Source organism: Rattus norvegicus, chromosome 5 (genome assembly GCF_036323735.1).
Source record: "Rattus norvegicus strain BN/NHsdMcwi chromosome 5, GRCr8, whole genome shotgun sequence".
In the NCBI taxonomy this organism is placed as follows: Eukaryota; Metazoa; Chordata; class Mammalia; order Rodentia; family Muridae; genus Rattus; species Rattus norvegicus.
Genome location: NC_086023.1, coordinates 148,721,902 through 148,793,990, shown reverse-complemented (window position 1 = coordinate 148,793,990; position 72,089 = coordinate 148,721,902). Strand labels below are relative to the sequence as shown.

Below are 72,089 nucleotides of genomic sequence, written 5' to 3'. Positions count from 1 at the left end.
GAGAATCACCACCCTGCAATTGCAATGGGCCGTTTAGCAGTCACCGTCCCTTCACTGGGTGTCCAACTCAGACCCCAGGGGATGTTGTGGGGAATGCTCAAGTCTCGTGTCTTGGTGGCACCAGCTGTTAGTCTTCTCTGGTCACAAGGTTCACATGCCAGGTCCACTCTGTGTTCCTGGGGGTTTGCTCCGGTCAGCCATGCTGGGACATGTAGCAGTCCCACAGGCAGCCGTAAACAAGCTATGAGCTGGCAGATTTCATCTTCGAGGTTTGCTAGTCCCCATTGTCTTCATGAAGTTTAATAAGTAGCTGAGACACCGGAAAAGGTGACTTGAGGACACTGCTGTCACCCCAGCCCTAGAGAATACTCAGGAAAGAGGGGTACATGCCCAGTGCTTCCTTCCTTTGCCCTCATGTCTAATATAGTCACAGTCCACTACGGTCAGAGAAACTCCTGCTCCAGGTAGCTTCCGCTGGCTCCTCGTCTACTGCCAGGACCAGCACTCAATCAGTTTGCCTTCCTTTGGACCTGCCAGAAAGAAAAGAAAAAGAACAGTCTGCAGATATCCCCTCCTCCCAGCTTCCAGTGGCCAAACAGACCCAGAAGGCCGATGGCAAGGAGCCCTGGAGAACATAGGCGCGAATGAGAACTCTTTGGCACCCAATACTCGCAGCTCACGTTGTCTCCTGAGATGGAGTAAAGACTAGGAAGTTGTAGTGCCCAGCGCCCATCTGTGGCCCAGGATCCCGGAGCTGGCATGTGATGGATCTGATTCCTTCCCAGGATGTCACTTGTAGAGAGCAGCACTCTTTTCCTAGAGTCTGGTGGGAGGGTGTGAACATGCTGAGGATGGCTGTGAACCTCGCTCCTCCCCTGCTTCTTCCTGAAGAAGTGCACAACACCAGAGGAGAAAGGCTCCCAGGAAAAACTCAGGAAAGGGAGAGGGGAGCTGTGGGAGGAAGAGCTGCTTGGATAAAAGACCCGATGACATCATCTGTTGAATTTGCTATTTGGTAAAGCCAGTTTGGGTTGGGTCTCTGCCATTTTTAACCTCAAGGATCCCGACAAACACACTTGAAACTCATCTGCCTGTTGTCAAGACCGGATGAGATAAAGAGACAGGCTTTAAATAGCTCCTGGATATTGGCTTTCTCTCTTTGTGTGAGTTCGCTTCTCTCCACAGTAACCAGAACCCTAGGGGAGCAGCCTGAGGGAGCAAAGGCTTATTTGGGTTCTGGGTTTTGGAGGGCTCAGACCACAATTTGTTGATGCTGTAATGTCTGGGCTTGTGGTTCAGTAGGGCATCTTGGTGACAGGAGACCACGGTCATGGTTGAGTAGCAGCAAGCCTTCAGCAGAGTCTTGGGGTGGGGATGGGTAAACCTCAACACTACTGTTGTTACGTTTTGCTGTCTCATCTGTGTCTGGCCCGTGACACCTACGATTTAGTTTGTTTTGTTTTGTTTTCTGAGACAGGGTTTCTCTGTGTAGTCCTGGCTATCCTGGAACTGGCTCTGTAGACCAGGTTGTCCTCGAATCAGAATCATTACACCCCCAGCACACGTGTCCCCTCCTTCCAGGGACTCTCCCTAATTGACCTTCTTGTCACTGTTTAGTCACTGCCCAGTGTCTGCTACTCATCTTGGGCGCCATGCTTATTCAGTGGTGATTCGGTCGTGGTCTATGAAGATGATGAGCCCTCTGCACCTGACATATCATAGGCATTTGTATCAGTCAGCTCCTGCTGTGTCACAACACAGCCCTGTAAGCAGTGTTTTGAACCAAAACAACTTACTGTCATTGTTGGACCGCAGCTAGGCGGGAAGTCGGCTGCTTTAAGCTGAGCTTGTCTGTGTATGCTGGTTCCCTGCTGCAGGTTTGCTGGGCTTATCTCCTTCCCCTTCACTGCTCTGGTCTGACAGACAGATAATCAAAAGCACTAGAAGGAGGAGGGAGAGGAGAGGAAGGAGAGGGAGGAGGAGTAGTTAGAAGAGGAATGGGGAGCAGTGACAGATGAGTCAGTTTCTGAGGGGAGTGCACAGGGCTGGGTGGCCTGAGAGTCTTTATAGACATGGAATCCATGAAGCTGTACTTCCACCATCCTCCGCCCCCTTCTCCTGCACGGAAAGGGAAGAGGTAGCTGCTTCCCTGGAGTCACTCTCTGCTTTGTCAACTGAAGAGCCCCAGTGAATGAGGACCAGAATTCCCTGTCCCGCCTCCGACTTCCACACACACTCCCTCTACCCTCCGGATCATTATAGATCTCTACCTTCCCAACCAAACCCCAGCCTCTGCCCATTAACCTCTTGCTTGCTGTCCGTTGTCACAAGGGAAAGGGTTCACGAGGGGAGGAGTTCCTTCAGCGGAGGCCTCGGACTCTGCCCTTCCCTGGAGTCCACCCAGAGATCTGTCCTTTGTAAGCATCCTCGAAGCGGCTGCTACCTTCCTGTTCCCTGCCCTGCTGAACTGGCCGGCCCGGCAGCTCCTGACACATGGAAACCCTTCCTTTTCAAGTGTTCATTCTTTTCTTCTCCTGCTCCCTGTGGGATTTCCTCACACCACTGAAGTAAGAGGGAGCTCAAACTTAGAAGACAGCTCTCAAACTCTAGGGCCCGAGTCATAGGTCACTGGTTCCTGGGAAGTGCCCAGTGCCGCGAGGAGCCTCAGCTGCCCACATACACAGCCCTCTGTGGGGATCCAACTTGCTGCCTTTTCTCTTCTCTTCCCTGTACTTGGTCACTCGAGCTTTCTGGACTCAGCTCCCCCAAACCTTCTAGAACTCACGTTCTTGTCCGGCACTGTACCAGGTCCCCTGACTTTAAGACAAATGTCCCGGGCTAGGGAAACAGCTCAGTTGGTACAATGATCGCCTGACTTCACGAAGCCCAGAGTCTGTTCATCAGCACAACATAAAACCAAGGACGGCAGTGCACGCCAGCTCTCCCAGTGCCAAGAAGCTGATGGCCAGAAGACCATATGCTCAACATCATCCTTAGCTCTACAGCCAGTTTAAGTTTGAGGTTAGCTCAGAGAGTCATAAGACCCTGTCTCAAAAACAAAACAAAACAAAAAACAAAACAAATGCCCTTCCCACCTGCTGTTGTGTGCTACAGTACTCTGATGTCTATTAGAAACATTTCACCAGGGAGTTTTAATTAGTACAGATCTGAACTCAGAGGTACCCAATTACAGACTCCTGTGTCCTAGGAGAAAGTATGCACCAGGGACATTTGCCCATGAATTTCATGAAGTCATTGTTTTTGATAACTGAGTAGTTCTCCACTGTATAATTGTACCACATTTTCTGTATCCATTCCTCTGTTGAAGGGCATCTGGATTCTTTCCAGCTTCTGGCTATTATAAATAAGGCTACTATGAACACAGTGGGACATGTGTCTTTGTTATATGTTGGAGCATCTTTTGGGTATATGCCCAGGAGAGGTATAGCTGAGTCCTCAGGTAGTGCAATGTCCAATTTTCTGAGGAACCTCCAGACTGATTTCCAGAGTGGTTGTACCAGTTTGCAATCTCACCAACAATGGAGGAGTGTTCCTCTTTCTCCACATCCTCGCCAGCATCTGTTGTCACCTGAGTTTTTGGTCTTAGCCATTTTGACTGGTGTGAGGTGGAAAAGTTGTTTTGATTTGCATTTCCCTGATGACTAAGGATATTGAACATTTCTTAAGGTACTTCTCAGCTATTTGATATTCCTCAGCTGAGAATTCTTTGTTTAGCTCTGTACCCCATTTTTAATAGGGTTATTTGGCTCTTTGGAGTCTAACTTCTTGAGTTCTTTATATATTTTGGATGTTAGCCCTGTATCAGATGTAGGATGGATAAAGATCTTTTCCCAAGCTGTTGATTTCCATTTTGTCCTAATGACAGTGTCCTTTGCCTTACAGAAGCTTTGGAGTTTTCTGAGGTCCCATTTATCAATTCTTGATCTTAGAGCATAAGCCATTGGTGTTTTCTTCAGGAAAATTCCCCCAGTGCCCATGTGTTTTAGACTCTTCCTCACTTTTTCTTCTATTAATTTGAGTGTATCTGGTTTTATGTAGATGTTCCTGTTGGAGGAATTAGAGAAAGGATTGAAGGAGCTAAAGGGGTGTGCAACCCCATAAGAGCAACAACACCAACCAACCACAGCTCCCAGGGACTAAACCACCACCCAAAGACTACACATGGACAGACCCATGACTCCAGCTGCATATGTAGAAGAGGATGGCTTTGTTGGGCACCAATGGGAGGAGAAGCCCTTGGTCTTGCCAAGGCTGGACCCCCCAGTGTATGGGAATGTCAGGGGGGAGGTGGGAAGGAGGGGTGGTTGGGGAGGGGGAACACCCTTATAAAAGAAGGGGAGTGGGATGGGATGGGGGATTATGGCCGGGAAACCAGGAAAGGGAATAACATTTGAAATGTAAATAAAATATCCAATAATTAAAAAAAAAGAAAAAAGTGGAAATAGAGGTTGTATAGGTTGTCTATTGATAAAGGAAAATACTCCCGAGAAATGAAGTGGGCTAATGATTTAAAGAAAGGCACGTGTTGCAAAGTGCTAGGCCACAAAGGTGTTGGGGTATGGGTAGGAGAGGTGTCATAACCACTGATAGGTTATTAGTACAGCGCCTGCCTCTCTCATGCTGAGGGAGTTTCTTGAGCATGCTCAATTGGTTTATGAAGCAAGGAGAGGCAAGGGCTTCCAGTCTTTACCTTCAGGCTTCTTTCCTATGCCTATGTTGTCGTAACTTCTTCAGGTTCCATTATCCTGCTCCCTGATCAGAACCAGGCTCTGGAAGATGAACGGTGAGTTTCCATCCCCATGTACCTGCTAGCCAGAGCATGATGTCAGCAAAGGGAAGGTAGTTATGTTTACCTACTTGGAGCCCGAAGACCTGAAAGAACAACTTGAAAGAGGAGAATCGACCCAGGTTTATGGTTCCAGAGGTTCGGGCCTTGCTAGGCCTCATGTGCTTGAGCGGAACACCATGGTTCATGTGCAGAGGTGTGTGCTATGATGTGAAATAGCTGCTTCACACCACAGCAAACAGGACACACAGACAGGAGAGAGACTGAGAGGACGTGCACCATCAAAGGGACAATCATCCAGTGACCTAATCCTCCAGCTGGACTGTGTCCCTTGAGTTCCCTAAGCCATTCCAAACAGTGCCACCATCTGGGGACCAAGTGACCAACACGTGAGCCTGTGGGACATTTCATTTTCAAGCTATAATAGGCATGAGGAGTTGAGACAGCCATTGAGTGAGACAGTGAAGGTGTGGATGAAGAAATGAATGAGTGAATGAATGAATGATAAGCTGCCTTTCTAGAGAGTATCATCTGGCTAGTCTAATGGCCCCCAGCTCCACCAATGGCAGACTCCTCCTACAGCACCCAAATGCCTGCTGCCTGTCCATCCCACCCAGCCTCAGAACCTTCTCTCTGTTGTCACCTTCTACCACCTGTGACATCAACTTCCCCCACCAAAACACAGTCTTGGGCTCGGCAGGAGTCTTCAACTGCCAGGCAGTAAAGTGAAGGCACAGAGTAGATGCTAAGCAGTGAAATCGAATGCCATCCTGAGAAAGAGCAACTCCAGAAAGAGAGAGGTGACCTAGCTGGGCTCCCGAGATCACTCACCACGTGGACAACTGCCTGCCCACAGCCCTCATGACCAGCTCTGCAGAAAGCGATCATAGATGCCTCGGTCCATGGAGCCTGCATTCTTGGTTTGGGTTTCCTGCCCATGAATTCCAATATTGGCTGCTTGGAAGCTTCTGGAGTCATGAAGATTTTGTCTGGCTTTGATTTCCTGTAATGGAACCAGGGAGTACTTGAAACATACCCAGAATGCTCTGCAGATGTGAACTTGGTACTTGGTCCAGCAGGTGATTGCTTTCTGGAGGGGAATAGGTCTGTAGGAATAGATGTGAGGACCAGGCCTACAGGTATAGATGTGATGACCATGCCTACAAGTATAGATTCAATGACCGGGCCTACAGGTATAGATACAATGACCAGACCTACAGGTATAGATACAATGACCAGGCCTACAGGTATAGATTCAATGACCAGGCCTACAGGTATAGATTCGATGACCACGCCTACAGGTATAGATTCAATGACTGGGCCTACAGGTATAGATACAATGACCAGACCTATAGAAATAGATGTGATGACCAGGGCTACAGGTATAGATTCAATGACCGGGCCTACAGGTATAGATACAATGATCAGACCTATAGGAATAGATGCGATAACCAGGCCTACAGGTATAGATTCAATGACCAGGCCTACAGGTATAGATTCAATGATCAGGCCTATAGGAGTAGCCATGATGACCAGGCCTACAGGTATAGATACAATGACTGGGCCTACAGGTATAGATACAATGATCAGACTTATAGGAGTAGATGTAATGACCAGGCCTACAGGTATAGATTCAATGACCAGGGCTACAGGTATAGATTCGATGACCAGGCCTACAGGTATAGATTCAATGACCAGGCCTACAGGTATAGATACAATGACCAGACCTATAGAAATAGATGTGATGACCAGGGCTACAGGTATAGATTCAATGACCGGGCCTACAGGTATAGATACAATGATCAGACCTATAGGAGTAGCTGTGATGACCAGGCCTACAGGTATAGATACAATGACTGGGCCTACAGGTATAAATACAATGATTAGACTTATAGGAGTAGATGTGATGACCGGGCCTACAGGTATAGATTCAATGACCGGGCCTACAGGTATAGATTCAATGACCAGGCCTACAGGTATAGATTCAATGACTGGGCCTACAGGTATAGATTCAATGACCGGGCCTACAGGTATAGATACAATGACCAGACCTATAGGAGTAGATGTGATGACCAGGCCTACAGGTATAGATGTGATGACCAGGCCTACAGGTATAGATGTGATGACCAGGCCTACAGGTATAGATGTGATGACCAGGCCTACAGGTATAGATACAATGACCGGGCCTACAGGTATAGATACAATGACCGGGCCTACAGGTATAGATGTGATGACCATGCCTCTGTGTATAGACAGGATGATGAGTTCATAGCTCTGAGCCTGAATCTAAATGGTTCCCACTCCCTGTGGCTTTGCTGAACAGCAGGGCAGGGGAACACAGTTGAAAGGCACAAAAGCCATCCAAACCCAGGATCTAGAGCAGGTAGGGCCACATGTGAATCTGTGTGGCACAGGGCTTTGGTGCTGCCCGTTCCAAGTTGCTTTTCCTCTGTGGCTCATCCCCCCACTCGTGCATGGATTCCGGTGGTCTCTAAAGCTTTTACCTCCAAAATAGTCTACCTTCCTGTCTATAGGATGTTCTGTTTGCTCTAATGCTGCAAGTGTCAGTTAACTCATACGAAATGGAACCAAATCACCATGATTTGCACACTCGGGAGGTGACCTGGAAGAGACTCAACCGAGTTGAGATGCCAGCAGGAGTCAAGGACTGATGCCTTTGCTTGGCAGACAGCAAGGGAAGGGGGCTTCAGGAGGACCTGTGATGTCCAGAGCCCCTGGAATCCTCTTTGGAGAATGGGATGGGGGCTTCCAAGGGGCTTCCCAACCCCCTTCTTGGGCATAGCAAAGTTAGTGAAACGTGGCTCTCAGGCACCTGTTGAAAGGGGTCTCAGTTCTGGGTTGTGGGAAAAGAGACCAGGAGGAAGGAAGGCTCCTCTCTGTGATGAAAAATGCCAAAGACATGTACTGCGAGTCCTCCACCTGGAAACATCTAGAATCAAATGTCAGACTCCAGGGACAAGTAATTGATGAAAACTCTTCTCTAACGCTCAGTTTCCCCATCCACAAAACAGAATGAAAATGTCCCTTGTCTGATGAGGAGGACAGTGGCAGTGGGTCTGGTGCCCCACCTGGCCCAAGTTGTATCTCGAAGTAGCTAAATCAGGTTATGGTGGTGCATTCCTGTAATACCAGCACTTGGGAGGCAGAGGCAGGCAGGTCTCAGTGGGTTCAGGGTTAGCTTGGTTAACCTGGAGTTAACATGGTTGCCCTGGAGTTAACATGGTTGCCCTGGAGTTAACATGGTTGTCCTGGAGTTAACATGGTTGTCCTGGAGTTAACTTAGTCTGAAGTTAACATGGTTGTCCTGGAATTCCAGGATAACCAGAGCTACCTAGTGAGACCTAGTTTTAAAGTCCAAACAAAACAGAAGACAAAAGCAAACTTCATCTTGTAGGTCTATCCCTAAGAAAGTTGAATGGGGAGTTAAGAGTGGGTTGCTGTCCCGTTTGTGGGAAAGTGGGTGCAAAGGTAAGAAGTACGGAGGAGGGGGCTGTCTGTCACTCACCATGGCTGTGAGAGACTCCCCAGTAAGATACACATTCAATTTCACATATGGCTCATGAGTCAAATGACTTCCTGCAAATCCCACCTACAAGGTATAGAAAAGCCTGAACTCATCCGCTTCTACCTGACAAAGCAAGTGTTGGCGTGCTTTAAATGAAAGATCTGTGTGTACCTGTGCATGTACACACATGCCACAGCACATGTGTGGTCAGAGGACCTGTTCTTATCCTCTACCTTGTCTTGAAGACATGGCACATTTGTTCTTTTTCTTCTGTGTGGGTACAGCGGGCTAGTGAGTTCCTAAGGATTCTCTTGGCTCTGCCTCTCATCTCCCTGCAGGGGAACTGGGATTATAGATGCATACTACAGTGTCTGGCTTTTGCGTGTATTCTAGGGGTTCACACCCAGCTCCTCACATTTGCTCAGCAGCCTCCTTTATCCAACATGGAACCATCCGCCCAGCCCAATTTTGACATGTGTACCATTCAGAAGGAAGGAGGTAAGTGCAAGCCAAATTGCCTTGCCAGTGAATCTTGATGTGGCTCTGGGTAAGACCCTCCCACTTCCCGAGTCCCTTTTTCCCCACCTCTTAGGAGTTTTATACTGCAGTGATACAATGCTATGACCCAAAGCAACTTAGGAGCTAGGGGTTTTTATCAACTTACAATTCCTGGAAGCAGTTTACCACTGAGAGATGTCAGGGCAGGGACTCAAGTCAGGAACTGATTCAGAGGCCATGGAGGAACACCACTAACTTCACTTGTTTCTCATGACTCGCTCAATCTGCTCTCTTATAAAACCCAGGGCCACCAGCTCAGGGGTGGCACCACCCACAGTGACCTGGGCCCTTCTCCCACCAATCATCAATCAAGAAAATGCTTCACAGTCTTCTCCAAAGGCCAATCCGGTGGGGACATTTTCTCAGTTGCGATCCCATCTCCCGAGTGACTCTAGCTTATGTAAGTTGGCATGAATCACACCAGCGCACCCATCTGTAGGACAGACATGGCGTGTATGATAGCCTTTCCTACTCGCACAGCATTGGCTCTCTAGGCTCAGCTTCTGCTGTTAAGTCTCCAGGCCATTTCTCATGTGAGTCTCATCTCCGTCTCCCTCCTCCTCCTTTCTGTAGTACTCCTCACAGCACCACCCAAGGCTTCCAGCATGCAGGCTGGCAGCAAGCACTCTTCCCTGGTGAGCCTTGGCCACTGCCCTGCCAGGAGCATCTGACTACTCTCAGGGCAGCCAATTATAGGCTGTTGTCATGGAAACCCTCCGACTCTCCAGATATATTTTTGTCCCCCAACAACTCCGTTGAAGATTAGATACCCTACAATCAACTGTGCATATTCTAGTATACATTCAATAATAAAAACGAATCCCCCAGACAGAGTAGTGAACCATCTATCATGCCCAACGTTGCCTCGGATCCTCTCTTTCATCTGTCCCATCTGTTACCTTACCCACCAGCCACCCTGAGTAACAGCAATATACTTTCCGTCTCAGTAAATGAGGCTGTATTTCCTAGAGCTGAGATCCTGTGGAATACGCCCTATCCAGCTTCATTCACTCAGTACCACAATCTTGGGGTTTATCCACACACCATGCACATCCGATCCCTTGTGGATTTTATCCTGGAGAGTATTTCGTGCCACTGATATGGCTATTGATGTGATGTCTGGATGAATGTTTGGACTCCTCCGGATATTTTGTTTATTGTTTTTATTATTGCCAACAAGGCTGCTCTGACCATGTGTGCACAGCTCTCTCCATGACATAGTTTCTGATTGTCGGCGGGTGATACTCAAGTGTGGATTCACTCGATGACTCGGCCCATTAATGTTTAACCTCAAAACGAAGGCATCGTTTTATGTCTTCATGAGAAATGTGTAAGAATTCTGGTTTTATTTTCATACCTTCAGCAATACTTGATATGATATAGCTTTTTAATTTTAATGAGATAGGTAACATTTTAGTATATCATTATTTTGGCTTTCTCTCTTTCTCTATTTCTTCTCTCTTTCTTTTTCTATTTCTTCTCTCTTTCTCTATTTCTTCTCTCTTTCTCTATTTCTTTTTTCTTTCTTTCTTTCTTTCTTTCTTTCTTTCTTTCTTTCTTTCTTTCATTTTTCTGAGACAGGGTATCACTTTTGTAGCCCAGACTCACTTTAAACTCATTATGTAGCCCAGGCTGGCCTTAAAATTGCCCTCCTATTGCCTCTACCTCTTAAGCAGCTGGGATTTCTGGCACATGCCATGCCAAGCACATTGTGGCTTAGATCTCTCTCTCTCTCTCTCTCTCTCTCTCTCTCTCTCTCTCTCTCTCTCTCTCTTTCTGTGTGTGTGTGTTTCCACATGCGCCTGTGTGTGTGTGTGTCTCTGTGTGTGTGCCTGTGTGATTATGTGTGTATGCATCTCTGTGGGTGGAAATATCTCTCTCTCTCTCTCTCTCTCTGTGTGTGTGTGTGTGTGTGTGTGTGTGTGTGTGTGTAGTAAATACACATCTTTAGGAGACATATAATTTGAAAATACCCAATTTGCAAATATTTCAAGCTCTGTCTTTACTCTCTGATTAAAAGCATCTTTCTAAAGCAAAGGTTTTATTTTGATGCAGCCCAATTTCTCAGTCTGTTGCCTTACAAAATGTGCTTTTGATATTGTGTCTAAAGAAGTTTGCCTCATCACCATCAGAGATATTTGCCATGCGCTCTTGCATTAAAAATAACTTTCATTTATTCTTTGATATGTTTATACACTTAAACAGCATATCTTGGCCATATCCACCTCCAGTCCCCATCTGACTTCTCAAGGACACGCCCCAATACATCTCCTGCCGCTCTCGGGCTCTCTTAGTTTGTGAGTTAGTTTTTGTTTTGTGGTAGCCCACTGATATTGGCTGACCTTTAGTGCTGGATATTGGCTGACCTTGTTGGTCTTCTGTGGGTCACCATAGCTGCAGTAAGCTAGCTTGATCATGATTTCAGTGACTGGAAGACATCGACTCACAGAGCTCCTTCCCTTCCTTGCACTTACATTCTTTCCACAATCTCTTCCTCTATGTGCCCTGAGTCTTGGGGCAGTTTGATCGCTGCCCCCACTCAGGCCTGAGAACAGACACTTATTCTTAGCTCTTTGGGGAATGTCTGAGTATTTTTTTTTTTTTTTTTTTTTTTTTTTGCAGAGCTGGGAACCGAACCCAGGGCCTTGCGCTTCCTAGGCAAGCACTCTACCACTGAGCTAAATCCCCAACCCCGGAATGTCTGAGTATTAACTTCTGCCCGATGCTGAGAAAGTTTCTCTGGCCAAAGTTGTGGGCAACACTAACCTCACAAACAAAATCAGGAGGTGGTTTCACAAGGCCACCATTTATCAGTAGTAGGTTATCTCAAGGTCTGTGACCTCCTCAGACATGCCCTCTTGGTCAGGTGTTTTTCTGTTTAAGACAAGATCTCCTTCTAGCCTTGGAGTTTACTATGTAGCCAGACTAGTTTCAAATTTGCAACAATTCTCTTGCCACAGTTTCACACACGGTGAGAGCCCAGTCTGGAGTTACAGGGTCCGGCTCTTGGGCCGCCTTCTAAAGTTGATTGTTTCAGGGATGGAAACAAAGTCCATCTTTGTTTGCACAGGGACCTTCAGTTGTCCCAGAAGCATCTGTCGCAAATTTATTCTCCTTCAAGTCAAATCTTATATTTTCTTGCCAAAAATGGGAAGCTTGTGAGCCCAGGGTAGGGATTCAGTAAAAAAAAAAAAAAAAGGTTTGCCATTAAACCTGAAGACCCAAGTTCAATCCCCAGAACCAGATGGAAAGAAGTTGTCTTCAGATCTCCACATGCAGACTGCAATATACATTCTTATATTCTCTATCTATCTATCTATCTATCTATCTATCTATCTATCTAACTAACTATCTATCTATCTATCTCTTTCTCTTCTCTTCCCTGCCGACAGACAGATGGACAGACGGACAGACGGACAGACAGACAGACAGACAGACAGACAGATGTGAAAAAGAAACAACCCAGTGTCTGCAGAGATTTGTGTCTGTTTCTGATCCTGATGGACTTCACGCTGCCATAATTCTTGAAGTTCTTGGAGTGTTAGAATCGCTTATTATCATTTCCCACCTCATCCCTCTACTTAAAAGCTGACTTGTTACTCTGGGTCTTCTACATTTATACGTGAACTAGAATGAATGTGATAATTACCAAGCAAACTGAAATGTTATTAGGATTGCAGCAAATCTACAGAACAATCAGTATTTTGTGTTATGCCATATGTGGGAGCTGGGCCTCTTTTATGGTAATCTTTTACGGTAAGAATCTTACATTTTAATGCCACTTGCATATAGTTCTCGATATTCTGTGCCTTGAGAATCTCATAGAGTGAATATGTCTTCATTTATACTATGGAGTCCATCTATTTCTATACAAATCTTGGTATGAGCAAATATATGCCCCCCTGCCCTCCCTTTCTCTCTCTCCATTTCCTTCTCCTTTTCCTTCTCCCTCTTCCTCTCTCCAAATTGATTTAATGGTTTTCTTGTCATATTTCACTCATTAGAGTGTCCCAGTACCATATTGAATAGAAGCAAGGAAAGACCCTACCACACCTGGGCTGTTGTAGTTTGAATAGATATGCTTCCCCATAGACTCATGTGTGTGAATGGTTGGTCCATAGGAAGTGTGTCACTGTAGGGGCGGGCTTTGGGGGACTCCTATGTTCAAGCTATGCCCAGTATGACACAGTCTCCTTCTATAGTCTGCCAATCAAAAAGTAGTAATGTTGGCTCCTCTGGCACTATGTCTGCCTGGACACTGATAATTATCCCACCATGATAATAATGGACTGAACCTCTGAAACTGTAAGCCAGCCCCAATGAAATTGTGATTTTGGTTTTTGTTTTGTTTTGTTTTAATAAGAGTTGCCATGATCACGGTATCTCTCCACAACAATAAAGCCCCAAAGACACAGGCTTCTTCATATTTTAGGGGTAAGGAATTAACTTTTACAACGGTACTGTGGCAGCTACAGTGTTCTGGTAGCCGTTACTGTGCTGAGGAACTTTACCTCTGTTCGTAATTTACATATGCCTTTATCAGGAAAAGTTGGTCCTTCTCTAACATTGTTTTTTTTTCCCCCAACATCAGTTGACCATTTTTTCCTTCTATTTGTCAACACAATGAACTGTACTGATGGATCAATCTTATGTGAAGTTGTTCCTGACCCTGGTGCAAGTCCCATTTACCCATGATGCCTCTGGTCCCACTTACCCATGATGCCTTCATGCTGTATTGACAGGCTCATTTGACAAGTTCCACTTACCCATAATGCCTGCTGTCTCACTTACCCATGATGCCTCCGGTTCCACTTACCCGTGATACCTCCGGTCCCACTTACCCGTGATGCCTTCGTGCTGTACTGACGGGCTCTTTTGACTTAGAATTTTGTGTCTGTTCAAGTGAACTAGGATGCCAGAGAGGCAGCGGCTACTAGGGCTGAGCTGGGAAGTGCTTCTTTTGCCCTATAGAAAGCGAAGGCTGAACTGACATGAGTCCTGCCTGAATGGATTGTCAGAACTCTCAAGTAAGGCACGCTAGCCTCACTTTTTCTTTGGAGGGAACACTTTTAACTGCGAGATTTATTTGACAGATTCGCACCTATCCACCTTCTACATTTCTTCCTGAGGAAGCTCTCGGAGTTTAAGTCTTTCAAGGAACAAGTCCATTTCTTCCGACTTGTCAAACACATCGCCATAAAGCTGTTCCACACTTCCCCTTGTTATCCTTTTAATATCAGTAGAATCCACGCCGCCCCTCTCGTTTCTGTTACGTGTAATTCGTATCTTTCCCTGATCGGTCTGACTCAAGGTTTATCAATTTTATTGATTGCCTCCTAGAGCTAGTTTTGGACTTTATTGCTTCTCTATGATTTTCCCCCCTGTTTTCGCAGCATCGATTTTCACTCTGGTCTTTATTATTTCCTTCCTTCCTGTATTGTGAGTTTCATTTACTTTTCTCATTCTGGTTTCGTGAGATTGAATCTGAGACCATTGATCTGAGGCCTCTCTCCTTTTCTATTATACACCATTAGTGCTGCTGACAGGAGCTGAAGCATTGGAGGGGTGGACTCTTTTAGCTTTTGATACGTTCTTTTTTAACTTTGATTCCATGATTCCTAATTCCCCTTTTGATTTCCCCTGTGACCTGTGGGTTATTGAAAACTACGCTTTTCTGCTTTTGACTAATTAGTGATTTTTCCAGACTCCTTTCCGTGATTAATTTCTGCTTCGATTCCATGGTGCTCAGAGAGTATGCTATCCGCGGTGGACAGAATGAGGAGGAGCCCCAGAGACTGGCTGTGGCCACGGACCTTCACTAGAGATAGACTCTGCACAAGCCGAGATCTTTAGTGTGAGAACCTTGCTGCAAAACCTCTCCTGCAGCTGCAACCCCAGAGCTGTTCCCAGAAAGACCCATGTCTGTTCTTGTTAGCATCTCACAGGTCCCTGGTCCAGGGGTCAGAGGAGAACCATGTAGCCCGCACACCAGTGACTCAGCAAAAAAAAAAAAACAAACCCTGCTGACATCTTCTTTGCGCTAGGACTACCCTGGTCACCAAGGTCACTAGATATGGCCTCTGTCTCTGGAAAGCTCACATCATAAAAACTAGTGGATGAAGCACGGATCAGGGCCCCAAGAGTGGGTATGGGTCACACCAATGTCCACAGTTCTGCTATGAGGTGAGGTGGGGCTGTAACGGGGCCCAGGTTACTGATGCCCAGGACACCAAGTGCCAGGCTGGGGTTAGGGGAAGGGGATGCATTCTGCTGGGGGGGGGGAAGATCTCACTTTTAGGAAAAAATTGAATGGAGTGGAATTGGCAGAGGCTCCTTGCCCAACCTTCCTATCTAGCCCCCAGCATCCCATTAGAGCTGTCTTTCTTCAGTGCTTTCTACTCTCTTCTTGAGAAAATGTTCAGGAAAACTCCCGATCTGCCATGGCAGAGATGAAATATTGCCCTCCCTGCCTTCAGAGCCCTCTCTCTACTCCTTCTCCTTAAGGAAAACAGTCATCTGGGTTCGCTCAGCTTGTCCCTCTAACGGGAACACGGACATCATAGGATTGTCCACAAGGAGGGGGATGCAAAGCAAGCCAGGACCTCGCAGAATAAATTCCTCTGCACAATGAAGACCGTGGGGGCAGGAGGTAGAGGAGGAAAGCTAGGCTTGCGGACTGCTGGACGAGTCTGGAAGTTTTGTTCCTGGCTCAGCCTATAGCTTTGGCACGGAGGGCCGGTCAGCAAGTAATGGAGCCTAGCCATCAAACTATTCTTTAAGAAGCATGAGGTCTGGGCTGGGGAGATGGCTCAGCAGTTCAGAGTGCTTGCTGCTGTTTCAAAGGACCTGGGTTTGGTTTTCTGCACCCACATCAGGTGGCGCACGACAGTCTGTAACTCCAGTCCCGGGAGGAAATATGACTGTGAGACACATAATACACATTACAGACGTACAAACAAAATGCCAGTACACACTCACAATTGTTAATCTAAGAGCAAAGGACCCTGTGGTGAGGCTGGCAAGGTGGCTCAGTGGGTGGTGCCTGCAGCCAAGCCTGACTACCTGAGTTTGATTCCTGAGTCCCATAAAGGGGAAGAAGAGAGCTGAGTCCTGAAACTTGTCCTCTGACCTCCATGTTTGTACGGACAACACACAAATGCACACACACACACACAACTTTAATTAATTAATTAATTAATGTGCACACAATTGATTAATTAAAATTAAGTGTGTGGTCAACGAGTTTACCAGAAAACCAGAGAGCAAGGAACTCAGGGGAAACAAGAGTAGTGGGAGCAGTTAAACACATCTTGAATCTGGCAAAGGCATTCAAGTCCTTCAACCTCCCCCTGATGAAGTCCTTGGTTGTCAATAAAATATACTAAGGTAATTATCTGAGCTGTCTTTAAAGTAATGTTAGAACTGCCCCATCCCACACCCCATCCTCAGATGACAGCCATGTGTATGACAGTCACCAGAGTTCACTGGTGACTTTACCTTAGGGCAACACAAAAGTCACCCCACATACAAGGCAAATACTTAAGATTAATCAGGACCCATGAGTGATGCAGGAACAAGCCCGCTGGAAGCAGGTCGATACTGCCAGCACCTCATGTCCATCTGAGGTGGGGGTAAAGGGACAGATTCCTGCCCCAGAGAACCTTCGTTCCTACCCTTCTCCTTTGAGACAACTGTGGGTATTTCCCCCTAGTATATGCCCTCCCTTGTTCCAGAGCGTAAGAACAAACATTTTGGGCTGGAGAGATGGCTCAGTGGTTAAGAGCACTGGCTGTCCTTCCAGAGGACCAGGGTTCAAAATCCAGCATCCACATGGTAGCTTACAGATGTCTGTAGCTCCAGTCTCAGGGGATCTAATGTCCTGTTCTTGTCTCCTGGTATACTACATACATGCATACAAAATACTCATATGCGTAAAATAAATAAATCCTTTTAAAATATTAAGAAGAACAAGGTCTTGCTTCTGAGGACTACAGCTGTGTCTGACTTCTCTCTAGGGAATATAGGGACCCCCAGGGTCACGAGCGTTTTTTTATGACCAAGATGAGCATTTAGAAGCAGGCCACCTGAACTTGCCTCAGGCCTGACTGAGCTGTCATCTGGAAGGTTGGTCTGCAAGCCTTTGAGTCCTGATATCTCCTCCCCAGGATCACAGTCCCACCCACACTGCTCTCTCTTAGTCTGCCTGCCTCTTTAAACCGACCCTTAAAATTATTTCAGTAAACTCACTTTCCGAGTGCAAAAGACAAACTTCACCCTGATAGAGAAACTTGGGGTGCAAGCAACTGGGTTTGATCTCTGGGGCAGTAGGAGTTAGACTACCAGCATCTCAAGCAAGACTCTCCTTGTATAAAAAGGTTCAAGACCTCCAGCTGGAAAAACCCCTCCACAGTAGGCAGTCGGGGAATTTCACTTTCTGCTTGAATCTATGTTTCCCAAGACTTCGTTCTGCAGACCTCTGTTAGCATCTTGTGCTAAATTGCCTAGACAAGGGATCAAGCTCATCATTTCAAACCTTATTAGCTCACCTCTCCCTGAGATGCGCTCTCTCTGACAGAAACCCCAGTGTTGGCTACTGGCCAATCCCATATCTTGATTTTTTTTTTTCTTCCCTGTGGCCTGAGGAGCCCTTCCCGAGCAAAACCTCACCTATGGAAAGCCTTCAGTCAAAGGCTTCACTCCTTTAATTCACGTCTACACAAACCAGAGCACGCTCTGTGTCCCATACCTATGATTTTTCTGGACCAATATCCCCACCTCACCCTTCTTTCCTCTTAGTTTTAAGACAAATTCTGGAAGGCTCGTTTCTCATTATAGACCAAGTCTTAATCCAGCATTGGAATGAAAAGAATAAATGAACCTCAGGGGCCACCACAGACACCACCACCACCCAGTGTACCTGCCCACCGCTGTACTGGAACAGCCAGTGCTCAGGACCTGGGGTCTATCCAGAGTTTGCCTGGAAGCCAGCCTTTAGATAAGAAAGGCTGCACGCTTTGCTGATGGTTTAACTTTTTACTAAGGGATGCTTATTTCTCTCTGGGGCTATGAGGGTTTGTGGCCCATGAGCAACACCTGTGCTTTCCTGGCTCGTTTCTTTGTGCCAATCAATATGGCAGAGTCAGACACCCAAGGGACCCAGGGTCTCCTTTGCCACCGTCTTAGCTACCCCATTCCTTACTTTGGTAAAGGGAACTACACTCCTTTTAACTGTAGCTGACAGATTTCTGCCTAAGTTTGCAGGAACAGTGTTACATTTGTTTCTTTCCTTTGTTACAAGTTTAGCTTCACCAGTTCCCAGGCCTGAAATTCTTAATGACCAAGGTTAGAAGTACATTCTTCCCTGGGCCCACTGGCCCTGGGATATGATTGATACAAAATGGGAACCACAAACATCTACCCAGAGAGTGCCTTGTGGGGTGGTTATTGACGAAATGAAGTGAGTTTATAGACGATGGGTTAACAAAATAATATTTCGAAGTAATGTCCCTTGGCCCCAATATATGTGAGGGATCGAAGGCAATGAGCTTTGAATGGGACATTACTCCAGAATATTGAAGAGAACCATAAGACATTCGGGCTTTTAGGACACTTTTTTCAACAACTAAGATGAAAGAAAAAAATCGTATTTGTGTGGTCACTCGTTCTGACCTCAAACACACAGAGGGAAATATTTCAGATGGTCTTTTTAACACCTCACCCTATGTACTGCTATCCCCTTCTTCTTCCCTGGGTATCTCTGCTTCTTAGGATTCCTCTCCTCTCAGCCCTCGCCTACATCTTCTAACTCATCCCTATAAGCCTCAGCCGAGAAGTTAACTGCAGAGGCTGAATTGCTCCCAACTGGAGAGGTGGCAGGGGCCAAAGAAATCACCCACATAGAGGCATCCTCACCTCTTATTGACCTGGCACAATGCAGAGGGAGTTGGATGTTTTTCAAGAAGCCCTGATAGCTTCGGGGATGAATTCCTGAAGAAGCCTATTTGTTTTGAACCCAGGGAGTGCAATAGCAGTATTGATCCATCACTGTCTCTGTGGCTGAGAAGAAAAGGAGAGCTAACTAATGAACCGGTAACAGATGTTCCCAACGGTAGTGCTTGGTGGACCTTAGTGACACTGTGTGCGGCCCCGACAGTGAGACACACAAGCAAAGGATGCTCCATTTGGTGACTCGAGGCAGCAGGAATGAGAAGACGCCTGGTTTAGGAAGTAAGTCAGGAGGAGAGAAGGATCTGACTATACTATTAAATCAGCCATTGTAGGATTTCCTACACAGTCCCAAATATGTGGGAGGGTCTTCACCACTGTGCATTTCAATACCCAGGCAGCCCCAAGTATTTGAAAGGAGTGTGTGTGTGTGTGTGTGTGTGTGTGTGTGTGTGTGTGTGTGTATCGAGAGACAGAGAGAGAGAGAGAGAGAGAGAGAGAGAGAGAGAGAGAGAGAGAGAGACCGATGTTAGTGATCAGCTGGCTTCCAATATGCACTAGCAGAATAAATGTTCCTTTTCCATGAGAAGAATGTTGGCACAGGGAGGAGAGATTAAGACCAGACCAGACTGAAATCCAACAGTGCAAGCGCTAAACCCCATAGCATGGTGTCAGGCATCAGGGGCTCTTGGCAACATCTCCTGGGCTCTAACAGGTATGCCATAGTTCTGCCCTGAAGCTCCTCTATTGCTTTGGGCCCCTACCTCGTGCTCATGCCTTTTCTTGGTGAATGTCCTGTGTGTCCAACATCCTGAGATCTCCATGGTGACTTCAGCTTTTTCCTTTACAGCTTCACGCAATGGTCTCTAGGGAGCCCCTTGGAGGGAATCCAGCCCTGTCGCAGATCACTTGGCCTTAGAGCTTTCTGCAACCTTGGTGAGCGTTCCTATCACTTTCCCACTCTCATATTTGTATATTTACAAAAGCAGAGATGTGGATGGCACCAAGTTTGCCTGGTCTTCTTGGACCACGGCTGCAGCAGCCTCTCTGTGCTCTGGTGGTTAAATCCGGGAAAGGATCTCTCGAGCATTTGCTTCCCAGCAAAACACCCTGGAGGTTTTAACTTTCCAGCCACAATGCCTTCAAAAGAATTTTTGTTGTTGTTGGGGTTTTGTTTTTCTTTGTGTGTGTGTGTGTGTGTGTGTGTGTGTGTGTGTGTGTGTGTGTGTGTGTGTGTGTGTTTAATGACTGGTTTTACACCTGGAACCTCCAGACATTGCCCTGAAAGTGTCTTTCCTCCTGTTCTGATCCAGAATGTGAAATTTCTCCTTAATTCCACTTACATCTTTAACAGTGACAGCCACTTGATCCAAACCTGTTCCGTCTTCAAAATTAAGCTGGTTTGAGCTTTTTTTCCCCAACCAAACCACACATTTTTCACATCCTTCTGGTCCACTGTTGCTTTATCAAACTGTAAGTCTGGATAAATGAAGAAGACAATAATACGGCAAGCCTGGGTGCCAAGCTGTCTCGGTACCGCCCCTCCAACAACCTAGTCGATTTTGTCTGCTGTTTGTGTGTTCGTGTGTGCCTGTGCCTGTGCCTGTGCCTGTGCCTGTGCCTGTGCCTGTGCCTGTGCCTGTGCCTGTGCCTGTGCCTGTGCCTGTGCATGCACATTGTTCTATTATTGCTCATTAATTTTATTTCTTTATAACTCATCTTTATTCAAATAAAGCAGGCAATTCTTTTTTTTTTTCGTGTCAAGCCAGGAGAGGAAGAGAGGAAGAGAGGAAGAGAGGAAGAGAGAGAGAGAGAGAGAGAGAGAGAGAGAGAGAGGAGAGAGAGAGAGAGGAAGCTGGGAAGGAAGAGAAAGCAGGCAATTCTTAATTCCTCTTTCTTTCCTTTTAATGGTACATAACACAAGTACCGTCTAGTACAGTTTCTGTAGTCTTCACTTCCCTCTGAAACCTTGTGATCCGGGACTTTACTGTCCAAATTTCTATTGGTGTTCTGCTCTTCAACACTCTGTCCAGAGTAACCCATTAAGTCCAGCGCTTTCGGCTTTTGTAGCACACGGGTCTAAACTCTTCTAGAGCTCCCGTGAGCCAGTTCTAAAGCCAAGGAACCACACGATCGAGCCATAGCAGAAGCTTCGTCCCTCCGTACCTATCTTCTATACACTTCTTGTTATCAAATGGCTAAGAACAACGAAAAGCAATTTACAGCAGGAGAGGTTTATTTTGGTTCACAGCTCAGGAGAAAACAGTCACAACTGTAGCAGCTGTCGCATGAAATTGGCAGCTGGAAGTTCTGGTACGTGGCTGGCTTTCTTCTTTCTCCATTTTGTTCACCCTGCAACACTAGCCCAGTCAGAGGATGCCTCCAATATTCAGGGTGGCTTTTCCCTTCCATTGAAAGCTCTGGAAACTTCAAATGCATGCCCAGAGGTGTGTCTCCCAGGTGATTCTGAATCTAGTCAAATCAACAATGGAGATGATCTGTTAATTGCCAACTCAGACAAAACACAATCATCGTTTTGATGGTTCTAGGTAATCAGGGATGTAAATCTCTTAGCAACCAGCTCCCTGCCTAGGTTTTACATTAGCCACAGGAATCAGAGGATGAGCTGATGGTAGAAAGCCATGACATAAAAATGCAGGAAGTGACTTTGCAGAGCCAACTGCCGTGACAGCGGCCTGAACTCAAGACCCAAATCCTGCCTCAACTTCATGATAAATGATGGATCAGCCTTTCCGGTGGGATGAATCACAACTCACTGAGAATGATGATGAAGAAGCATTACTGAGCTGTTATTCTGAAGACACGGAAGGCCCTGGGGTCAATAAAGGACGAATCTGTCTCCCCAGAGGCCATTTGATGGAAACTTATGAAGAGGTCGCACGAGAGCTCTCACTGTGGTTGTGAGGCTTACAGAACTTGGTGTGGAACTTTGACAGGCAGGGGCTCAACAGAACTGACCCAGCGGGCAGTTCATCCTTTGAGTTATGCTATAAAAATAACTCTCAAAGTTGTCCTAGACTGCTGCTGCCCCTCAACCGTCCTACCCACTTCAGAGGAAGTTTCTCTCATCACGATTGGCAAATGGACTTACCCCAGGGGACCTCCTTCACAGTGTGTAATGGCTCTAGTTTTGATGACATTTTGTTTCTTGTGCTGGATGGGTGAAACTATTCTCCATCTACATGGAAACATGCGATCAGATTGACAAGAATGCTTGTTAATGGAAGTTATTCCCGGGTTCGTGCTACCTTGATCATGCAGAGTGAAGATGGCTCTCCTTAGTCACAAAAATAACAACCATGTGTTCCGAGGGTAAAATAGTTCTTGATCATTAGTTGACATGCCTGGTCACCAGGGAAAGTGGAGAGAAGGACTGTACTCTAGAAGCTCCCCCTGCCAAAGTTTGTCAGCAACTCAGAGAACCTCTGCTAAAGATGCTACCCATTGTTTTGGAAGGAACCATGAGATACTGCCAATGAAGTGAAGGCCTTCTCTGACTCAAGATCTGGCTGATGGAAAGAACTTTTAAATACTTGACTAACCTCAGACCGGTCCAGTAGGCAATACGGACGTGTGGAAAGACCAAACACCCTCTTCTCAAACAGCAAAGCATTTGTTGTCTCCCATCCAGCAAAGAGAACAGACATTACTTAGGAAACATCAAGAGGGGAGGCACTACAAGCTCTATTATCTCTAAAACAGATTCATTGGAAGTGCTAATAGCAAGGTCCATGATGAGCAAACAGGGGTGCTCCTGGCTGGGCACACCTATCTAGACTTGGGAGACTTGTGGGCCATTCAATGATCTCTATCTGTTTCCAGCAGAGGAAAACCAAGGATGTGAGTTGGCCCTGCAGGGTCATCACAATCCAATGGGTGCTAAAAATGTTCATCCTGGTTTGAATATCCAATTAGTTTCAAATATGTTACAGGCTTGTGAAGACTGGATGTTGGTACACTGGTGATCAGGACCCGCTCTATGTAGCTCCAATGTAGCATCTATCTGCATTTCATGACTTTGTTCCTAACAAACTGAAGCTCTGGAGTGATATATATATATATATATATATATATATATATATATATATATATATATATATATGTGTGTGTGTGTGTGTGTGTGTGTGTATATGTGTATATATGTATATATGCATATACATACACACACATATGTGCTATATATATATATCCCACTCAAATATAATTCATCCCTAGTTTAGATATACCCTCCCTTATGTTAATAATCATTTGGTAGACCTCTAAAGAGTGGTGGGACACAGTCATCCAATTATGCTAAGCCTTGAACCATGCTTTGGAATTAATCTCTCATTAAAAATTTCACCTGTGTCTGGGTTGGTTTAAAGCATTATTGAGAGTTCACAGAGTGGCTTCAGAGTGGAAGGTGTCTAGTGACAAGCACATGCCCACTTTCTGATTGCACATCAGTGTTGGAAATTCTGCCCATTTTTCTTTTGCAGGGAGACTTTGCCCATGGCCAAGTAAAGGTTCTGGAAAAAGGCAGAAAAAACACACACATCTAGCACATACTTTCTATAGGCAAATTCATATCACACGAAAGGCCAGTGCAGAAGGTCACAATTCTTTGACCCCCCAAACCCTCCCCTTGGGTCCTGAAATCTCTGACCTTTGTGCTTCTCTGGATCAGAGATTTTTTTTTACAAAGATCTATGTCTTTTTTTTATTTATTTATTTAAGAAAATGAAATCTTTGAGGGGAGAAATGATACAGTTAGTACAGATCAGAACTAAGAAAAATCTGGAAAGCCAGAAGCCACGAGTTATTAAGGAAAATCCAAGTGCTGGGCAGAGGCTGCCTCCCTCGGAGGTGTTTACTCAGGAAGTCTCTGAGGCCCCCAGAACAAGACAGGCAATTGCTACTATAGTTGGTTGCCCGTGAGAACTAGCTCGCAAGGGCCCATTTCTGAAGATACCATGTTCTCAGGCTACAGAACCTAGATCTCTAGAGAGATCATGCTAGAACTATGTTGGAAGCGTCTTTTCTGCCGACCAGCCTTCATAGTGGCAAAATACGCTGTGTATGCTGTTGGAGAGAACTCTCATCAACACTGTTACTCAGCTGTGGATCCTGTATGACACACTGCCAACCAGGCACACATGTTCCCAGTGGTATAACGGTGGAAATTTCGTTGTGGCGACTGTCCATCACTTTCTGATTGGGTTTGAAGCCCATTTCACAGGAGGCAATTCGCATCTGGCACTGTAAACCGGGTCGAAAGCCCTAGTGGGGAAGCCACTGCTGACATTTTGCTAAATGAACGTGATGGTCCGAGCAAATTGTCCTCGGCATAGGTATTCTGCGCCCGCTGATCCGTGCTGCTGGAAGCTTTTTTCTTTTTGCAGTGGGCAGCAGTGACTACACGGACCCATCCAAGTGCTGAGAATAAGTGATGTCTGAACACTCAGCCGTGACTCATTTCACTCCCGCTGAGGCTCAGAGGACACTGGGGAAGAAAGGGCAGGATGGATGTTGGGGCTGAAGACAGATTAGAGCACCGTCTCCATAACTGTCTTCCAGACACGACACGACCAAGGTATGCTTGAACCTGCACACTACTAGGCCCTGTCATGATGCAGCAGGGAAGGGTTCATGGAGCCCCCTCCCCTCCTGAGGATTCATAGGCAGTTAATAGTAGTGGATCTATAGGCAATTAATGGAGGAGAGACTTTTTTCCATTGGAATAGCCACAGGTGAGGTACCCATAGTCCTGGTCCTGTGAATGGCTCTTCACCCATGTTGCTGTAAGTGGCCTGAATTGAACTCGTTGAGCGTGTGTGTGTGTGTGTGTGTGTGTGTGTGTGTGTGTGTGTGTGTGTTGAGAATTTTGGTTTCTAAAAAAGCACAGAAATATTATGTGAATATGTTTAATCCCGAGTGGGGCTGCTTCAGACCGTCCACAGCAGCTGACTATGATTTGCCTTGTACTCTAGCAGGGGCGTGGTTTTGCCAGCTGCAGAGAGTTTCTGTGAGTGGGTGACATTTGGAATTCTGGGGACTTCTCAGAGGGTATATAAATGCTAGAGCCCTGATAGAAGGGGCTGGTTGGCCAGCTGGCAGTTGGATGCTGTTTGTCGAGTAGCTGCGTGCAAAGAGTCTAAAAGAAGAAATTAGATATCCTGCTGTCAAAAATCAAACTTGCCCCAAGGATCTCAATGTTTCTAGTCAGCAGTAAGCAATCTAATGATAAATCTAATGATATCGTCAACCCCTTTCCCTTCTGTTCTTTCTTCTATCCTACCTAGTGCTAGGGGATTGAAAGGGAAGAAGAGGGGTGGAGAAGGGTGGAAGAAAGAAAAGCCCATAAAGTAACCAAAAGTCCAGTTACATCTATATATCTATACACATATACATGTATACACATATACACATATGCATACATACATATATTTATACATATATACATATACATACAGATATATACATACATGTATACATACATATACACACATATATACATACACTCATACACACATACAATATATGCATGTGTACATATACATATACACACATATAGACATACATATACACATATATGCTGCACATATATACATACACATATACACATATATGTATATACATTACATATACATATATATTTGTGTGCATATATATATATATATGGAGAGAGAGAGAGAGAGAGAGAGAGAGAGAGAGAGAAAGTGCTTTCCTCCCATACACACACACACACCTGCATGCACGCAGGCACTCACACACGCACTCACGCAAGTACGCACATATATTCCTCCCTTACATACATGGAGGAAGCCTGGGCCATGGGACCAGTAAGGGAAGGAAGGAGGACACAATGTGGTAAATGGCGGATGAATATGAATATGATTGAAATGGAAATATACATATTTTCCTGGGAGTAAAGAAAGTATGAACATTAAAGTTATCTTTTAGGAACAAGATGGTCAACAAGCTTACCAACATAAAAAAAAACCCTACAAAATGGTTACCACTAAACAAATGCTGGTTTCAGGCAGGCATCCATCACCAGAGTGTACTGTGATAGTTGTCATGTTATTTGAATAGTAAACTCATGCCCCAAGGGGGATGCTCGCCATCACAGGGAGACGTGAAGATCCTGAGGAAAGTAGGGAGGCTGCCTGTGTTATGACTGAACTCTGCTCACAGGCCATCCCCACAACAAGAAAAAACACTTCCCCTTCCCTCCTTTGACTTGTCCTTGGAACTGTCTCTGTGGTCCGGTTTAAGAATAAAGGTCTCATCCCAGGCCAGGCACCTCTGTCTGATGGAGAGAGCAGAAGAATCCTCGTGTCACGTGTTGTCTGGTCACGCTGGGAAGCTGTGCTTCAATCCAGGTGTGAGGCCCAGGCCCGCGGGAAGCATCCTCGGGGTTACAGCAGGCACTTCCTTTCAGTTTTCTTTAAAAGTAGAAATAAAACTTGGCATTTTAAAGAAGATGACTTCTTGGGTTGTTGCTCGATTTAGATTGACTGCTTACGTTTAACTTGTGAGTTCGGGTAGGGCCTCAAGTCAAACACCATTTAGACTGGGTTATGTGAGGCCCGGTGTTTAGTGGGTACTCTTCACTCTGGGTGGTGATCCAGGCCTTAGGAATGTCTCAGGCACAGAGGGCGTGTGCTAATTGATGACTAATTGGGACTGCAATGACACATCAGTGCTAATGATCCTGTGTGGAACTCACTTTGTCACCAGAGAGGAGGCGGACACAGAGTACTGAAAAATAAGAATATCATACACATTAGCACCCCCCCCCCCGATTTGAATACGTCCATGAGTCACACCACTTTGCAGCCAGGTGTGAGAACAGACTGAAAGAGAAGGTCCCCTCTGTGAGCCTCAGCTTCCTCTTTGGAAACATGGGAACAGGGCTCATACACGAGTTTCACTTTTGCTACTGGACATTTTCTTTCCAGTTGTAGAACTGTGCATTGGCCCCAGGGAGTGAGTCCCCCATCCCCCAGCCCTCCTTCCTTCTCACCAGACTGGCTGACATTTTCTTTAACCCAAGTGTATCAATTTTATTCTAAAGATTTTCAAAATCCTCCCAACCTTTTTTTTTAAAAAACAGTTTGACTATTTTGTGTCTAGATGTGATTTTCCTTGAATTTAGCCCACTGCTGCTTCGCTGAGTTTCTTAAACCTGCAAATATATGTCTTTCCCCCACTTTGGGGGAAATTTCGGGCAGTATTTCATTTCTATTTTTCTCTTTTTCCTCTCTCTCCCCCTTTCCTTCTGTCTACACGCCTCCCCTCTGCCCATTTCTCCCCTCCCCACACCCTTCCTTCCGAGACCATAGGTCTCCTGTGCATTGCGGTTTTTCTTTGGAAAATCTCCAAGTCTTCGGGACTTTTCCATTATTCGACTTTTATCCACCAAAGTTCTCAACTGGAAATTCCTTTCTAATTATTTTTCTTCTTCCTGATTCTCCCTTTTGTCTTCAAATTTTGATTAAGCCATCGAGCGCATTAAAATTACAAGCTGATTGCCACTCATTCAAAATGTTAAGCACATGAGTGTTTGTGGCTTCAGAGTTTGGAATATTTGCATATGCATAATGAGATTACTTGGGGGATAAGACTCATACTTAAAACCCAAAATCTATTTATGTCTCACCCATACCTAACTACACTTAGCCTGAAGGTAATTTTACACCTATTTTAAAACAATATTAGGCATCCAGCAAGGTTCATGGATGGGATTCTGCACTTGTGGTCTTGTGCCTGTGCTCAGAAAGCTTCTGACATCAAGGAATCTCATCTTTTGTGCTTTCCTATTAGAGATGCTCGGCCCGTGTTGATTTTATAGTTTTTAATCTTACTTTGTGATCTCCCTTCCCGTCCTTTATTATTGGAAACATATTTCACCAGCCTGTCTTGGTCTGGCACGTGCAGCTGACACACTTGGATTAGAATCACTCTGGGGCAGATTCCCGACGACTACCCGTTCCATGATTTTTGACTCACATTTTCATATTCTTTGCCATTCTCCGGAATTTTTGTATTTTATGCTGGACACAATTGTAAGAGTTGCTTTTCTTTTAAAAGTGGAAGTGACGCTTGCCTAGCAAGCGCAAGGTCCTGGGTTTGGTCCCCGGCTCCGAAAAAAAGAAAAAAGAAAAAAAAAGTGGAAGTGGAAGGTTCTACCGCAGCGGGAGGGGAGAGACCCCTGTGTACAGGCTCAGCTGCAGCCAAGGCAGAAAGGAAACACTTCCTTAGCTGCAGTGACCGCTTGCCAGAAGCTGCTTGCTAGCTGGCCTCTCAGTTCTAGTACTTTCCCTGTCAGGAGACAGTGGCCTGAGTCCAGTCATCTCAGGAACAAGTTCCATCTCGCTGACAGGTTCATAACTGAGTTCATGTTCCTAGGCCCAGGGACCCAGAACTCCTGCCCTGCTTCTTCAGCTGTTTCCTGTTTGTCTGTTAGCCAGTGAGGGATGTGAAGAGGGAAGATGTGTTATCCTGTTATCTACACAAGTCATGACTGTGCTGCCGTCTTGCAGCTTGCTCACCCCTTTGTTTCCTTATCATTGTGAAATTGCAGTCAGACACTAGGAGGGGACCTGACGGCAAGAGCTAAATCAAGGACCCTGAAACCAGGTGACCGCGATAAGGCCCAGTAACCAATGTTAACTTTCTTGCTTAACCCCTTGTGTCAAAATAAGATTGGTCAATGCAATAGACCACACCGATCCCTGTCACCTTGTGGTCCCATCCTATAAAAATGTTGCACAATCTCCCTTTGGGGAGGCGGTTCAGATTCCGAACTGGCCGTCTTCCTGAGCGCTCAGAAAATAAAGCTTCCGTTTTTAAGCTTGTCTCTGAGTGAGTTTTTCTCTGCTTCTATCCCAGATCCAACACACCATCTACACCCTATGGGGAAGTTGAGGGATCTTCCCAGAGCACAGAACTGCTCGTCTCCTCCCTTTCCTGGCCTGGTGTACCAGGTTCCATGCCTCCCCTCTTCTGAGATATAGAATAAACCAGTCTCGTTGATAGACAGCAGTGTGCAGTGAGGGTCTTGGCGGACCCTAACCTACTGACCTCTCCCTCTGTCCTCATCTCTAAATCTTCAGCCTCCTGTGAGTGACACCGTCCTTCTCACCACGGGACCTTTGTGGGGCTTTTCTCTCTGCCCATTTCCCATAGTCCATCTCGGATCCTTTAACCTCAGCATAGCATCATGCCCTCAGGTTGTCCTTTCTAACCTACAGTAAAAAGGTTAAATCCCTTGTACATGGAGTCTTCCTGGGGGCTCGGTACCCCTCCCCATTACAGAAGTCAACCCAGATGAAGCTCTCTCTCTGTTAACTTTCCACAGTTAATATCTGACCCACTTGACAGCCTCCCCTGCTGTTCTCGGGTCATGAAACGGTCCCCAGTCTGTCACAAAGCAAGACCTCAATCAGTTCTTGCTGAGAAACTGAACAGTCCTGGGCTTGGCTTCAGCAAACACTCCCTGTATCTCAGTTATTGGCACATGTCCCTGTAGGAATGTGGCCTCGCCCCTTGGGGATGGTTTATTTTAGACATTGTAAGGAACAGAACCCAAATCCAATACGTATCTATTCTGTCTATTCTGTGACACAGACCAGAGAAAGCGTGCCTGAGGATGAGGTCAGCCCAGAAGAAAGGAAAGAGAGGAGAGGAACACAAATGGTCAGGGCCTCTGCCCTCGAGAAATGGAGCACACGCCCCTCCATATTGTCGGTGTCAATGTTGACTCCCTCTGTCTTCAAAGTTATAGCGTTAACTTCCACAGGAATAAATGTCTGAGTCCATCCCTTCGCGTTTCCAGGGTAACCAAAGGGAGAACTAAAAATACAATACCATTGGCAGGAAGGGAGCCGGCTGGCAGAAGCAAGCCACAGGCTCACTCATGGTGGGCAGCTAGGAGGCAGCGATGCAAACATGGTTTAGTGTTGATGAGGAAAGCGATGGGGGGAAACAGGGGAGACAGTCGCCCAGCACAACTGATCACCTCTGAGGAGAAAGACTCAGGCACAGAAGGGTTCAAGGCGCCACTACTTCTCATTACCAGTCTCTCTGTCCTGTTGTCTTTAACGCCATATGCGTGAGCCACTTTGCATAGTCAAATCGGCAGCCACATAAGTCAGGCGCACAACACAATTTAAGTTCCTGAAATCGACTTGGCTGAAAGAGCCCATTTACTTTTTGTTTTATAAAAATAATACTTCACACACATAACTAAGAATGCTAAACATTAAAAAGCCACATAACTTTCATCTTATTGAAGTAATTGCGTCATTGGATCTTAAAAATGGAAGCTGCTCTCCGGAGTTTAAAGAAAGAATGGCTTGGAAAGAGGTGTCCTGTCCCAGGCGCCTTTTCCAAGGAAGGGCATTGCTGGGTCCCAGAGGCTGGCCTTGGCCACTGAACAGGGGTCATCTGAGATACTGCTGCCGGGAGGCCCCTTCTGTGTCCTGAATCTGGTAATCTTGTCAGGCAACTGGGCATTCCCAGCAGTGGTGGGAATTAGAGGTGGTCAGACTCTTCTGTGCTACTCTGGCCTTCTCTCAGAGAAGTCAGGCAGGCTCTGGTAGGGGTCACCCACTCTAGCTGTCTCATAAATAACCATCCGAGAATCACTTTGGGGGGGGCAGATCTGTCACAGCAAGGGCAGCCACTTTAGTGCAGTGAGGAGACAGCCTCCAGTGGCAAGGGTCACAGCTTAGTGAAGGAAAATTGTCTTTCCAATGTCCCCAACTCAGAGTAACCTTCCCAGTCCACTCTCGTTGACCTCCAGGCAGCCTGTCCTCTGTTCTCTGGAACAAAGGGCCCTTCCCAGACCCTTTAATTTAAAGCTACAGGATTCTAGAAGGCACCATCTATGAGCATGGAGACCACAGTGTTCTGTTCTGAGTCCTAAGCACCCAGCATAGTTCAAGGTCCAAGAGAACAGCTAGATAAGATTAGTGAAGGAAGTCATACCACCTGTCTTAGGGTTTCTGTTGCTGTGAACGGACACCATGACCAAGGCAACTCTTATAAAAGGTAACACCTAATAGGGGCTGGATTACAGGTTCAGAGGTTCAGTCCATTATCGTCAAGGCAGGAAGCATGGCAGCATCCAAACAGACATGGTACTGGAGGAGGAGCTGAGGAGTTCTGCATCTTCATCTGAAGGCAAACAGGAGAAAGAGTGTCTTTCAGGCAGTTAGGAGGAGAGCCTCAGCCATGCCCACAGTAACACACTTCCTCCAACATGGTCACACCTCCAAAAATCGTCCCTCCCTGCACCAAGGAAACCACCACACCATATAAGATTCTCTGATTTGCTGCCACTATAGGTCTCAAATTTTATAATTTATCTTGTCAATCCAAGGGCCCAGAGGGCCATGGAGCGAGCACTGTGGGATAGACTCAAACATGTGTACATGGGTAACCCAAACAGCAGCCAGGGACTCTCTGCTATGAGCCTACAGACCCAGGCTGCACCCACAGTATCACATGACCTTCCTACCTACTGGCAGATCCTGGACGTGTCCCCTAGCTCGCCACCCCAACTCTGCTTCTGCCTCAGGTACGCCCCCTTACTGTGTGGAACAATCCCAGGCTATGTGGTCCTTACCCTTGATCCCACACCTACATCAAATCCCACACAGCAGCTCTCAGGGAAGACTCTGATTGGCTGAGGCTGGCCATGTGCCTATCCTGGGGTAAGTGGGGCCAGCAGGTCTGTGCGTATCAGACTGTAGGCCCACAGTTCCTTCCCAACATCGATAGACAGGGAAACAATTGTAGTAAGGGACAATGAAGCTGTGGCTCCAAAATCCTCATGACTCATTACACACCATCCTTTCAGACGGCATGAATGGAGATTTATACTGCAGTTATACAATCAAACTATATAATCAAATCAAGCTAACCTCTAAAGGAAGACAGTTGTCTTTCACCTGCTCAAAGAGCAGGAAATCGTCCTTAATTGATCTATACACCCTGCACACTCCATGCAAACGTCTTTAGAGAACTATATATTGCTTTTAAAGTTTGTATATTACAGAGTGAAAGACCAAGAGCAGAGCCCTGACAGGATTCACCCTCTGGGATGCCGAGATGCTGGAAGCTGCTGTTCCAGCTCCCTGCTTGATCCTACCTCAACTGCATCGAAGCTGTTTCCTCTAAAGACTTGCTTCTATAATGTTTTTACAACAGCTAACTAATTCATCCAGCCCTTCAGACTGTTACAGTCAGAACGCTGGCTAAGCCCTGAACCTTCTCAGCATATAGGAACTAGACAGCAAATGATGCCAGCTAGCTTTCTTTTGGTGTAACCATTTTCCCCATTTCCTTTTGGGTCCCCAAAAGGAATTCTTTGCCTCCAATTCAGCAGGAAGCAATTATAAGAAGACTTTTATCCCTTAAGTTGGGGTGGATGGTTTTGGTTACTTTATGAGTTACAGATATGTTGTTATTTTCAGGGATGACTGCGAACATATGGTCTTCAACAGGGAGGAAACAAAATAGGGGGCTTAGTCTCAGGGATTTCTATCTTCCCTTTTGTCTGCTTTACCCTGTCTTTCTTAGATAATGGGTAGAGCGTTGAGAAGAAAAGGTGGGATATAGAAATATTATAAGAATTTATAAGAAATAGGGGTAGATTATTGACTCTACTCTTAAACCAAAAAAAAAATTTTACAACATAATCTTACATTGATGGAGATCTTTATATTTTGATGTAAAATTGAGGTTATATTTTGCTACATTGATACAGAATTTTGTATACTGATAAAAGTTTAAAGTTTTCACTGGTATAAATCTGTGTATATTGAAATAAAATTTAAGATTAATTTTGTTACAACATAATATATGTATGTTTCAACTCTGAGACAGGCATTGTGGCTATGCAACTCATTTCTCTGTTAGCACCTGACAGAACCCCATTCAACTTGGAAGAAGATGATGGACATCAAAAACCTCCACATGGAGTTGCTTCAACTGTGGCCAGGCTAGCCACTGGGCAAAGAAAACTCCCTGAACTCCTCTGCAGACTAAGTATTGTCCAAAAGGGACAAATGAATGCAAGGAAGTCAATTGCCAAGCTCTGCCAAGACAGGGTAAGTGAGTCCTTCATAGTTTCTGCATTACAAAAGGTCTGTCAGATATTCTGGGCCAAAAGGCTGAAGATAAATGCTTCACCATCTTAGAGAATATTAGGGACTCTCCAGGCTGTCAGCTGTCTCCACACTCTTTATAATTTTTTGAAGCTGCAACCCTGTGCTTCCTGACTACTCAGGCAATATTTATTCCTTCTCAGGTCTCTGATGGGGTTGAAGACTAGATGGTCATAGTCTTACCATAAGCTTGAGTTCTTTAAGATTAAGATGTTCTAGGTCTAAGAGGATGTTTTTAGAATGGTAATACAAATTAGGATAGAAGATGGTTCAGATACAGAACTCTAAACACATTAACATAGGATAGTTAACAATATACGTTGCCAAAAATAAATGTATTGAAAACCATGAATGTAATTCTTACCTCGTAGGTTTCATAATTGCTCCTACTATGTGTTGTTATTACCAAAAGACAAAGAGCCTTTTTATTTGGACAAAAAGGAGGAAATGTAGTGGGTTTGTCTGACACTGCTTATGTTCTAATCCTAAATACTGCTTCTTCAAGATGTGGTTGCCCAAGACAAGCAGATCCTCATGTGATGTCATGTGAATCTTCTCCCAATTTAACTGGTCAATAAAAGGCTAGAGCCTGTGGTTGGGCAGTAGAGGGAAAAGGTGGAACTGGAAGCTTGACTGACATGGAGTTGCAGTCAGAAAGAGAGAAGAAGGAGGAGCAGGAGGAGGAGCAGGAGGAGGAGGAGCAGGAGGAGGAGCAGGAAGAGGAGGAGCAGGAAGAGGAGGAGCAGGAAGAGGAGGGAAAGAAAGGCGTGCGCACACACACACACACACACACAGAGAGAGAGAGAGAGAGAGAGAGAGAGAGAGAGAGAGAGAGAGAGAGAGAGAATGGACCAGAACCACATGGCCAGGAGAAGCAGCAATTAGCAAGAGACTTGATAGCTGGGGAATAAATTAACATAGCCCTGTATCTGCCCAATCTAGGCTTTTGGCATATAAATAAAATGCCTGGATTGTGTGCTTTTATACAGACTTATTAGGATTATAAATTCCTACTGCATTGGCCCAAGCACATGAACAACACAACGAAAGTCTGTCATAATTGACTACAGAGGTCTGGGGCTCATGGAGAAAGCGGGAAAAATCAAAGTGCCCATCAGGCAGGAGTGGCTGTTGGCAGAGAAGGACAGATAAGAGAGAGCAAGGGGGAGTCATGGGAAGCAGAAGCCAGGAGTCTATCCCCACCGGTTCTGTGGTCTCAGTACAGGAAATGCCTCCTTGCTCCCTGACCCTGTCCAATGGCTTATGAAATTGCAAAAGGAAGATCCTGTAGGAGCAGGTGCTGTTGAATAACTCAGGGTGGGTGAAGTTGTGTATCCTTCCCTGCCCATCAAACAGCTGTGTGCGTAACTGACAGACAGATGACAGGAGGTTCCAGTGACTGCTGCCTTCAGGCTGAAGCACCAGTCCAAAGGCCTTCATCCCTCATGTCTTCAGTAGGAAGAGACTCCACTGTCAGCCGATAGATGGGCAGACATGGGGTGTCTGCAGGTTCCGGATGATATCCCTTAGCATCTACCCACCTCCCCCAAATGGGAGGGGCCTCTATAACAACCAAACACAGAGGCCCACATCCTGTGGGTCCCCTCAGCTCAAGGCATGCAGGTGGAGCCTGAAGGACATTTTCATGTCACTCTGAGGCCTTCGTGAGTCATGCAGATTGTCATGGGTGTCAAAATATTGTGATCTCCCTGGGAGAAATGACAGCAGAGTCAGGTAGAATTACATATTTCTCAGCATACTGGCTATGTCGCCATGGAGACATGCCTGCCTTCCCCGCAGGGTCATCCACAGGCTAGGAAAAGAAGCTGGCCCTGTCCCCAGCAGTCACTCTCACTCAGACAAAGCTACAACAAGACAAATATAGAAGCAAGGGCAAAACCAACCTTATATGGACTTTAATTACATTTTTGATGGTTTTGACCTGTGCTGACTCCCCAGGATCTTCCCTTAAAATCAACAGTTGTATTTAGCTCCCCTCCAGGATGTCCTGGTGCTCAGCTGTCAGCCTCCACAGCCCAAGCAGCTCCCTGTCCTTGGATACGACTGGGCATGTATTGCATAGTAGCCCACAAATAGAGGACCTCAGTGTGTCTCCATTTGTGCCCATGTTAATGGACATTTGGGTCCCTTACAAGTAAAAAGCATAACAAGCAAATAAAAACAGAGCGTAAGTTAATTGTCCCATTCCACATCCTGCAAGCAGTGAGCTCCTTAACACGTGTGCAGAGTCCAGGCTGACCAGACGCTGCATTAAAGCCTTGGATCCCCGCTTGCTGTTGTTGGAAGGTAGGGCACCTTTAAGAAGTGGGGCCTTGTGGGAGGTCTTTTGGGATTTGAGGCTCTGACACACTGCACTCACCATAGACGAACCTCTGAAAGCTGAATCCAAACAGACCTTTTCTCCTTATAAGTTGACTGTCACATGCACTTGTCGCGCCGTGCAGTGCAGGCGAGTGTTCTAATTAACCCTTTTGTTGCTGTGATAAACCCCATGACCAAAAGCAACTCGGGGAGGGAAAGTTTATTTGGCCCACTCTGCCAGATTGCAGTCTGTCGTTGAGGGAAGTCAGGGCAGGAATTCAAGGAGGAACTGGAGCAGAAATGGAGAGTCAGGCTGTTTGCTGGGTTTTCTGGCTTGCTCATTGCCTAATGCTCAGCCAGTTTTCTTATATGGCGCAGGCCCACCTGTCCTGGGTGCTGGCAGGCACAAGGCTGAGGCCCTTAAGCTGAGTCTGAATGCCCCGCCCCACCCAGTGGACAGGGACTGCACTTTCCCTTACCTCTGGGATGGCAGGTGGGTCTCAGGGGCTGGGCTCAGACAGCCAAGATGGTGTACAAGGGTGTGGAAAGGTCCACACACAAGAATTCAGAACGAAGAGTCTGTCTGTCCATGAACCAAGGACCGGTTGGAGTAGTTTCCTCCCTGAAGGCATCTGAAAAGAAACATGTTTGTTTCCACAGCACATTCATGAATGCTTCAGAGGACATCTTGACCTTTTCCTCATTTTGCACTGACAGTAGAGAATGAAGGTTCCACCCACTGAGACCAAGCCTCCTCCACCCGTGGGTGCTTCTCCACATGCTACGATGGCTACCTGTCCCCTTGTCCAGAGACATGGATGAAGCTTTCAGCTTACAGTTCTGTCCTTGATAAAAGTCAAAGCACCACCACAGTCAGCCATGCATCCAGGTGACTCTACTTTGTCCCATCATTCTATAGAATTCTCCGAGCCTCCCTCTCAGCTAACAGTGATCAGAGCCTAAGGGTAAAAGACAATTAATACTTGGTCTAGCGTCCCAAGAGAGTCCCTAGCAGGATGTGTCCTTTTGACTATCTGGAGTGGTGGGGGCTGTGGAAGGCAGAGGTTCCACAGAAATGAGAGCATGGTGAGTGAGAGAGGGAAAGAATGAGCTGGGATGTGGCGCCAAGGCTCACACTAGAGACTTGAGTTGTCGGGAAAGGAGAAATGCTCAATGGAGGCCCCAGCAAAGGCAGAGACAGGAAGCACTGTTGAGGACACCTGATGTTCCTTTGCAAGTTGGGGTACCCACCGCAGATGGTTCTCCTTCATTGGCTGTTTGCGTTTCTTTCTTTTTTTTTTTTTTTTTTTTTTTCGGAGCTGGGGACCGAACCCAGGGCCTTGCGCTTCCTAGGCAAGCGCTCTACCACTGAGCTAAATCCCCAACCCCAACGTTTCTTTTATTTAATTTGTTTGTTTGTTTCAGACGAGGTCTTGCTGCTGTGTAACCCTAGCTGGTTTGGAAACTTACTCTGTAGCGCAGGGTAGCCTCCAATCTGTGTGAGTCTGCCAGTCTTCCCCTCTCAAATGCTGGTATTACAAGTGTGAGGCCTGGTACCCAGACCACTCATTTCAGCTTTTTAGTGATCTCAGGGATGGTGGTTCTTTCTGTCTGGGGTCCCGTGAATCTAAAACATTGAATTTGAGGACTTGGTGAGGTTCTTAGAATTCTCTCTCTCTCTCTCTCTCTCTCTCTCTCTCTCTCTCTCTCTCTGTGTGTCTTCATGTGTGTACGTGCATGTGTGTGTTTGTGTGTGTGTTGTGCAGATATGTCTCCAAGGGTACGAACATGGCCATTCTAGGTAAATATTCTCTCTCTGTCTCTCTCTCTGTCTCTCTCTTATATACACACATACAAAACACACACACACACACACACACACACACACACACACACACACACACACACCACATACACTGAAAGGAGAAGGCAGAGAGAACCAGATTCAGCAGGAGGGACCTGGACTGAACTTGAACCTGTGAGGGAGGTCTGGCCTAGAGCCCACACTTACCCAGCGTCTCCTCCTCTTTGTCTCCGACCCTGACCTCCTCTTGGTTGACACATCCCTCTCTTTACCCTGTCTCAGCCCAAGGTCACCTGACCAGACCTTGGGAAGTCTGAGGCAGGACTGGCTGGCTCTGTGCCTGTCCACACCGACACACAGGCTCTCCAGTCCAGCTCCTTCTCTGCGGAGACTGGTCCCAGGAGCTCTGTACCTGAGGATCTTCCAGCATGGATGCTCCCTCAGCATGACCTTCAGGAAGGTGGCACAACAGGTAGACCGCCAGCACTGTGCAGATGGAGAAATGTAACAGGACATGTGCAAGGTGGCTTGGCCTGGCCTTGTCTGTTATGGGACACGAAGGTGCCCTCCAAGGGACTGTGGGTGGGACATGATGGGAGGATGGCACCCAGAGAGTGCTGGTGTCGCTGATGTGAGCTTGTGCATACAGCACTGCTCACACACTTCACCCAGAGTTCTTGTGACAGACAGACCCAGTAAATAGAGCAAGGGTATCAGAAGGGAGCAAGGGGGGAGCTCAATCAGGGTCAAGCCTGAGTTCCAGGCAGCAGGGAATCTGCAGCCCAGAGACTCAACCCCATGCCCTGCTCAGAAAGGCTGCTTACTCAGTCATCTATCCAAGCCATACTGACAATGGGATGGAGCCCTGGGTCTCCACATAGCAGGGAGACACAGCAGGGGGGAGGAGCAGGTTTGGCTTAGGAGACAACTGGGATCTAAGAGGTTACAACGGAGGCCTAGGACTCAGTGACATTGGGCCCTAACATGTGTCTCTGTGCCCCTGAAGCTCAGCAGGATAAGAGAAGAGGACTTCTGCAGCATGAATATGGGAAGCCATTGTGATTTCCTATGTAGACAGGAAGCTGTCTGCCTCTGATGTAGCCCACCCATGTTATTTTCTGTGTAGACAGGAAGCTGTCTGTCTCTAACTGAACCCATCTAACAGCACTAGTCAGCACACAGGCTGTCCTGTCCTGCCAAGATAGACCCCTGGGACAGGCTCTGCTTTCTATCCATTTAACAGCTGAAGAGACTGAGTCTTATTCAAGGTCTTAAACCTGGGATTAGGAGGACGTGACACTGGGCCTGGAGCACCTTTGACCCTGAGGATGCAATATTAGTCTGGCTTCATCACACGTGCAGGGGTCAAATGGGAAGGAAGCTGGTGTCTTAGGAGTTCCCCAGTCTTGAGGATGTCTGAGGCAGGTTCAGGAGGACAGAAAGAGGTCAGTACCTACCACCCACCCCTCCCCTCTCTCCTGGGAACTTCTGCCTCCTTGGTGAATGGGAAGCTATTTTACCCAGAGCCTGAATGCCATCTCTTGGCTCTGCCCATGAGTGCAGGTGTATGCCATGTGGCAGGGCAGCCTTTTAGGGGCCCTGGCATGGAGTCCTAGTTTGAGGGCTCACAAGCTGTGTGTCCTTTGACAAGTTTGCCTCACCCCTCTCTGCCACATTTCCCACCTGTGATGTGCAGCTGAGGTCTGTGCCTTAGAATTGCTTTAATATTTAAACGAGGCAAGGGCAGCCCAGAGAGATAATAGGAACGTATCTGCCTGCCAGGCACCTGTGCTTCCAACCGAATCAGCAAAGTTGGAGCCCAGTGTGCAAGTCAAGAGCTCTTGGACCTCTGTGATGCAGCTGTGCCAATGTGAAAGAGATGTATGGCTAGACCCCTCCGGTTCCACACCCAGGACTCAAGAGCTCCTCATCAAAACTACACAGAGGAAGAAACTACATCTGTCCTGAGCTCATAAAACTTCATACACACACACACACACACACACACACACACACACACACACACACACATCCCATATAACAAACATACCACATACAACACATACAAACACATACAAAATAACAAACACATCACACCCACACCAGATAACAAACACATTTCATACATACACGTGCACATACACAAACACATACCAAATAACAAACACATCATACACACATATCCCATATAACAAACATACCACATACAACACACACAAACACATACCAAATAACAAACACATCACATACACACACACATACATACATGCACACATACACACACATACACACACACCATATAGCAAACATATCACATATAACACACACAAACACATACCAAATAACAAACACATCGCACCCACACCAGATAACACATTTTACACACACGTGCACATACACAAACACCACATAACACACACACACACATACACACACATACATGCAAACACATATCACATAACAAACACATCGCACCCACACGAGATAACACATTTTACACACACGTGCACATACACAAACACCACATAACACACACACACACACATACACACATATACACTCAAACACATACCACATAACAAGCACATCACGCACACACACACAGACACTCAAGCGGACACACACAGGAACACACCTATCATTCCCTAAGCAATGATGTCTGCAGACCCTTCCTGTGCACTGAGGACCAGCAGGGAGCTGGGGATGAGTTAGAGGACATGGCGAGGGAGGGATGTGCACAGGTTAAGCAAACACTTGAACACAGGCAGGATTTGAGGCCACAGTATCCTTCCTTGGTCCAGCACTATGCATAGTAACAGTCACCTGACACACTGTGTCAATGGGTTGGGTGACAGTAGTTTCATGATGTGGCCTAGTGACAGAGATGGCAGTCCAAGTCACAGTGACTCAAGATCCAATCCTGGCTCTGCTATGGGATTCATTTTAATTCCGTTTCTGCCATTGTTAATATTATTAATTCTGTCCTCATTTTTCTTGTGTATGTGGTGTTTGGGCAAGTTTGAGTGTGTATAGGTGTGTGCATGTCTACATACATGTGCATATGCTTGTATGCGAGGGCCAGGGGTTAATGCTGGGTGTCTTCCTGGTTCTCTCTCCATCTTATTTACCGAGGCAGGGTCTGTTGATGACCCTGGAACTCACTGATTCAGCTAGTCTGGCTAACCAGATTGGCCTGTCTCTGAACCTGAGGACTGCAGCCTGGCAGAGGTGGGGGTGGGGTACCACTGAGGCCCAGCTTTTACCTGGGTGCTGGAGATCTCAACTCTAGCTCTCACGCTCACCCAGAAAACCACTCTATCCATGAGTCATCGCCCCAGCCCCTTCTTATGTATTTTAATTTATACCTCATATATAAGATATAAGTTATATTATATACAAAATATATATGTCCATATAAGACACATACAGAGAGAGAGAGAGAGAGAGAGAGAGAGAGAGAGAGAGAGAGAGAGAGAGAGAGAGAGATATCTTCAGGGTCAGTACTAGTCACCAGCTCCTTTTTTTAAAAAACTCTTTTTTTTTATTTTTATTTTGAGACAGGTCTAGCTGCCTAGTTGGCTTTGGATTCACATTGTAGTGTACTGTAGCCCAGTTGGCCTCAAACTTGCAACCCCCCTGCCTCAGTTTCCTGAGTAGCTGGGATTACAAGCTTCAAGCCTGTACTGCCATGCCCAGTCTTTTACCGTATTCAAAAGTTAGCATTTTAGTGGTTACCCCAAGGATTAAACATTAGTTTAAAATGAGCTAAGTCGCATTAACATCAATTTAATTTGAGCAGTGTGAACATAGGACAGGAAAGACCCCCACCCCCTTCGTCTTTTATATTGTTGTCACACGAATTCCCAGGATGCATTGCAAGCCTGTCAACATGTGCATAATTACTGCTTTGGGAGTTGTCTTTAGGTCAAATTGGAGAAAAGGAGCATAGCACAGCATGTTTATGCTGGCTTTCTCCTGACTGGTGTGGACACAGGCATCCGGTTTCTTCAGGTGGATTCCCATTACTTCCCAAAGTCTCTCAGCTCAGCCTGAGGCCATCTCCTAGTGCTCCTTATAGGGTCACTATGCTGGTGACAGGTTTGGCTCATTCGGGGTTGTTTAGAAGGACACTGTATATAAAATTTTAGATGACTTTCCCCCCTTCAAACACACTTTAAAAACCACCCACTTCCCTCTGGCCTCGTGGTTCCAGCACATAGTCAGCAGTTAGTCTCCTCAGGTTTTTCTCAACACAAGGAGGGATCTTTGTCCCATGGCTGCTTTCAAGGGACTTTGCTTGTTCTTGGCCACTGGAGGATCTGACCTGTGTGTCCGGTCTGTGTGTCTTGGAGCCTTTCATCAACTTGAGGGATTTTTCAACCATCGTTTCTCCAAACATTCTGGTCTTTTCTCTGCTTGTAGGCAAACCTGGTGGTTACTTTTTGAGGCCCTACGGTACTCCATGGCTATGGCATTCATTGGACATTCCACATGGGTTACACAAGACCTTCATGTCGTCAGGACAACTGTCTCTCTCCAGCCTTTGTGTGTGTGTGTGTGTGTGTGTGTGTGTGTGTGTGTGTGTGTGTGTGTTAAACATAGACATCTTTAGGGGGTAGGTAGATGCAGAGACTGCCGAACAACCTGGAACCCCACTCAGCTTGAGCACGCTCACACACAAATTCACGAGTACACACACACACACACACACACACACACACACACACACACACACCTTCCCTAACAAGGCCCTTAGCAACAAAGATCCCACTTGCCCCTGCTGCACGCTCACACACAAATTCATGAGTACACACACACACACACACACACACACACACACACACACACACACACACACCTCTTCCCTAACAAGGCCCTTAGCAACAAAGATCCCACCTGCCCCTGCTGCATGCTCACCCTTCTCCAAGCAAAGACAATCAGGTCCCTCAGGCTTCCTGCTACCTAGCAACTCTTAGAAACTTCCCTCCTGGGACCAAACACATCCTGAAATATATATTGAAATATGGGCAGTGAGGTCAATCTGGCCTAGACTGGTCTGGAGTACGTGCACGCACGGTAAGGCAAACTGTGTTCTCAAAACACTTAGGGGGAAACTACTATTTGCCACCTCATGGCTGTGCAGGATTGGACGTGCACGTGATTAAAACCAGATGCGTCTCAGGAAAGGACATGCTTGCACACCCAAGCCTGTCAATCGAAGCTCCTGTGCTTCACCCCTTAGCAACCAAACCTCTGCCCCTTAGCAACCAAACCTCTCCTCGTGGCCCCCAGGTGATTTGCAGCGACTGTAAATCTCCCTCTGAGCCGGCTGCCCTCTTGCTGTGCATACTTTCTGTGTTTTTGCTTTGTCTCTGGATAACGCCCCTCCCTCTTGATGCTTGCAGTTCGTTGTACCTCCTCAGTTTCTAGAACAAGTTATCAAGAACCCAGGAAACGCCCCCCTCCAGAGAGAACCACAGTTCCCCTGATGGGTATGGCCTGGCACCCTGCTCTTCTGATTTGTGTTCCCCGGACCTTCGGTGACATTGACAATTTCTCGTGGGCTTCTGTGTAGCTCTTTTTCGGAGAAATGTCTGCCCAGGCCTTCTGCTCATTGGAATTCAGCTGTTATTGTTGAGTTTGTTCTCGTGACATAATCTGAACATCCGTTCCTTCTCCAGTACCCACACGCAAACACTTGCTTCTGTTCTGCAGGCTGCCTTTGGATTCTGTTGACAGAGTTGATATACAAAGATGTCTTTGAACAGAAAAAGAAGCCCAGGCCACTTCCTGGACCTCTTTCCCTTTGTGGGTTGTGTGCTTAGTGTTCTCACCAACAAGCTATTATCAAATCCCATGAGTGGGAACGTCCCCATCATTTTCTTGTTTTAGGTTTTACATTGAGGCCTTTGACTCATTTCACATTAGTTTTTGTATATGGTCCTAAGTAACTGATGGTTGGTGTTAAGTGTTAATAGAATCTAGAATCACCTAATGCCTAGGGGTTTATCTGATTGTATTAATGTAGGAAGAACCATCCACTGTGGGCGGCATCGTTCCCTGGCTGGGACTCTGGACTATGTAAGTGGAGAGAGGGGACTGAGCTGCCTCTGCATGGTGGGTTATAACCCCAAACCCTGACCTAGAATAAACCCTTTCTTCCTTAAGGGGGGTTTGTCAGGGTATTTTATCACAACCACGGGGAGAATGAAGATGGCTGAATCTCACTAATTTGCATGTGGATATATGGTTTTTCCAATATCAATTTTTTAAAAATGACTGTCCTTCCCTCACAAGATGGTCTTGGAAGTATTGTCAAAAGCATTTGACCTCATCTATAGGGGCAAACTTCTGGGATTTCTGTTCTGTTCTATGCTATTTATTCACCCCTACATGTCTGTACTCTCACATCATACTCTGTGTGTGTGTGTGTGTGTGTGTGTGTGTGTTATTGTTCCTTTTGCATTGTGTTTTCTCAGAAAGTATGAGACTCTCAAATTCCATTTTGTTTTCTATTTCTGGAAAAAGAAACAAACAAAAGACCTCACTGGAATTTGGGACGAGATTGCTTTGGCTCTGCAGCTCAAGCTGAACACCACAGACATCTTAACAATGGAAGTCTTGTAGTCCAGGAACATGGGGCACCTTTCTGGTTTTGCATCCTTGTTTTGTTCGGGGGGACACGGTCTCATGTAGCCCAGGCTAGCCTGAAACCTCTTATGTAGCCAAGAAGGACCTGGAATTTCTCATCCTCTTGACTCCAGGTCCTGAGTGCTGGGATTACAGGACTGTGCCACCATGCTGTCCCTCTGCATCTTCCCCAGCATCTCTGAGTGGTGTTCTGAAGTTGTCTGTGTGCGTGACTCTCCACCGTGGCTTAGGCAGTTCCTAAGTACCTATTTTTTTTTCAGTATATTGCAAATGAATTGCTTTTTCAGAGTCTTTTAGACTGCTTTATTGTTACTGCAGAAATGCAAGTGCTGTCTGTGTTTTAATGTTGTATTCTGTAACGTAATGGGTCTTTAATTAGTTCTGACAGGTTTCCATGTCCCCGTGTGGGATTGTTAAGATGCTCTCCATGTAGATCTTGTCATTTGTGAACAGAGATCATTTCCTGTCTCCTTTTCCAGCTCAGGTGTCTCTCTTACATCTGCTTCTCCTTTGACAGAAGTGAAGGAGTCAGGGTGACCTTTTCCTTCCTGATCTTAAAGGAAAAGATCTCTCTCTCTCTCTCTCTCTCTCTCTCTCTCTCTCCATATGTGTGTATATGTGTATGTCCATGTGTGAGTACATGTGTGCCCATGTGTGACCATATGTTTGTGCTCATGTATGAGTGTGTGCATCCATACATGAGTGCATGTGTGTGCGCATGTGTGAATGTATGTGTGTGTGTGTGAATGTGTGTGTGAATGTGTGTGTGTATGTTCATACGTTAGGGCATATAGAAGTCAGAGGTCAATATCAGTGTACTGGCTGGTTTCATGTGCCAACTTGACACAAGCTGGAGTTATAGAGAAAGGAGCCTCCTTGGGGAAATGCCTCCATGAGATCAGGCAGTAAGGCATTTTCTCAATTAGTGATCAAGAGGAGAGGGCCTAGCCCATTGTGGGTGTTGCCATTCCTAGGCTGCTGGTCCTGGGTTCTATAAGAAAGCAAGCTGGGTAAGCCAGGGGAAGCACCCCTCCACGGCCTCTGCATCAGCTCCTTCCTCCAGGTTTCTGCCCTGTGTGCCCTCACTTCCTGTGGTGATGAACAGCATTGTGAAAGTGTAAGCTGAATAGACCATTCCCTCCTCAACTTGCTTCTTGGTCAGGATGATGTGTGCAGGAATACAAACCCTGAGTAAGACAATCAGAGATGTCTTCCTCAATCACTGTCCACCTCCTCCTCCTCATCCACCTCCTCCTCATCCTCCTCCTCATCCTTTCTCTCTCTCTCCCTCTCTCCCTCTCTCTCTTTCTTTCTTCCTTCTTTCTTTTTTGAGGATCTTGTCATTGAACCTAGAACTCACCAGTCAAGCTAGACTGGCTGGCAAATCAAGTTCTCGTGGACACTTCTATCCCCATCTCTTCAGTACTGAGGTCATAGGTGTGCGAGACTTTTCCCCATGAGTGCTGGGGACTGAACTCAAGCCTCATGCTTGTGAGGAAAAGACGTTATCGACTGAGCCATCTTCCAGCCCATTCTCAGTACTGAGTAGACAAGCTGTAAATTTTTTTTTTCAAAACAAATTCCTCAACTCTTTGCTTTGAGTTTTCTAAGCCAGCCTAGAAGGTTGCCTTTGGCACGCGCAGAGTTAATGGTCTGCCTCTTGGTTTACTGCAGAAGCCAGCCTACCTCCTGCCCAGGGCTCTGATTCATTTGAACTTTCTTGATAACATGATCTACCCTGCTGTTCAGCTGAGCCTGTAATCCCTGTCATTGCCATGGTGCTAGTAATTAAGAAAGACGTCCAAGGCAGAGAAACGTCGCATCCTGTGTGTGGGATTACCCTCCTTCTCAGATTGATCTCCAAGATCCCAAGACAAGTAGAATCACTGCGAGGCTCCAGAGGGCTAAACATAGAGCGGCCACTGGAATCAGTGCAGCTGTGGCAGCTCCCAGGGTCAAATGGCAGCTGCATCTCCTGAGGGTCAGGAAGAGGTTACAAGGCTTCGGATCAAACCTGGCTTCATTTCCTGACTCCCCACTTTTCTGGGGGCTCAGTCCCCTGAGTTAACTTTAAGTGAACCTCAGTTCCCTTTGGAAGATGGTGACTAACACAGAGAGTAAAACATTTGTCTTACTGTCATTTAGTCATTTAAAGTGTGAGAGTCTCCCCAACTCCTAGATTCCCCTTCCCATAGAGATTCAGGTTAGATGGACAAGATGTGCTGTTCACCACTGGGGAGTATGGAGTTCAGCACCCCTCTGGGGAAGGAAGAAGTTCCCAGGCTAATCCTGGGTCTGTGAGGTCCACAGGCCACAAGCCCATCCTCCGGCAGCAGCTCTAGCAGTGATAAAGGGACTCACACGTCCTTCCTTTCCTGAACATGGTGGCTGGTTCAGAATCATAGTCAGGAACATGACCATTGTGCTCCTATCGTCCTGTCCTCACAGGGGTCCCTTGCATGGCACAGCTCCTGTCTCAGTCATTTGATTGGCCTCATAATTCTATGAGTGGGTCAGAAGATCATGTCCACCTGTCAGAAAAAAACTCAGGCCCAGGTATGGAGCCAACCCTACCCAGAAATGGGAGTTAACAGTAGAGCTCAGGGCTCAGCGCCAGGGCTCAAGAACACAGGAGAGACGGGAAGGGCTAGAACACAGGTTCCCAGATGTGTCAGGGAGGGCTTCCCAAAGCAGGCAGCTGAGAAGTTGCTGAGTGAACCCATCAGAGTCGTCTTGGTGGGAAGGGAGGTCAGAGCCCCAGGCAGGTATGCCAGATTCAGACCCCAGAGCAGAGAGTCTTAGGAAGGGCCTCGGAGTCAGGACTGTGGGGTCTTAGGACTATTGAGGAATTGAGAATCAATCTCGGGACTTCCCAAGTGTTGGCAAGCTCTCTAGCCCTGAGCTGGGTCTCAGCTCTTTAGACGTCTGACTGTGGATGAGAGCTTACCTAGACCAGAGCAGTCTCTGTGCACACATGGGGGCAGGCAGTGGTGCACATGTTCATGTTGGGGCATTTGTGTGTGTTGGTGCATGTGCACATGTGCATTAGTGTATGTGCATGTGTGTTAGTGTACATGTATTTTAGTGTGTGTGATTATGTGTGTTAGTGCATGTGTGTGTTAGTATATGTGTGTGCTAGTACAGGTGTATGTTAGTATGTGTGTGGTTGTGTGTGTTAAGGCATATGTGTGTGTATGTGCATGTATGTGTGTGCTAGGGCAGGTATGTGCGTGTGTGTGATTGTGTGTGTGTATACCTGTGTGTGTGTGTGTGTGTGTGTGTGTGTGTGTGTGTGTGTGTAAGTCAAAGCTCAACCTTGAGGTTATTCCTCAGGAACCTTCCTGCTTGTTGACGTTGTTTTCGTCTCTTAACATTTTGATTTTTTTCTGTTTGTGTTTGAGGGACATGGACCACAGTGCCTAGGGAGGGCAGAGGACAACTTGAAGGAATTAATTCTCTGCTTCCATCATGCGGGTTCCAGGAACTGAACTTCGTTTGACAGAAGTGGCACAGCCACCTCACCAGCCCTACCTTGATGGTTGGTTGGTTGGTTGGTTGGTTGTTTGGTTTCTTTGAGACGGGTAATCAGTAGCCTGGCTGGTTGACCAGCAAGCTCTACGGAGCCTCCTGTCCCTGCCTCTCTGGTGCTGGGATTACTGTAGCTCAGCCACCCAGCTTTTTCACTAGGGTTCTGGGGAGCTAATGGTCCTCGCCTTTGTGCAGCAAGCACTTTACTGACTGAGCCAGCTCTCTAGATCCCCCTGAGAACTCCCATTCTGCCAAGACAATTTCTGTGACATTTACAGAACACCAGGAGAGCCAACATGCACTAACACACTTAATATTTGACAGATCTTGGAGACGGGGGGGGGGGCTCCTGTTCACCCCCATCTTACCGTGAGTGGACCATGGACCAGAGAGGTTAAGGCACTGACCCCAGTCCTACAGCCCTGAACGGTGGAGCCAGGCAACTGTGGCCAGGCCTCTGCATCCTCAGACACAGGCTGCCACACTGCTGTGTGTAATGGCCACACACCCCTACCCTCTCCCATCCTAGTCACACAGGGGTAGCAACATAAGGCCACAAGTGGCCCTTTAGAGGGGATCATAATAGGCTGAGATGTAACCAACTCCCTGCCACCAAGTCAAGGCAACGGAGCCTTCAGGGATGAGCAGAGACTGAGAGACAGAGATGGGTTCAAGTACTGGCTTAGCCCCATAATGGCTGTGTGACCTTGAGAGAGACATTGAACCTCTCTGGGCTGCTTTTTCCTCCTGGATTCTGCTTCTTTGCTGTGTGACCAAAGGTCAGCTGCTCTACCCATCTGGGCTCCTGACAACTCCACCATGAATTCTTTATGGCTGGGAGAGTGCTTTCCAGTGCGCTGTTTACGACGCATTTGATGGGTGGGAAATCTGGGTAGAGATGGAGCAGAGGTGAGGCTTACCCTTGTCTGCCTTGATGCGTCCTGTTGGTCATCCTCCTAGGCTACTCCACTGCTCCTCTGGTTCTTGCTGTCCCTCCCAGGTCACCTGCTGTCTATGAGATGTGTCTCCAGTGAGGAAGACTCCACCCACTCCTCAGCATCTGGTAGAATCTGGGAGTCCACAGTTTCTGCCTCAGAGAGTCCATGATGGTTTCATGCACCAAGTAGATATCTCTTTCCCAGCAGGAGAGAAGGAAAGCAGTTGACATCACCTCATGGGGCCCTGCCTGAGGTGAGCACACAGAGAAATGGATAGACCAGAGAAGGCTAGAGAACACCAGGGTTGTAGTTGGGGTAAGGGAGGTTAGCCAGGACCTCAGGAGCTCCCATGCTGCCCGTTATCAGCCTCACGTTATCTTTCAGGCCTCAGTTTCCCCTACCTATAGATCACATACAAGATTGGGCTGAGGCTCTTTCGAGTAGTCATTAGGGATTGGAACAGGGCCAGGCACACAGCAGGCATATACTAAGTACTGGCAAACAGCGGGTGCATATTAAGTGTTGGTGGCTGTTAGTTTGAACTCTGAGGAAGCTGTCTGGCCTCCATCAGGTGGTAGTATCTGGCATTTTGGGCCAGGCTGAGCAAAGGCCGAGTAGGCAGACCAGGTGATACAGAGGGTGAGACGTGGCCAGGGTTCAAGCCCTAGTCTACCTCACCCTGAGTTTGGGCTGTGTTGTCCACACCATGATGCCCACTAGAATTACCGGACCTGGAGACATGGGCATCTTTCCATAAAAGCATCAATGGGTCCCGTGGCTGCCCCTGCCCAGAACCACAGTATGTGGGGTCTGCCCCATGTGTCCCCCCCTGCCTGTGTTCAGGACTCTGTCACCTTGAATCATGTAGCCTTCCTCCACCCGCCTTATATATCTGAGCAAGTCACCTGCATGACTGCACTCTCTGCCTGACATCCGGGCTCTTCTCACCTGTTCCTGATGGTGTCTCTGCTTGTGAGACCACGCCTTCACCAATGGCCCACCCGACAGAACACTGTCCAACAATCAATTCAGGCCTTTGTGCACACTGGTACTGTTTCAGCTGTCAATGCTGGGCTAACTCTTGCTTACCCCTTAGAATACAGTTTGTGTGCTATGTCCTTGAACAGCCCTGGGCTGCTGACCTGCTCTCTGTGTCCCCAGCCCTCACTGCCTAATTCCTCTCTTCCTGAGCTCCCATAACCCCACACATCACACATCGGCCCTGTGGGGACCAGGAGAGGTGTGCAGCTCATTTGCACACTTGCTGGCTGGTTTATTGGATGTCCCCATGTCCTTGATTGTCACTCTGTCCTAATAGGAGACCAGGCTGGTGACCACGTGCCTCCCTCTGCCTACTCCCTGGAAGAAAAGATGACTTGCCCGTCTTTAAGACTCAGTTTCCCCATCTGTACAGTAAGGAAATCCCTTCCACTCCACAGAAACAGTTTGTTCCCCCATATTCCCTTCCAGAGACCATAGCTTTCGAAGGTCAAAGAGCTTGAGGTGAGATGAAGGCAGGTGACTTCAAAGGGGCCCCCAGTGGCCCAGGATCCCTGGCAGTGCTCTCACTGAACACTAGGGAATGCCTCGGGGGCTCCCCACTCACCCACCCTGAGAGAAAGTCCTACTGCGGACCTGATACTTAAGTGGGAAACGCAATCATCATTTCTGGCGAGAAAGGAATTGAAAACTAAATTGAGTGTCTAGTGCCACATTAAGGGGGCTGACGAAGCAAGATAGGGCCACCACTGGCTCCAAACCCAGCCATTTCACGGGCCTGAAAAATTAGGCTCATTTTCATCTCCATAATTGAGGGATCAAGAACTAAGGGTGATGGGGTGAGAGGCTGGAGGTAGGGGCATGCCGGAGTGGGCTCAAACCAGTCAGACACTGCATATTAATGCTGGGGACTCTCTCAGGCGACCGTTAAACACAGACACTATTAAAAGTGACACTGTTCTAACTTGGGTGGGATGAGGCTGGCCTGGTGGACCTGCATATAAATATCCCAACACTACTTGCAAGATAGAGGCAAGAGAAGTAGGTGCTCAACGTCAACCTTGACTCCATAGTAAGTCTGAGGTTAGCCTGGGCTACATGAGACCTTGTCTCAAAAGCAAAATTAAAAATCAGAAGTGAGACATACTCAGAAACCATGGCTCTTAACTCTTTCATAGCGTGATGTTCAGTTTGTTCTCTCTTTGCCCCTGGGTGGTGGGGCCACTCTATCACAGGTGGGACTCTCCTCCAAGCCCCTGCCCAGTGACAGCTCATTGGCAGTTTGAAACCCTCTGTGGTGGTAGAATTTACCAGGGATAAAGGCAGACACCTCCATCAGCGATTTCTTCTCAGAGAGTCAAGAAGTCTTTGCTAGACGTGAGCAGGAAGAGGACCAGAAGACAGGAAGAAGTTGAGGAGACTGGGCTCCAACACTGGCAGCATTCGTCAGCATCCAGTCCAGCCCTGGACCTCGTGACCCACTAGTGGACCACCTGTGGGTCACTATTAGCAGCCACAGGAGGGGTGACAGGGCAGAGCATTTCCTGTCACCAGAGAGGTTAGCACAAGGATGTCACTGGGATGCCAACCACTGCGTTAGCACATGAGGTTTCACATGGCAGGAAGCCCCTGAGATCTGGGTCCACCCATGCCTTACCTTCCTCGATGCACCTGACCTGGAAATGGCCTCACTGCTCAGCCCTCAGGTGAGCGAATGGTGCTGGACAAGGAGAATCAACCCAGGAAGTGGGGATGCAGCTCCAGGCCCCAGCTATGGGTTTTGTGGTACATTACAATGCACCCCAATATCCATGCTCAGGGATCCTCATTTTCCTCTGTCACCAGACTGTCTAAGCTCACCCTGCAGGATCATGTTCCTGGCTGCGCAGCCCAACAGAGCAGCTCCCTTCCCCACAGGTCCTTCAGCCACATTCACACCTGAGTCTTGTAGAGTCCCTGGAGTGAAGATTCCTCCTAACTCTTGCCATTACCAGGGGACGGGAGGGAGTAGTAAAAGTAGAATCTCATTTTAATTATCTGTGGCAGGGACCTGCTTCCAGATTAGAATTATAATTAATAATACTTTTATTAGTGGTGAGGAGAAATGCAGTAGGGGAAGGGAGGGAAGAGGACGTAGAAGGCTCAGAGATCCCCACCGAACCCTGTCTCAGGTGACCCAGTGAGTTCCAAATGGGTTGTATCACACACCCATGTGACTAAACTGGCCCGCTGCTCTGACAGTCACTATGTGCTCTCATGATCTCAGATATGTCTCACTGTCCACTCCACCCTTGACAAGACTCCAGTCTTGTCAGCTAGTGGACATTTCCCCAGCGGTCTTCTAACTGTGGACACCCAAAAGATCACCCCCAGCCCTTCCACTCCTCCCCCCAATAACCCCTACCGCCAAGAGACTTCTACAGGAGCCGAGACCCATCCTCACTGTGAACCCAGGTCTTTAGTGTCCAGAGCAGGCAGCACCTGGAAACTCCCAGCAAACATCACTGAAGAAAAAGAAAGAGCTTCAGTCAAAATGTAAGGTGGAGGAATGACACCCAAGGTTGACCTCTCGCCTCCTATGGTTTCTTCCCAGGGAAGCAGAAGGCAGAAATGGCAAGAAAGAGCCCTCAGTTCAGCACAGCCTTCCTTCTTCCCTCAAAGGAGGGTGTCAGGTGCCTTGCCTGAAGACCAGGACAGTTCCAGCCCCCAGCTTGTATGCTGCACCTTCCCAGGTTGCCCTGGCTGCGTGTACACTGGGCAGGCTGCCCTTCCCTGAGGGACCATCCCGTTTCATGGTGGGAAACTGTGTCCCTGAGAGGCGGAGAAGCCCATCCTAAATTACTTCCCGAAGAAAGGACATGTCTGGTCTGACACGGGCTCCTCCCAGCTGCCCCAGCCTGCTGTGCCTGCACCTGGCACAGCATTTCCCTGGAGCCGTGGCAGATGTGCTCACACCTGCTCATCATGGTATTTAATCACCCAGTGAACGCTCTTCCGTGCTTCAGAGACATCGGTCTGCATTTTCCCCCTCAGTATAATGCAGTTCAGTGTCATCTGTCTCCCAGAAGCAGAAGCCTTCCGGCTCTGGCTCCTGATGCCTTCTGATTTCTTCTGTTCCTAGCCCAGTCTCTGGAGTTGGGGATCCCTGGTGAAGGTTGACATCGTCCCTGGGTCTTGGAAAGGGGGGAGCTTCTGGCCGTTCTGCATGCAAGAGACCCAGCAGAACTCAGAGCCAGTCTTCAGCCTCCAGGATTCTGTTTGTTCTGGAAGCCTGTGTGTGCCTCCTGAACCTCATCTGCACTTATAAGACATATTTAGCTATTGTGCCAGTCTTTTTTATACTCCTATAACAAAATGCCTGAGATAAATAACTTATAAGGAAGAAAGGTTTGTCTGGGCTCTTGTCACAGATTTCGGTCTATGGTCGCATGGCTCTATTGCTTCAGTCCATTAGGACAGAGGAGCCCTAGGAACCAGAAAGCCAAGAGATAAGGTGTCAAGGTTTCGATCGTATGCCTTTGAGTAGCATGTCCCCCACGAGTGCTGCCTTACAGCACACCCCACCTTCTAATGGTTCTGTCACCTCCTGTGTTATCTTTTTCACACTTTATAAAAACAATTTAAGGAAGGAGGAGTTTGGTCTCACAGTTTGAGGGTACAGCCCATTATATCAAGGAAATTGTGGTGACAGGGGCCCAGAAGAGAGCATAGTGTCTCCTAGAAAGGAAGCCGGCTATGGACACTTTATTTTCCCTGTGGAGTGCATATACTCCTCTTTAGGCTTCTGGACTTCTTCCTCAGGCAACATAGGAGAGGGACAAGGGGACCCGTAGAAGCTTCAGGCTTCCATCATCCCAACCAGCGACTCCAGAGAGACAAGGAGCTCTGCTTCTAGGCAGCAACTTAGGAAAGGCCAGGGAGGATGCTGACGGGCCTAATTTGAGTCATTTCCTTGGGGCAGGGACAACGATACAGTTGATTGGTTCTTCTGCGGTGGGACTGAGTACCTGAATGATTTGAGACTGAGTACCTGAATGATATCTGAGTAGAGTCTCAGGGCCTCCCAGCACCAGAGATTAGGTTTCCTGAAGGAGGGGTGGGAGGTACAAGGATTAGGTACCAAAATCTGGGAGTGAGGCCTCGACTCAGGGCGAGCAGAAAGTGTTGGCGCTTGCAGCAGTAGATGCTGATGTGTTTTTTTTTTATTTTCTAATTTGCTTATTGTTTTTTGCTTCTACTTTTTAAGCCTTACACTTTGTGTTTATTTCTGTGCATACGAATGCGTATCTGTGTGTGACAGCTCTCATGTGACCAAACGTAAGTGGCACTAAGGAGAAGATGACTTTTAGGAGTGTTTTCTCCTTTCACCTTTTGAAACAGGGTCTCTCTTGTTTCTGTTACTGTGTAGCCCAGGGCAGACTGGCTGGCCCCGAGGCTCCTGGGAAATTGTTTCTGTTACTGTGTAGCCCAGGGCAGACTGTCTGGCCCTGAGGCTCCTGGGAGATTCTCCTGGCTCTGTCTCCCTCCTTTCCTGTAGCTGAGCTGAGGCTACCAACATTGGCTTTCAACTGGATCCCAGGGATCCAAACTCCGGTCCTCAGTCTCCAGAGGGAAGTGCTTTTACCTGCTAAACTATTTCCTCTGCCTTTATGGCCCTTTAAGTCTTTACTACTATTTATTAATTATACACCAGTTGCCCATGTTCCTGTAAATAACCCCTCACACATGCTCCTGTGAGCAATGCTAATTAGACTCACTGGGTCACAACCCTCCCCTCCCCCACCCCACTCCTCAAAAATGACAGTGCAAAGGGAGGGGCTTGGAAGAGGACAAGAGAGGGTGATGGGGAGAAAGATGATCAAAATATACTACAAACACACGTGGGACATAAAGGTGGTGATATTCTGTGTAGCTGCCACAGGGAGGGACAGGGAAGTTAACGCTAATTGGCATAAATCAGCAGGTGGCAGAACTGATTTGCATTTTGCTGGACAAGAATGTCTCTCGCTCTTGGCACTGGGCGATGATGTTTTCAACAGATGAGGGACCCTGAACTGCCACAGGTTTAGACTCATCATTCCAACTCCAAGGGGAAGGTTCCAGGCTCAGGCACTCGAGTCCTTACAGCCCACAGCCCGCAAACCCATCTCTGTGGTAGAGTAAATGGAGGTGCCCTGAGGTGATTCTTCCCCTGAGGAGATATAAGCGAACACCTCCCCTCCTTACAGAGCAACAACGACAAACCAAAATCCACCAGAGTCCAGCCTGGGGATCCGATGGGTCTATTGGGTTTACAGAGGATGGGTGAAGGGTTACTTATAGGAATATGGGTGACCCCAAATCGACCACCCCACGGGAAAGTCTCACCCCAGCATGGAAGATGGCGAGTCTCGTAGATCTCTCCTTTCTTCCGACTGCACAGCATGGACTTGGGCACTTCCCAATATCATGAGGTCATACGACGAGGGCAGGATGACAGACAGCTGGCTGGGAGGCATAGGAGGAAGAGGCTATAATCTCAAGTTGGGGCAATGACTACCCCATCAATCCTTTGATGAGAGGATGCCCACAGTCACCAGGCCCAATCTTGAGGGTCTTGTGTGGCCTGTCAGAGCTGTTCTGATGAAAATGGCGGGTATAACACTTGAACTCTACCGTCAGATTCCTTTCCTTCTCAGATCTGCAAGAGGGGTGCACAAACTAGTCCTTGGCTGCTCCTCACGTGACCTTGAAGGCCTTGCAGTGTAGTCTGGCTGGTAGAAGCCCTCTCTCCAATCAGTGAAGATAGGAAGGTTTGGGGGGATGAGATCAGAAGCCTGGCTTTACTTTATTATTTTTTAAATTTATTTTTATTACTTGTAAGTGTTTGTGTGCACGGGTATGTGTGTGGGTGGGTGAGGGGAGTACGTGCATCTGGGTGTGGCATTTATGGAGCCAGAAGAGGGGGTTAGTTCCCCTAAAGCTGGAGTTACAAGCATTTGTGAGCAGCCTGAAGTGCATGCTGGGAACTGACTTCAGGTCCAACAGCAGGAGCAGCACATACCCCTAGCTACCAAGCTCTCTCCAGCAGAAGGCTTTGGTACAGAGCCATACAGAGAGCACCGCCTCTTCCACCAACAAATCTCCCCTGAGAAGCATCTCCATGTGTGTCACTGGGCCCTGTGAGGACAGCCTGACCCTAGGTCCCAGGTGACTACGAAGTCTGTTGAGCTCATCTTGGCCTGATGCTATGTGGCACAACAGACAAACAAATCAGTATGCTGGCACAGGCCAGCGGTCAGTTCACAATTATTTATACACCCCACAGGTGGGGACACTTCACGGGCAGGTGGCAAGCCTCTTACCTCACTCACAGTTGCCCTGCCCACCCTCCTGGCCTGCAGTGACAGTTTCCATCAATGGCTGTGTCAATGGCCTGTGGCTACTGCTGTGGATGACCGTGGGGTGCAGCAGTTGAGCCGGGCCTGAAGATTCTCACACAGGAATCGTCTAGTGGAAGGTTGCTTGAATCACGCTGTCTTTGGGGGCTGGCAGTGAGGTGACCCACAGGAGAGAGGGGGACAGACACGGGGAGTCTCAGTGAGCTTTGTGGAGTGGCACGAAAGTGGACGCTGCCCGCAGCACTTGGCAAACTTCCCAGAATTCCGCGCTCCTTCACCCCGTCATCCTAGCGCACAGTGTGAAAAGTAGCATGCCTCGAAGATGGAGTTAACCTCAGGGTAAACAGATTAGGAGTGTTTACGTCCCCGCGCTTCGTTAATTAAGTGTCCTAAATACACTGAAACCTGGACATTTAATTTTAGATTTAGAGGGATGCTTTAGATTTATAAGGCCAGTTATTATGCCTTAAGTACCGAAAATGTCAATGGATTTTCTTAGGCAGTATTTATTGAAGTATTAAAAAAAAGAGAGAAAGCTTTGTAAAATGTAATTACTTCACGTCGCTCTTAAGAGGCAGCTGGGACGGCTGTAGGTGGAGGAAGGGTGCGATCCCACCTTCCCATGTTAGTCATCAAAATAACACCTAGATGTGAGTGAGGTACGTCCATAGTCACCGGTGCCAAGTGAGCTGCTGTCTGGGTCAACTCTGTGCCAGCGGGGGAGGTGGGGCTGCAGCCTGGGTTCTTCCCTCAGCCTGAGCACTGTCGTGACCAGGCCTCTCCTCTGTGCTCCTTCATCCGGAGTGGGGTGGCAGCAGGACATGGGGACAGGAAGGACAGAACTGAGACTGGGGGATGGGGTGTCTCTGGTGATCTGATGCTTGAAGAGCCTGGAGATTTGGTCCCACAAATGAGTGGAGCACTGGGTGATAGACCTGCTTCCTCCACCCCACCCTGAGTCCTGGAATTGCCACTATGTGGATTCCGAGTAAGTCACTCTGCCAGTCAGTCAACAGGGCCGTCCATGGGAGCAAGGAGGAAGGCTGCTGATAGGGCGCAGACTGAAGAGGCTGAAGTGGCCTTTTTCACAGAGGGGCCTAAGTTCAAGGAAACCTGCACAGATATCTGGGAGGCAGCGGGGACCACAAAAGACCCTGGGTGACCCAATGAATGGGTATCTCAGGAGTCAGTTGAGCTTGAAGAACCAGAAGAGCGGTGACCTGGACCCAGGCTGGTGATATTAACTGGGAATCCTACTGCCAGGGGCCCCCCTTGACCTCTACTCCCAGTCCAAGCTGCAGCTGCTGTGGCTGATGGAGCCATCATGGCTGCAGGAATCCAGAGACCATTTGCTCCTCCATGACTGATCTTGGGTGCGCATTATCCAGGGCCCTCATGTCTCCATCATTAACACTCCTCCTCTCAAGCCTCCTGAAGTTGGTCCTCCCTCCTGTCCTCCTCCATGACCCTGACCACCTGCTGCACCTGAATTTCCTGTCCCTAGTCAGCTGAGGCTGCCAGTTCTGTAGCAGACGCCCACTGACCTATCATAGGAGCTGCTTGAGTAGCCTCTCTTTTATCCCAACAATGGGTCATCTAGACCCTGTAGCACTGCAGATGCGGAGAAAGTGTGGCTTTCCAGATGAGAGCCCTCTGTCCCAGGTGGACCTTCAATGCCGTCCTTACGTGGGACTGTCATGGAGAATGGTTGGAGACACAAGGTGAAGAAGAACACGAGAGGACAAGGAGACGGAGGCTAGAGTGATGCTCCCATAAGCCAAGGAATGCTGGGAGCCACCAAAAGCTGGTACTGACCCTGAAACCTTCAGAGAGAACCTGGCCTCAGGGCACCTCAACCCCAGAGTTCCAGCCCTCACAGCCATGAGAGGAGAGGTGCCCTCTCTGGGCCTCAGGCCGCTTCAACACAATAGTGGGAGCACAGGGTCATCTGAGAGAGGGAAGGAGGGTCAGATTGTGGGGAGCTTGACCCATGATGTGTAAGCTCTGTCACTCAGGCAAGTGGCTTGACTTTTTCAGGCCTCAGTTTCCTTTTCTTCACAGCGGAGGTGGAAACAACTCACATGGCTGTGAGGACCCCAAGATGAGGCTGTGGGTAGGATATGTCTGCCTGCCTGTCTGTCTGTCTGTCTGTCTGTGCAGATGCAGATATGTGTGTGTGGAAGCCACAGGACAACCTTGAGTATTGTCTTTCAGGAAGTATCCATGTTTTTGAGACAGTCTCTCATTGGCTGACCAGGGAGCCCCAACAGTGCCCAGGCCTGCGCCTCAGCAATGCTAGGACTATTAGCACGCCTCACATCTGCCCTTTTGTGCATGCTGGGGTTTGAACTTGGATCCTCATGATTACAAGATGAGTACCTTCTCAGTGGGACCATGTTCCCAGCCCTAGGGTCTGCCTTTAGACTCCTGCCTCAAGTGCTTGTTCATCCTGAGTAGAGGCCCTGGCAGATCCCTAAGCAGGATCTGAGGCCATTGCCTGGCCAGACAGGCCCTGTGCTCTGCTCCTGGGCCCAGCCGTACCCCTTGTCATTATCAGGCCTAATAACCTCCATTTCCTCTCGTGTTTTCCAAGCTTAGCTGAACAGATTCTTCCCCATTCATCTGCACTTAGACTTAAAGACAGTCACGGAAGCCCAGCCCCTTCTGCCTCAGTTGAATGAATACGGAAAGGTCAGACGTGTTTTCATAATTAGAAAGTCCTCTCCTCCCAGTCTTCCTCCCGTTCTTCCAGGTCTCTCTCTTCTGCCTCCTCCTCACTCCTACGTCCTCCAGGATAGGAACAGATGGCACTTTGCAGGGGGCAGGTGGCTGAGTTGCAAAAGACCCAGGCTTGGATGAGACAGAGCCAGCTGGAGCCAGATTGTACGGGTTCCTCCAGGTAAAATTTGGGGTGCCCTACAGTTACAGTGCATCTCCTCCGTGCTTTGGTTTAAATATCAGTAAATTGGCCCCTGAACTGTATGCACCCCAGGGGCAGTTGCAAAGATAGAGGAGAGAACGGGTGTGATGTTCGCTCGAAGCTGGCATGTGGGAACCGACGGGCAAAAAGTCTCCTACATCCCTGTGTGCTCTGGCTGTAGAAAAGTTCTCGATAGAGTCTAGATGTGAGGCTCTGGGTCTACCTTAGCCTTGACCTTGAGTTCAGTACTCGGACCTTGGGGGCAGTCTGTTTTCTCACTCAGGAAAGTGCCACTGAGCACCATGAGAGGAGAGCAGAGCTGGGAGACTCCATGGGAGTCACTCACGTAACAGGCAGACTGAGGCACACAGACACGGCTCACTAGAAAGGGAAGGACCCCTACCTCAGCTACACCCAGAAACACGGAGACCCTTGGGAACCCGAAGGGACTAGGGGAGGCATTTTGAACCAAGTGAAAATGGAAGATAGTATGTGGGTGTGGTTAGAATGAAGCAAAACCCTGCTTGGGAGACGAAGAGAACACTGGACACCTGAGCCAAGAAAGAGAAACCGGTGTCTCATCCTAACATCAAAATCCTGCAGAAGAAAGGAAAGTAAATAAATGAACTACAAAAGTGAAAATAATGGCAAGTTAAATTATAAGGTGGAAGGAGGAAGGACGACAGTGATGAGATCTATCTGGAAAAATCAGGAAATCAAGAGCTTGTGTTCGGAGGTCAAATGGAATGGTAGAGAGTGAGCCCGAGGTCAGAGAGACCACAGACGGCTCTCATCAGCCACAAGCAAGAGAAAAACAACTTACAAAGCTCCCACCAGAAGAGGTGGACAACCTGCACAGCCCTGTAGCACCAGCTCCCCAAGTCCATGAGGTTACAAAGTAACTGATGTTAGAACAGTCAGGAGGCCACAGGTAGAAAGGTTTTCATTTTTTATCTATACTCATTATAACCCAAAACTTAACTTCAAATACATTGTAAACAAACATAAACACAAAAATCTCTAGTCAGAGACATAGTTCAGTGAGTAACAGCACTTGCCAGGCAAGTCAGATAACCTAACTTGGATCCCCAGAACCCACAGTGGAAGGAGAGAACCCACTGACTCCCTGAAGCTCCCCTCTGACACAAATGACTGAATAGAGAAATAAATCTACACAATTATAAATGTATATTTCAAAACAAAATCATAGAAGAAAATGTTTGTAGTCTTAGACTAGGCAAACATTACTGAGACACCGCACCAAGGTCTTAAGCCGTGCGAGAGCAAACTCATAAACTGGTTTTCAGAAAAAGTTAAAATTCCTGTCTGTGATGACCCCGAGAGAGGGAGAGGACGAAGCACAGGCTGAGAGGAAGCGTTTGAAAGGCCATAAAGACGTCGCATCAAGAGTGCAAACAGAGATCTGATAGGAGTAAGAAAGAAAACCACAGGTCAAAGATTTAGACAATATTCTTCACCAGATAACACCAATGTATGACAAAAAAGTCACCAAAACAATGCTTGCTGTGGCTGGAGATGAGGGAGGTAGAAACTGAAGCCACAAGAAAGTCTTTACCATCGCGACCTAGAACTTGAAGGCTAAGACATCAAATGTTAGTGAGGATGCAGAGTGTCTAAACCACTCCTACACTGTTGCTGGGAATGTCACAAATACAGGAGGGAAAAATTCTGGTGGGATATCACAGAGGGGGAGACTGTATCTGTGTTTTTAGGGGATCATTTGTCATTCATTGGTGTTATCTGGGGAAGCACAGTGTTCAAATCTTTGACCCCTGGTTTCCTTTCTTTCTCCTATCAGATCTCTGTTTACAATCTTGATGTCACCTTTCAAATGCTTCCTCTCACCCTGAGCTTTGTCCTCTCACCCTCTCGGGGTCATCACAGACACAGAAATTTTTAACTTTTTTTCCAATTGTAAAAACTGTAATTATTCTCACTATCTTGTTAGAGGAAGGAGAACTCATGTCTACACAAAGACCTGTATGTGCGCAATAGCTTTATTGTGCTATCCAAGGAAACTGGAGACAACCAAATTGTGGTAGATCCATATGAAAGGATGCTCTGTCAGGCCTGTACTCACATTCTAGGGGTAGCATGGCTGGATCTTGAAGGGTCCCAAAGACTGATGTGACAAAATCTGTACTCCAGGAGCACCACTCTAAGGGGATGGTAGAACCTATAAGAGACAGGCCTCATGGGAGGTCTTTAGGTCATTGGGAACATGCCCTTTAAGGTCACTGGGACCTCATTTTTTCCACTCTCTTCTTGTTCCCTGCGGCTCTACCATGTGCTCTTGCCCTGCTGGGCTGCCTCGACGTGAGGCAAAAGCGATACAACCCCTCTGTCAAAGGTTGGAGTCTCCAAACCCCCATTTCTACAGTCATTTGCCTCTGGCATCTTGTCAGGGAAGACAGCTAACACTAGGAACACCTTCCTTTACCCTGTTTAAAATTTTCCCGGCAGCCTGTCAAAGGCTGTGGACATGCCATATGGGGGTAGACTTGAGCACAGATCTGCTTCTCCCTCATGGACTGGAGCTAAGGGTAGCTCAAGAGGTTCCTTAACAGCCCTGGGTTCCTCATCTGCATGATGAGGATGATGCGTTGTAGCCTGCAGGCCACCAGCAGATGAGCAAAGACCTAGAAGTAGTAAATGGTGAGAACTAGCCAGCGGTGCCTTTCTTCTTGTCTCCATGGCCCTTTGACCTCCGCTTTCTGTGGCTTGGTCCATCTTCCCATCCAGCCTGGAATCCAGACAGATGTCCTGAGTGGCAGTGACTCCTCCAATAGCCTACCCTGTGTCCTCCTCCCACAGGTCTCTGGCCTTACAACTGCTCCACTGACTTGTGACACAGCTCAAAGACAGGCCCAGCCTTCTAGTTTGTCTGCACACGGCTTCCTCTGCACACGGCTCTAACTGCCTGTGGTTCGTGTGCATAGGACTCCCTCCACGCATTGCGCTCTGCCTGGAGCTCCTACCAGCAATGCTATCAAAGAAGCCATGCTCTCAAAGAAGTCTCCCCTAACCCCCAGTGACCCACACCATATAACTCATGAGAAATTAACATTTCTTCTTACCTTGGACTCAGATCTTAGGTGATAGGGAACTTCTGTCTAGTCTGTCAGTGGGGTCTAGAACTTTGTAGAAGCTATTTCCATGGTCTCTAATAACATTGGCTTTTATTTTGACTTTGCTGCGTGGCCCAGGCCAGTGTCTACACTTCTCTAGAATATGTTCCCTGGATAACTTGATGAAGGACTTATGAGTCTCTGGATTCTCTACTTATAGGCATCTCCTTGGATGTGTGGAGATGGCTAAGTCTACCATGTGACAATGTAGAACAGGCTTGGGATACCCTGTCCCCATCTGCTTTGCTGTAAATGGCTCTATCTTGAAGCGTGGGGTGGTCACAGCCCCTTGAACACAGCCACTCAGTGGGAATCCCAGGCCTGCCAGAGAGAGAGAGAGAGAGAGAGAGAGAGAGAGAGAGAGAGTCACCCCACCAGTCAGGGACTCTACTTCATATCATGGCTGACCTTATAGCAGAATACCTAGCTGGCTCTGAGAGTCCACTTATCCTGAGAGCACTCCAACTGCTTGGAATGGGAAACTAGGCTACAGAGTCAGCCCTGATTGCGTAACCATGATGAAGTATCCCTCCTGGGCTCACACAGGAGATTCACTGAGCTCCCATCCCTCATGGACATAGTGGCTACTCCCTGTTGGGGTTCCTGGAGAAGGAACCCCATCACATCCACCTAGTTGCTTGGCTCACTCGGTACGTACTGCAGAGAGCCTGCCAGGCCAAGGTGCTCCTAGAGCAGTAGGGAGAACACAGTTTTTACTCTGGTGACCCTGTGCAGGTGGTCTCGGCCTGGGTGCGTTCTCTTGGCTCTGTGTGGTGTGGGAGGATAATGGGGCCCACCTGAACCATGTGCAAAGAGAAGGATCACAGAACCTTACCTAATAACATCAAATGGCTTTAGTGCCCTGTACAGAGTGATGGACCAGCAGATTGATGAGCGGAGGCAACTCTGGATTCTGCAGAACAGCAACTGGGCCTCCACACTGACACAGAGAACCCAGGGATGACTTGACAGCCTAACCTCAGAAGGAGGAATCCTAGGAAATGAAATGAGCAGGGCTGGCACCTTCCTCGTGGTAATGGTAGCACCATACACATCACCATCTGAGAGGCGACCCAGACAGAGCCAGCTGAGGTGAGCTCAGGTTCCTGGCAAGGACAATCTATCTGGGTCAATCTGGGTGGCTTTCTTACTTTCTTTTTCTTAATTACATTTACAGTGTGTGTGTGTGTGTGTGTGTGTGTGTGTGTGTGTGTGTGTGTGTGTGTGTGTGTGTGTAGGGGCTCTTTCCTTCTACTCCAGGGACTCCAGGATCACATTCAAGTCGTCAGGCTTGGGAGGTAGCACCTTTAACCCCCTGAGCCATCTTTCCAGTTCCTAGGAAAGCTTTCATTTTCTGTTTTTCTACCCTGGTTTCACCTGCTCTCCAGAGACACATCGAAGAGCATGACAGTGTCTTCTAGGTCCACTCCAAAGCTCTGTAAATGTGCATGAATACACACACACACACACACACACACACACACACACACTGTAGGTAACGAGAGCTGGAAGAACTCATTATGAATGGAACAGATGTTCTAAACACACCATGCCCTGTCAGCTTACGGGATGCCAGACACAACCTGGCTCAGACCCTGCCCTTGAGGAGTCTGTAGCCAGGCAGGGAGGCAGTCAGGCATCTGTGGCATCATTCCCTCACACAGAGGAGGCTAAAGAAGAATCTCAATGGCTGGATAAGAGTGGGGCCAGGCCTCCATCAACCCTGCCGGGCAGACATGAGACTCCTGAGGGGCAAAGCTAGCCACACAGAACAGAGGTGGCCAGGACTGGACATTGAGACTAGGTTGTGACTCTGTGATAGCGGGACTCAGTCCTGAGGTAGTCAGGGGCAGCTATTCTATGGCTCTGCAGCAGGGTTGAGACACCATCAACTCAGGTCTTCCACAGGCTGCTCCCAAGAGCTCGCCTATTCTTAGGTACAGCCTGAGCCTGAGCGAGGCTGGGAAATGATTCAGCCTTTCTTAGAGATTAATCACAACCCCCAATCCCTGGAGCCAGTTCCAAAGGACCACTACCGAGGGATCAGAAGGACAGGAATGGTAAGCCTCTAAACACAGTGGAGACTGGGTGCTGCTCTGCCCCTTAAATTTGCAGAGAGGGAAATTGAGGCCCAAAGAGAACAGAGAGTCAGTCCAAGGACTCCCACCCAGTCAGTGGCAGTTCAGGAGCCAACAGCCCAGGGTTTGAGGAAAGGAACTTGCTAGTAACAGTGAGCTTCCACTGGCACAATGGGGACACGATACTTGATTGGAAACATTCTCTGTGATGATCTGGCACTGGCTGTACCCATCAAGGATGGGGTTGGTGGATGTCACTGTGTATCCTTGTCCGGTGTGCTTTGAGTGTTCCCCTGCCCGGCAGCCCACTCTCCCACCAATGGTTGGCTGGCTGCAGAATGGACATTTGCTTCCAATTTACAACTTACATCTGAGAGGCCGGCAGGGTCCACTGTTTGTTTGAGACAATGGGGCTACTGCTCTGGCCTATGAGATAGGAGAGGATAGAGAACAGAAATCCCCTGGAGCAGGCGAAGCATCCAGACTGGCTCAGATTGAGGCAGAAGTCTGTTGACAGTCCCCAGGGCGTATGCTGCTGCCGCCACTGACCCTGACGCTCCTTCAGCAGAGCAGGCTCAGGTGCTTGTTACTAGGAAACCCTGATGTGGAAGCTTCCTGGTGACCAGAGGAATCAGGGCCCTGCACACAGCACGGAGAGGGCAGGAGCCCCAGAGGCAGCTGTGCACCTGGCTGCTACTTCCTCTCAAGCCTCTGCCTTTTCTTTGGCGTTCGAGACAAGTCTTGCTGTTTATCTATGCACCGCCGGCAATTCTCCATCCCCCTGCATCAGCTTCCTGAGTACTTGGATTATAGGCTGCTGCTACCCCGCCCAGCTCTATCTTCTTTTTGAAATGGTGTGTGCAGTGTGTGCGGTGTGTATGTGCATATGCGTGTGCGAGTGTGCATGTGGTGGTGTGTGTGTGTGTGTGTGTGTGTGTGTGTGTGTGTGTGTGTGTATGGTATGCCTGTGGAGACCAGAGGACAATCTCCATATCTTCAGATTCTGTCCACCTTGTTTTTCACACAAGGCTCTTTACTGGAGTGGAATTCACCAAGTAGCCTAGCCTAGCAGGCCAGCGCCTCAGAAGAGTCTCAGCTTCTCCATCACTGGGGCTACGAAGGCTCCCCGCAGAGGCCTGATTTCTCAGGGGGAACTGGGATTCTTAAGCCTAAGCATATTCCTGGCTGTATACTAAACCCTCAAACACCCCTTCGTTCTCCCTACATCCCCCTCATGCTCCCCTTCTGACCCATTCACTGAACTAGCCTAGCAAGGACACCAGAGGGCAAGCTCCCTGTCTCAGTGTGGGGACACTCAGGCCACTGAGACCAAATGTGAAATGGAAGAGCCTGGGGCTGTCAGTTCCTGAACGTGTGGATTTGGGGGAAGACATTCAGAGTAGAGTGCCTGGACGAGACTTGGAGGAGATGTGGGGAGTCAGGAAAGGGCTGGGGAGGTTAGCACACATTAGCAGCACGCCTGGACGGAGAGAGGCGGGGTCCTGGCTGTGGCAAGCAGTTTTGCATGACTGAAAAGCACAGAGCTGGAAGAGGAAGGAAGAGGTAAGGATAGACGACGGAGCTCTGGTCGGCTCACAGAGGGTCCAGAGAGCAGAGTTGCGGAATCTTGGGGAGCCACAAATAAGTGGATGAGGGAAGGAGGGGAAGGCCAATTCGGTGCTGTTGGAACTGCTCCTCCAGGCTTCTGAGTGAGAAGGCGATTTCTTCCTCCTTCCCTAGCATCTTACCTCCCTCCCACTCCTGAGTTCTTCCTGAGTCTTGCTGGACCCCTTCCACCTCTAGGCCCAGCCGCCCCGCCCCACTGCTCTTGCGAGGGCCTGCAGCGCCACCTACAGGCGGTAGGAGGCACAGCTAGGGGTGTAGTCCACCCGGAGGACAAGGCTCAGCCTGGACTGTCCCAGGCCTTGCCTCAACACTAGGAGCTGCTCTCAACTGACAAGGCTCGAATATAGCCGCCTCTGCTATTCTAACAACCTCATCGCCAGCCTCACTTGCTTCTTACTGAGACCAGACCCACCACGGAGGAATTTAATAGACATCCTTTCTTAGCACGATTCCCAAACCCCTCAAGAACGCCAAGCTTCTGATGTTCTAAGAGGGCACTCAGTTACAGCTCAGGGGCCAGAGACTCTGTCCTGCATTTGGGATGGGCCTTGAGTCAGATCAGTTTCCAGGGGCCCAACACCACACTCCTGTATCTACCTGTTCACCAGTGTTCCCAGGGACACCCACTCACGCCAAGTAAACATTGCTGCTGTCACCATCACTAACACTCACATGGGACTGGCTGCCTACGTGCATGTTGGATGTCCTGGAAAGGCTAGCTTTTATAATGCCTCAGGAGGTAGGTGCAATTAAGACCAAGGGTACGCAACTTGTCTGCTGTCACTCAGCAGAGTGAGCTCTCCCTACTTCCTAACTTCCCCCTCCCCATCTCTGCCCACCTGAATAAGGCTTGTTTTGGTGGACAGTTCAGAGGAAGACATATAGTCAGTCCATCCTGAGGTTGGGAGAGACATGGCAGTGGGAGCAGTTTGATCCGTGATGCTATCTGTGGAATGACTGTTGGGGATTATCTTGATGTTGTTCATTGAAATGAAAAGAATTTCCCCACTGTGGGTGGCATCATTCCCTAGGCAGGGGGTCCTGGGCTATGTAAGAGTATAGAAAGCAAGCTGAGTGTTTCATCATTTTTTCTTTCTTGACAATGCATGCAAGGTGACCTGCTCCCCCAGAGTCCTGCCCTTGTGACTTCTCCATGGTGATGGACTGTGCCTTGGCCTATGAACCAGAATAAACCCTGTCTCCTTTATGTTGCTTGATATATATATTTACACAATATATTTGCATAATATATTTACATAATATATACATACACACATACTTTCTTTTACAGCAACAGGAGCACAAACTAAGACAGTAGGTCTTTTCCATCATGGAAACCTTTCTGGAAATGCTCTCATAGACATGCAGAGATGAGTGTCTCCTAGGTGACTCCAAACACAGCTGAGGATGATGGAGGCCCACCATTGTGTCATTCCCACCCTTTATATTCTGCCTCCAGCAGACCACCACCCTTTCCCCCTGGGCTCAGTGGCAATTCACATTTTGGAAGAGAAGTCAAAGGGTAGAATAGGTGACTTGTCACTAAGGCTATAATTTGCTGGTGGTGAGCCACAGAGAGACCCTATCCCAGCAAACTTGGGCAGTTTGGAGAAGAGAAACCAGAACCCAGATCCTGCCTTGTGGAGACCTGGGTGACTCTGCATTGAACGTGGTACAAATGTAGGCACATCCGGAGAGCCCCAGGCTTCCCTCTGAGCACCCTGGGAAGTGGAGATGGGGGAGTCCAGGGCCCTTGGAGGCTTCCCCTGGCTGCACAGACCGTGTTACTTCCCCTAAGTGGATACAAAGGATGTTTTAGCCCCAGTCCTTCCATGGAGGAAGAAAGTCGGCTGCTTTTAGAACTATCAGAGGAGTATTTGAGGTTTCTCTGGGATAAAGACAGGACACATGAGCACCAGGGAGCATTCCCAGGACCAGAAGGCTGGAGTCAAGGAGCACTCCCAGGACCAGAAGGCTAGAGTCAGGGCAACTTTCAATGGAACCTGTGGAGGCAGGACCAGGAGGCAGCAAGGCTGGGTTGAGACACAGAGCCTCCCCTTATACCCCAGGTGCAGTTTGTGCCCTCCAGTCTAGCCATAATGACTGTAAGTGACAGGTAATATCTGTCCTGCCAGAATGTTCTCCCGCCAAGGTATCCTAGGAGATGCTCTCTTCTCTGTCCCCTCCCCTCATTGTCAGTGCTCTCTAAGCCCCAGCCCCACCCAGCCTCAGACGCTCACTTTCAGATAGGTGCCCTCCCCCATCAGCTCAAACACATTAAGATGCCCCAGAGCCCACATTAAATTCAAATTATATGTAAGTCTCCAAAAGCCGGCTTGGAGAGCAAAGTGACCGCTCAGTGATGCTACACTTTGTAGACATCGGATTAAACATTTATCAGTTTCAACTTCACAGTTCCCCCTTTTATTTTGAAGCCAAATAAATTGTTTTCCCGGCCTTAAACATTTTTCCGAGGCCCTTTAGAGCTCCGAGGCCCTGGCACCAGGCCCAGAACTGAGCCTGTGGCTGCCGGTAGAAAGCCTTCACCTTCCACCCAGGCAGGGTCAGGGCCACAAGCCCTGCTAGTCTGTGGTGCTGTGTGGAGCGAGCGCATCCTGAGGCGGGTCTCTCCTACCCACTCTTCCCTCCAGATTGCCTTTGTAACCCAGGGTCAAAGACAAAAAACACTTGCAGCTCTGGTCACCTTTGAAGAGAAGAAGGTGGGAGAGAGAAAGGAAGGCAGAAAAAGGTAGGAGGGCAGGATAGAGGGCAAGGCACCATCCACTTCCCTACCTCTGTTAATACCCCTCACTCCGGTCACTCAGCTCCAGTCAGCCCAGCTTCTTAACGCCTTTGAATGCACCAAGCGCACACTGACTCTGGGGCATTTGCACTGGCTGTTGGCCCGGAAGTCCCCTTCCCCAGGTGTCTCTGAGTACCACTTCCCTATGTCACCAAATCTCGGATCAAGGGCTCGGCTTAGGAAGGTGTCCCTCAGCCATCCTTCTAAAAGGAGTCCCACTTCGTTTTGGTGCTTAGCTAAAGGTTTGGGGGAGGAGCCTAAGTTTAGGGTACCGTCTTGGGGGAAGGATAGGCTGAGCATGCGCTGTGTGCTCAGTCTGGTATAGGCATTCTTGTGAGCTTTTTGGTTTGTGAGGTAGGTAGGAAGATACCAACATCCCCTTTCATCCTGGAGAGAACTGAAGCGCCAAGACAGGTGGGGGAGCATGGGCGTATAGCTAAACTCTGATATAGGGTGGGAATGGCCTTGACCGCTGCCTTGCCTCCAGACTTAAGAAAGGTTCTGCCCTCTCTGCTACCTGAAGCAGGAGAGGGGAGAGAGAGAGAGCGAGAGAGAGCGAGAGAGAGCGAGAGAGAGCGAGAGAGAGCGAGAGAGAGCGAGAGAGCGCGAGAGCGAGAGCGAGAGCGAGAGCGAGAGAGCGAGAGAGAGCGAGAGAGCGAGAGAGCGAGAGAGCGAGAGAGCGAGAGAGAGAGAGAGAGAGAGAGAGAGAGAGAGAGAGAGAGAGAGAGAGCCACAGCAGGTGGCTTGCTAAAGGAAGGTAGGGTTTCCCCCACCCCCATCTCCCTCCTGCAGCCCCGCCTGCTGGCCAGGCTGCAAGCAGCTCTAATTAGCATCTCTGAGAATTAAACCCCACACTCAGCAACTCCTGCTCCCCGGGGCGCCCTGCACTAAGTCAGCTCAATAGAAAAAGCTTCCTGCCCTGGGGGCCATGCCCAAGTGGCACAAACCAAACCGGGGAACTGTAATTACTAGCTCTGATTAAACACTGCATTACAAAACATAAAACAAAATAAAAACACCTCCCCCCAATCAGTTTCTCCCAGAGCTGTTTTTGTTCTATTTATGGGCGTACAAGCAGTTACTGCTTTTTTTTTTTTTTCTATTTCAAGGTTCACCTGTACATCCAGGTCATTACTGAGCACCTACTCTCTGACAGATGTGTACCCTGTGTGGAGACAGACATAGGGAGGACAACATGTCCATATTATTAGGGCACCAAGTTAAAAAGAAAGAAAGAAACAAGGTCTTTGAAGGAAAAAATAAAACCTCACCAACACCTGGATGGGACCAGGCATGCTGTGTTTGGGGGGCTATAAGGGGCGGTGGGTTGGGAGGGGGTGGATAATAAGGACTAACTCGGAAAGGGATTTTAGGAACTGATGTTGAGACCTGAAGCATGGAACAGGGAAGTAGAGAGATCTATCAAGCAGGAAGAGCATGTGCAAAGGCCCTGGGGTAGAAAAGAGTATGTGGACTCCAGAAGAGTCGTGGGGTAGGCAGGAGAACCACTTGTTGGACTGTGAGGTGGACAGGCCAGTGGGTCTGGGTGATGCTGAAAGGTTAGATGCTAATGGTTTTAGAGGCACCAGGTCCTGTTGGATGAGCAGATGGAGGTCGGGAGCAGGAAGTTGCTGTTCTGGCAGAGAAATGAGGGTGTGGCTAGAGTGAGGTTGCTCAGGCTCAAGTGTGGCTGGATGGGGTTTCTCAGGCTCAAGTTTCAGGACAACAGGGAGTGTTGCGGGAGACTGCCAGACCATCCCTGAGAAGGTGCAGAAAGCCTAAAGTTTTCCCTGGGTACTTGGGAATGCTGTCCCGGTGGTGATGTCATCAGACAGTTAATTGTGATTCCTGGAGGAAGAAGCTCCAGAGGAGAGGGAAGACTGTCCTCAGACCTCTGAGGTGCTGTGGTGCCCCTGGTGGGAGGCAGGTTAGAGGCACTGCAGCCTGTCCTCTGACACTACCGAATGGCACCTTTTGCACACTCTGAGTGTCTCCACAGGCAAGGCAGCTGCCCAGTGGCCTCCTTTGCTTTACTGCATTTCTTCATGGCTTTCTAGTCCCTTGGTCTGTGGATCCCTCTAGCAACCTAGAGCCGTTCTCCCAGGCCTTCAGAGGGAAGCTGCATATGGCACATAGGAAGCAAAGAGAAGGCTTATTCATGAACTTAGACTCTCAGAGATCCCTGGATGTGCATCGGTCAGCTCCTGCAGGAGCAGCCGAGACACGAACTGGCATCTATGATGTTTTGGGCTGCTCTGCACGGGGGTGCAGACAGCTGCCACCACGGCTGACTGGCATGGGGGAGGAGCCATGGAGCAAGGTAATAGCAGTGCAGTCTGACCTCCCTATCCATCCCGGCATCCTTCATTCATTCAGCCTGAGTGTAACTGTGTGCTACCAATGTTCTGGGCTCTGAGGCTTCAGCTGTGAACATTGAAGCAAAATAAATCCCCTGTACTATGTGGAGCCCACAGGGAGACAGGAGATCCACAAACAGCCCTGTATGCACTGGAGGGAAAGAAGTCAAGAGAAGCGGTGGGCAGAGATGGGGCATGTAGGAACATCTCTGAGGAGAAGACACTGGGATAGAGACAGGAAATGAGTCATGGGAATGTCTCCAGGAGAGAACTCTGCCTGTGCAAAGGCCCCGCTGTATCCAGCATACTTAAGGAACAAGCAGTAGCCAGCTGGGAAATCCCACACCAGGATCATCCCCACACTGGGGACACAGAAGCAGCCCTCAAGGGTCAGGGTACTGAGAGCTCTGGAGGAGTAAGGAGGAGCCACTGCCCGAGGAGGATATGTGAGAGCATCCTTACAGTGGGGACAGCCCAGGTCACAGAAGCTTGGGAGAACTGAGATATTTGATGGAAGGATGTAGGAGTGGCCCAGACACAGCTGCAGGAGGATGGCAGGATAGGTGGCCCAGTCCAGCTGACAGGAAGGGAGTTGCTAGACCTAACACAGCAGAGCTGTTCTCACCTCAGGGCCTTTGCACGAGCTGATCCCTCTTTCTAGAATGTTCTACTCGGGGTGCAGAGGGTTCAGCCAGTTCTCCCTGACAGAGAACCTCTATCCCTATCCTAAATCACTGTCTATCCTGACAATATCATGCCATCTCATGGGCAGATGAGTCCCAGGAGACAGACAGCACATCGGTCTGTAGGCCTGTGATTGGCGCACCCCAAGACGGGTGTACCCGGAATTTCAATTTAGCTTCTCTTGAATAACTGAACCGAGGGCCCGACTTCTCATGCTGAACAGCATCAACTGGTCCAAATGAACTGGGGAGGCCACAGGCCAGCGGCTAGATATTAAACGCCACAAATCAAACTTGTTAAACCTCACAGGCTCTGTTCTTCAACGTGGCGAGGCATGTTCTCCTAACAGCCTGGAAATCAGGCTTTGAACTTGAGATTCTCGCACTCAGGTAAAATAAAATAAGAAGAATAAAGTAAAAAAAAGAGAGAGATGGAGAAGAGAGAGAGAGAGAGAGAGAGAGAGAGAGAGAGAGAGAGAGAGAGAGAGATTCTCCTATTCTGCCCTACTCTGCTTTGTGCTAGGGATATAGCTGAAGGTTGGCCCTGACCTCTGACCCTTAGGCAGCCAGGGACAGCTTCCTTGTCCTCCCTTTGTTGGCTCAGCCCACACCATAGAGTCCTTCAGTGCTCAGTCTCTGGGTCTTCAAGCCCAAGCTCGGCCCATATTTCCCTATGCACAACCGGACATATAGTATCGAGGAGGGCCATGCAAGCTCAGAACAGGTCCAGGGGCCCTGAAACACTGAAACAGGGCTGGTAGTCAGGCTCCTGAGGTTGGTGTAGGAAGAGTTAGAGCCCCAGCAGGCCTCCGGGTGGAGGTCTAAACACACAGGG

The 72,089-nt window shown here is 48.1% G+C and overlaps 1 long non-coding RNA gene across 1 annotated transcript; it reads left to right on the top strand.

Moving 5' to 3' along the window:
• The first annotated feature begins 30,728 nt into the window (after positions 1–30,728).
• Positions 30,729–52,644, top strand: LOC108351041 (uncharacterized). Its single transcript, XR_001838084.3, has 5 exons — positions 30,729–30,896; positions 32,769–32,959; positions 35,999–36,227; positions 46,242–50,964; positions 51,852–52,644. It is a non-coding gene; the product is annotated as an uncharacterized LOC108351041 (long non-coding RNA).
• The last annotated feature ends 19,445 nt before the right edge of the window (positions 52,645–72,089 follow it).